This window comes from Falco cherrug, chromosome 5 (assembly GCF_023634085.1).
Source record: "Falco cherrug isolate bFalChe1 chromosome 5, bFalChe1.pri, whole genome shotgun sequence".
NCBI lineage: Eukaryota > Metazoa > Chordata > Aves > Falconiformes > Falconidae > Falco > Falco cherrug.
Window position 1 is genome coordinate 40,943,614 of NC_073701.1, and position 72,089 is coordinate 41,015,702.

At 37.3% G+C, this 72,089-nt stretch overlaps 1 protein-coding gene across 4 annotated transcripts; it reads right to left on the reverse strand.

Annotated features, from left to right (window-relative positions):
• Positions 1-12,987: 12,987 nt before the first annotated feature.
• Positions 12,988-51,833, reverse strand: SLC6A15 (solute carrier family 6 member 15). 4 transcript variants are annotated; one of them, XM_055712214.1, is made up of 12 exons: positions 51,603-51,833; positions 40,462-40,939; positions 31,594-31,751; positions 30,980-31,106; positions 28,964-29,145; positions 27,700-27,810; positions 23,908-24,149; positions 23,614-23,806; positions 22,214-22,406; positions 18,791-18,950; positions 16,026-16,188; positions 12,988-14,376 (listed from the first exon to the last, which is right to left on the reverse strand). In XM_055712214.1, exons 2-12 carry the CDS (start codon positions 40,748-40,750, stop codon positions 14,005-14,007), a joined length of 2,190 nt encoding a protein of 729 aa, XP_055568189.1. In that variant the 5' UTR covers positions 40,751-40,939; positions 51,603-51,833; the 3' UTR covers positions 12,988-14,004. The 4 variants fall into 4 exon arrangements, with proteins under 4 accessions (XP_055568189.1, XP_055568190.1, XP_055568192.1 ...); XM_055712215.1 differs by having other exon boundaries at positions 51,593-51,833; XM_055712217.1 differs by lacking the exon at positions 51,603-51,833 and adding an exon at positions 51,321-51,443.
• Positions 51,834-72,089: the final 20,256 nt, after the last annotated feature.

Consider the following 72,089-nt stretch of genomic DNA (forward strand, 5'->3'; position numbering starts at 1 on the left):
AAACAATTGCTTTGATTTTTTGAGGAGCTGAGTACTCACAGTCCCCATGATATAATAGTCCTAATAACAAAATCAGGCTGCTATGGCCTTCAGTTGTCTACAAAGATCTACTCCAACTGAGGTCTCAACATCTGCATGTACGTTAACTGTAGCAGTACTATTTCACCGAAGATAAAAGCCAACAGTCTACACATGGTAAAGTTTTTCTAAAAAGAGGAATATCTCCTCCCATTACAAGTAAAATCAGGTCTTAGTACAAGGTTGCAAAATGTTGTGTTCTCACTCTGCTTCTTTGAATGCTTTTTTATCAGATAGCTGGAAAAATTTGGATATTTTCAAGAAAGTTTTGGTACAAAATGAGCATCTTTCTTCCACAAAGAATTTCCAAGCAACCAACTTCAATTTGTCATCTTTGCAAAATGATTACAAAATCCCAAACCCTCCTTGAAACTTGCACACAAACCTTTCTTTTTGTTCTGTAGTCCTTTGTATGAAAGCAGCCTTGCCTGCATTCCCCTCACTCTACATGATGCTGACTGAATCAAACCTGGAGTAAGAGCACCAAATTATGGTGCTAAACTGCTTGAGAAGAGCTCCAGCTAATGTCCCTGATGGTTGTTTTTTCAAGTTCCCATTCTGTATGGGGCAGCATTATGCATCGTTCTGCCTAACCCACTTTATACTTGATTACCTTAAGCCTGTTTCCATAAAACTGAAATATTATGCACCACACTGTATTGAATGGGCTGGATGCACACTTATGGCTACACTTGAGAGAATGAAATAGGTAGACACTCTGCCCAGAATATAGTGCTCTATACTACCATAATGGAGAAAACAGATCAGTGTCATAGAAACTCTGAGGCATTTCTGTCATGGAGAGGAATGGTTTTCATGGGGGTTGACTGATCTATCTGTCTCTGTACCTATCCGTATTTCTGTCTCCATTAATCTATTTCCCAAGAGCTATGCGTGTTCCGCCAGATGTGTTGCACAGATTGGAATCAGTGCTCTTATTGGCAAAATCTTTGGACCAGAAGCAGTTTAACAGTATACAATGAAGGACTCTCTCATAAGAAATGGAAATGTACTTTTTTTTATCTGTTTATCTCAGCTGGTATTTTACTATTTTGTTTTGAATTTATGAGCAAAATTTTGATTGAAATCTTAAAATTTACCTGAATTTCCTTCTGCCTGTGAAGGGACATAATTTCATTATTCTGCACATTAAGTCATCATTATTCTTATTACAGCAATCAAATTCATGGTTGTACTATTCCAGTCCCAGTGTACTAATATTGGTAGAAAATTGGAACAGTACATCAATGACTCCTGCCCTTACAAAGAGGATTTCTGTCCTGACCAGCCACAGCCTAATAAAAAGGAAAGTTAAATGAATTATACACCTAATTACGAAAGTACAAAGCCAATTTCCTTCAGGGTAAGAAAGAGCATATATTTATGTCTCCAAGTGGACCCCAGTATATCTGGTTTAAGATACAAGCAATCTGAGCATTACCTGAGATCCCAGGCTACTCAAACTCTATGCTTTGGCTAAATTAGTAAGTGATTAATGTTTTCTGTGAAGAGGAAAATTCAGGGGAATCTCTGCTGCCTGCAGAGCTGCTCAAGTCTAATACTGACTGTAAGAGACCTAGCACTTTATCACTGCTGATCAAATATAATTTTCCTTCACTTGAGTGCAGCTAGACTCCCTTATGACTTCTGGAGAAGAAACAATACTTAAAATAGAAAACTTTTGTGAACAAGAAGAAGAACAGTCACTATCCTGTTTTGACTGTCTTTAATATATCAGTGAAAAATTTATTGTTATGGGAATGTTAAGATACAGGTTATGACATATTCATACTTTATGGAGAAAATAACAGATATGAAGAGAGATGAGTTAAATGAGGTCACATAAGTCTGTGTCAAATTTAGGTTTAGAGTTGGTATTCCCTGATGCATAATTCTGTACTTGAACTTTAAGAAATTCTCTCCTGTTCATGTTTGTAGATACTTGTTGCATATGCAAAACAGGTTTCAAACTTGTATTGTACACTTGTGCTCAGCTGTTTGGACATTCATTCACCTTACGTCACAGCTCCACATGTACATTGTCCATACAGCATCTGCTGCCACACGATCTCATTCTCCCAAAGGACAGTCAAGTACTACATGTAACTACACACCATTGGAAAGTATCAACATGACATTTGAATTTTCTACTTTTCAAGCAAAAATCCCCAATAAATATTTTTCCAATTTGATGTCCTGGTTTTAGCTGCGATAGAGTTAATTTTCTTCTTAGTAGCTGGTGCAGTGCTATGTTTGGGATTTGGTGTGAGAACAGTGCTGATGGCACACGGATGGGTTTGGTTGCTGCTGGGTGACGCTTATACCAATTCAAGGACTTTTCAGTTTCTCGGACCCTGCCAGAGAGAGGGCTGGAAGGGCACAGGGAATTGCGAGGGGGCACAGCCAGGACAGCTGACCCAAACTAGCCAAAGGGATATTCCATACCACATGACGCCATGCTCAGTATATAAACTAGGGAAGAAGGAAGGAGGGGACATTTGGCATTATGGTGTTTGTTTTCCCGAGTAACCATTATGTATGCTGGAGCCCTGCTTTCCTGGAGATGGCTGAACACCTGCCTGCCGATGGACAGTAGTGAATGAATTCCTCGTTTTGCTTTGCTTGTGTGTGTGGCTTTTGCTTTACCTATTAAACTCTCTTTTTCTCAACGCACGAGTTTTGTCACATTTACTCTCCCGCTCCTCTCCCCATCCCACTGTGAGGGGAGTGAGTGAACGGCTGCGTGGGGCTCGGTTGCCAGCCAGGATTACACCACGACACTTAAAAGCAAAAGCAATGGGAAAAAAGGATATTTAAAAAAACCAAAAGCAATGGGAAAAAAGGATATTTAAAACCCTCAGTTAAAGTAGGTAACCTGAATGGGAGCTAGATGCCTGCTCTTGCTATTAGTTAAAAAAAAGCTATAAAACTAGCACAGAAGAAAAACCAAAGGTAGACACATTGGCCAAAGGCTATGGTGCTAGCCAGCTCTGCACTAGCCATGTGTAATTGCACCAGTATCCGGCATCTCCTAATCCCAGAAAAATACATTTTAAAGTAAGGACACATTTCTTTCTTTGACTTCATAAGGCAGGTGTTGGTTTCTTCCTCTCCTTTACAATGAGTGTGATCTGATCTTTGTATCTAGATCTGTCACAAGCTTCATTTGTGATCTTTCCTGTCTTTGTCTTCCCTGTAAAATGGAGATCACACATCTTATTTCATGGGAACTTTGTGCAAGTACAGATTTAATGTAAAAAATAAGAAAAAAGAAACCAACAAAATGGTTCTGGAAGGGAAATAATTTAATCTATTCTTACATTCTTCTAGGCTTAAACTTCTGGAGAGTCAATGTTGTCACAACTCCAGCAAAGAGGGAAGTCCTGTGTAGGTTGTGCAACCCCCTTTGCACTGCAGTGTTGTTTCCAGTAACTCTCACAACCCTTCATCCTTCATTCCCAATTGCTGACAGTGTCCTGGCTCCTATAGCCTGGTACCTGACCCTTTCCAGGGCTAGCATACTTGCTGGGAAGGAGGTGTAGCTTGTGGATACATGCAGCTCTATCCATACCAGCAGAATCCTCACCCATGCTGGTTTGGAGGTTTTTACAACATTACCAAGCATTCCTCATAACAAATATGGCAATGATCTCACAGCTTTGGTAACAAATCTGGCCACATTGGAATAAATTCCCAAACCTGTGTTTATTCCTTTCTTTTTTTTTTCTTTTTTTTAAAAAAAAAAAAAAAAGATAGAGATAAAAAGTTAAAGGTGGGGAAATACCACATATACAGCCACCTAGAAGTTATTCTCTTCTTTCCTCCTGTATAACACATAATCTTGGCAAAAGTATTCTTTTTTTTTTTTTTTTTTTTTTTTACAAATAGAATAATTTAGTCTTAATAGCGCCTATAAATGAGTAGAACTGACTCCTCCATGTGGAAAGGAAGCACTTGCCAGCACGGATGAATTCTTTCTAATGCTCTCAGTGATGCAGCTATATTAGTTCAAGACCAGACTGTCAACCTAAATTAGGGGCCAGAGCACTGAAAATGAAAAAGATACTGGCACATACCGCACAGTTTGGCTCAAATATGTGACATGTGAGCCAGGATGCATAGTACATGAAAGATTCAGAAATGAAAATCTTCATCCTTAATGATTGCATAGGGACACACTTTCACAGGGTTAAGCTGCACGACACCCATTAAAGTAAACAGAAGTTTAAAGCTTAAATCTTCTGTCCCAGTTTCAAGACTTTCCTCATTGTAGCATATACAGAGCATGAAATACCACATTTTCCCCTTATGACCTGCAGTTAACAGAATGAGGGGTTAATTCATATGGTTTGTTTTGCACCACCTGACTCACCTTCTTAACGTCATACAAGCAATAAAAAACTGAGTAGAGGACTTAATTTCTCAATTTTGAAGTTTACTCCTGTACTTTTCTGTTAAAAAAGGAAAATAGAGAGGAATATGACTGAGCATCCCATTTAGTATCTCATATTGTTGCTGTTGTATTTCTCTCCCTTTTTCAACAATTGTCATAAACCTTCTGGGTTTAGGGAGATTCAGGCTGGGGAGCAGAATGATGCTACCCCACAAGTTGCTTCTGCCATAAAAGGCAATAGTTAAGAATGTTCAAAAGCTTTGAGACTGGATGAGGTTTCCTTGGCTTTTGTTCTATTTGCATTAAAGAATTACAACCAAGTCTCACTAAAGCTAAGCACTCGTTTCTCCTTGCTTGGTAAAACATTATCTTGAGGAAACAGCAGGTATCTCCCACTGTATCGGTTTACCTATACCAGTGTCTGCTAGGCCACATTGTGAACTGTAAGCTACAATCCTTCATTAGTAGAGTAGACTGTTTGGGAGAAGAGACTGACCTTTTTGTGCATGTGTGTGGTGGTGGGGTATTCCACAGTGGAATTTATACCCCAGTCAGGCTTCTGGGATGTGCTACTAGAATGAATAAACAGCTGTCTCAAAGTGTTTGTCCCCTGTGAGGCTGCATTTTGATGAAGGAGGGTCCAGAAGCATGCACTATGCATCATGCATATAGTACATGTAAGGGTGTACAAAGGCCGAGCACAAAGACAATTTTTGCCCTCTCTGTTGCTGTTTCCTTGTTCCAAGCAACCAATACTTATAAAATACCCTTCATTCAGGATGCTCACAAAAGTTAGAAACATTGGAATTTTCTTTATTAATCAAATTAAAGTAAATTATCTTCAGGTCTATATCACTGAGATATTAACATTTGAATGTCATGTTTTCCTCTGCATTTTCTTTTCCACAGATTTATTCCATAGATCCCGTTTTAGTTGACATTGTCCAGTCACCTGAGTGTTTACCTAAGTACTTTGTTAATTTCACTAGTATGGGATGTCTTCTTGTCTGAAGTGATCACCATATCGTGATCTCAGTGAATTTCTAACTATTTGCATACTTTCCACAGATAACATAGTCCTGAGGAGCTGATCCACTCTACAACGATAAAAGGGTTATGCCCAAACCTGTTCCTGAAGCTGCTGAGATAGAGTATGCTTATGCCTCTAAGAGCAATGTGATACTTATTGTCATTTTTCTTCAAATCTTCCATCTGAAGAAACTCAACTGTCTAACATAGCTGTAAACGCTTCTGTTTTTATTCCTGATGTTGCATCTTCAAGTGAGATCTTCTATATGTTGTATGGTATATAAATAATTATGCATAAAGCCAACAAGGACACTGAAGTGTTACATTTTCATTATGCATTTTTCTTCATTTCTAGACACAGCCTTAAAATCTGTTACACCACATGCTGAGTTTCTGAAGTATTTTGCCTGGGCAGCACTCAAAACTTCATAAATGTCTGTAAATGTGCTAGAAATTGAATCTCAGATCTGATTGATCTAGACACATTTGCATTGTCTTTGAAGAAATGGGTTCCCGTAGATAAGTAATGATATTCTGAAAAATAAAATTAGCCATTCAGTTTTACAGCTGTGATGATGAGAGTTCAACAGTACACTCAAGCACACAAGATTACAGGGAAACCTACCGAGTCTATTCAGCAGCAGCAAGCAAGCAGAGTTAAAAAGTAAAGGAGTGGCAAATTATTATATTCATATTAAAACCACGATAAGGCACTAACGTTTCCCTCACAATTTGTTCTAGAAGATTATTAACCTGCTTTAATAAGAATGCACTTTACGAATTCAATTAGTAATACTGTGGGAGTTCATGTACACATAATAGAGGCTTTTTAATGATATAGTGGATGTGAGAATTGTTCCCGCTAGGCCAAAATTCAGATTATCCAGTCGTAGGTCTCCATCTTGGGCTAGCGTTACATGATTGAGTGGATATAATTTCATTACTACCAAAAGAGAGAGGTTCATTCCCCTTTCCACTCCAACTGTCTATTCCTTTCCTAACTGTACAGTGACCTCCTGCCTCCCATGTATGTGCTTGCGTATGCATTTCGTCCTGTGATGCACCAGTTTAATTCACAATCTAACAAAAAATGAACTAGAATAAAGATCAAAGTGTTTTGCTGGGCGAATGAGTTTGATCTGTCTGTGAAGGTCTGATGAATACCAAAGTGGTCAGGAGCGAGAGGAGGAAGATAACAACACCCTCTTCTTCCTCCTCCTCACCAAATAGATTTGTTCAGTTGCTTTTTGATAGCACAACATCCCACAACAGGTGCTTCGTCTAAGAATGGTCTGAAGTGTTTCAGAGAATGCTAATTAGATGTCTGGGTTCTTTACACAGCCAATACAGAGAGATGCAGCATGTGTACACAGTCGGGGGGTGGTCTGGACCAGACTTCTGACCTGTGCAGTATTGGCACAAGTGTTTTCTGCCCAGCATAGCAATACAGATTCAGCTTCTCTATGTTCTAACTGCAAAGGCAATTAAAAAAAAAATCCAATGCAGATAGAATGTAATTCGTCTGTGTGTGATAAATGCTGTTAGGCTGCTTCTGCAAATTCCAAGTACTTCGCCAGACTGTTGAGTCCTGAAGGTTGGTGATTGTGTAACAAGGAAAAGACAGATATGCACGACTAGAAAAAGTTATCCCTGAAAACAGAAGGAAAAGGCTGTAGAAAGAAGTTTAAGAATTGCAATTCAGTCCTTTCTGTTGTTTTTTAATGATCATGGTAAACTCATGATTTAGTGTTACCAGCACTTTTTATATGACTATATGGCCATATATCTGTGTGCCATGTGTTGCCTAATTTTCAGCTACCTGCCAACAGTAAATTTTGTAAAACCCTTAAGAGACTGTGGATATTTTTGCAATTATTTAGTTGTTCATAACAGTTTTCATAGAGAGAACTGAACATTTCTAAGGCTGAAAGCAAAATTCCATGTTTGTTTTTTCAGTGGCAGTGCAGGTTTAAGCAATTTCTGCTCTCAGCCCTTCCTGCCTGTCTCCACACCACCACATCCATGGTGCCAACACAGCTGTTTGTGCAGTCTGTGGTGAAAATGGGAACCATCTGACAAATTCTGGGGTGGCAGAGAGGAATCAAAATCAAAAGGAAACTTATAACAATGTGTGAATTAAGATGTATAAGAGACTGATCTTGCACTGGGATATCTACAAGGTCTACGGCAGCTTTCTTAAGCTGACCTCAGCGGGCCTGAGGTCCAGGGAAGATTTTACAGTTTCTTATGAAATTTCAAAATGTGTCTCAAGAACTCTCTTATTTCTCTAAATCAAAAGCTCTTTCTTTATCTAGTGAACTTACTTTTAGCCATTTGCTGCTTGTAAGACTTTTTATGGAATAATCTTAAACTCATCTGAAAATCAATGTTCTTGAGGAGTATAGACAGATCCTTAAGTGCCAACTCTCCATCCCTCTTTTGCTTTTCCCTCAGGAAGCCAGTTGAATTGTAGCTAGATCATGTTTATATATATGTATATATATATGTACAGATTTAGGCAAGGTGTACATATGTTGCTTACAACATTTTTGGAAGACATTATTTGTTATTCAGGTAAGGTTATGTCTTTTATGTTTTATGCTTCCCAGGGAGAGCAGAACATTAATAACAACATCCATGTTATTAAACACTTTTTTTATTCGAAGTATTTTATACTTGGACTGAGCTGAACACCCAATTTCCATAAAGACCCAAAGACACTGATGTCTCATCTGTCTGATTTGGCAGTTTGTCCAGTGCCTCAGTTTCTCCTTTTTTGAGAACAAGGGGTTCTGTCACAGTTAAGTCCCACACCAAATGCTGCCCATTTATAGATCTATAATTTTGGAACCCGTCACTGTCCAGATGCACTGCCTATGGGAGGCTGGGTATCTCGTTTCCATTCATGGGACCAGGCAGTAAAATGCATACCATTTAGGTGCTTTGAGTTTATGGCTAATTTCAAGTCTGCAAGTAATCACTGGGACTATTCATATCCTTGACGCTAGGCAAATGCTCAGGAGATATACTACAATGTTATATCACAGGAACACAGCAGCCTCCAACTCGGAGCTTTTAGTCCAAAACTCCTTCTTCTTCACCTCGTATCCTCATACACTGAGTTTTCTGTGCTTTTAAGTAATTATTTTTCTCCTTAAAGCTTAAATTCATGGCACAATTTACCTGCTATTTTGCCCTGATAGTTTTGTCTTCAAATCAGACAGCTAAAATAAAACAATTTTGGAAGGCTGTATTACATTAACATCTTTCCCTAGAACATCTCAAAATGCTTTATGAAAATAACCAAGCTTTTCAGTATGTCAAAGGCACTTGAGTACTTAAAGGGAAATTGATTTTGACACAGCCCGTCTTTCTTCCCAGCCCAGCATTCTCTTGTCCTGATTCATTCCTCCTCTCTCCCTCTCCTCATATGCTAACAAAACTTCAACCATCCTTGGCTTCATACCTCTTTTTAACAGCTCTATCTAATTGTAGACTATTTCTTCTACAGGTTTGATTACACCATACTTCACACAGCCATCAAAACCAGTTTTCTTTCTTAAGTCCTTTTCTTTTGCATACCTCTTTTTCTTTCCAGTCACCTACTACCTATTCAATTTACACTTTGTCATTAAGTGAGACTTATTTCCTCAGTATCTTTTTCCTTCTTTTAATGAGCTCCAATTCAGTTCCACCTCCTTTCAACACTCTTTTAAATTTTTTCTTAATTTCTTATTCTTTGAATTGCAAACCTGACTCCTCCTTTGCATGTATTTCCTTTTTTCTTGAATCAAATACCTGAAAATCAACTAGACTTGCTTTGAAGAAAATCTTTTTTAGGAGAGTATCTCTTATCCTGAACTTCTAGGGATGGAAAACATACTCTTCTTTTTCCACCAGTTGACTTTGGATTGGACATGAGACATCCAGAGGACATCTCAAAACCAGAAAAGAAACGGGACTGAACAAAAAGGGAGAATGTCTACATCTGTTTTTTTACAGCATGGGAGCTCTCATTGCCATTCTGTGTACTTTGTTGGGAAGATATCAACAACAGACACATATTGATGCTGATTTGAGACAAGAGTGACTTAGGTAATATTTTCCACTCATTTAGTACTAAGTAATGACGAATATAGTACAGATGAAAGACATGGTGGTTCTGCCAGAGCTAGTGAGAAATGCTGTACACCCTTTTAACCAAAAGGGTTAAACAGCTACCCGAGGCATGTTTTAGTAGCCGTACTACCTTTAAAACACTGCTAGATATCAAAGTACTTGCTTTCCTCAGAAGAAAAGTGGCAGGCTTGTCACTCCTTCAGCTGCTGTCCCTTCTCTGTGATCCTTGCTGCTCCTTCAGCTCTCATCTACCTCATTGGCAACTTTCAGCATTTAGTGACTATAGTAGTGAGAAGCACTGAAGTCCTTAATAGTGTTATTAATTTTAGTAGTAATACTGTAGTCTGAGATTCTCTTATTCTACTAATTAATTTGCCAACTAATTAATTCACTGATTTAAGGAATGAGACTAGCAAATAAGAGGATATTTGAAAAAAGGCATGTTAGGAAATCAATGGTTTCAAAATATTCAATCAAGAAGCTGCTGCTTGCTCTCAAGACCCAAAAGTGTACTACTTGGCACTGGGATACTGACAGTGTGTTGTTGCTTTTAGTAGCATTAAGGATTTGTTGCATCTCTCTTGGATATAAAACGCCCAAATTCTATTAAAGCAGCTGAAGATACAGAAAACTGGTAATGTTCTGAGTCTTGGTGAGACCATGATCATTCTGAAGAGCTCTTTGTCTTGGTAGAGAGTAAAAATGCTGCATTCTCCCTGTTTAAAAGCTCCTGAACATGACGTTTTACCAACACACATGAAATATGAGCACCATCCAGTGGCAAAGGAAGTAAATCACATTTTGCATTTCCAATTTTTTCCTTTTTTTTCTCAGACTACAGAATCTCACTAGGCACTTAAATGTTTATATTAAATTTCCTGCATTTCTTAAAACTGGCATAACTCATTTCTGCTAATTTCTCAAAGATGTTGTAGCAGTAGGAAGATTTTTTTGCATACACTGACTGCATCTCAGCTGAACAGCGTGTTTTACTCTTTCATGGTGGTCAACACAGTTCAGCATTTTCAGGGTATCTAAAAATCACTTGCAAATACATCCTTCTTTTCTCTGCTGCTATCACAGATACAACAGATTCCTCCCTAGTGTGATAAGATCACTGTTCACCTTACACCAGCATGAGGATTCATCAACTAACATGTATCTGCTGCGCTTTTTTTTTTTATTCTCTTTCATTCTTGTATCTTTTCTTCCTCTGTTCTCCTTTTTTCTTCTCTTTATGACAATGTACGGTATTGATCAAATTTTGAGACATCAGAAAAGACTAAAAACAGGCATCAAGACTGTATAATCTCTGCCCTGCACTTCACTGAACCTCCATTGAATACGGAGGTAATGACGTGGCCTTTGTGCCATACCGATGCTGACTGATCCTGTTATCTTTCTTTGGGAAAATCAGATCTCACAAAGCATATTGGTTTCAGAAACCTTAGGCCTTCTGCAATAAATTATATTGGAAATCTATTTTCACTTTCCACACAGATGATTTTGTTCTTAGGCTATTTCTGATTGTGTAAGACACAAATGGGATTTTCTTTAATTTTAAGCATGACTGCCTTTTGCAATGATCTTTTCCTTAAAAAAATATATGCAAATTAATTGTGGTTATGACTGACATGACGCACATTCTGGCTTTTAAGTAGATAAATAATATGAAACCTCTCTCTCCTGCCCTCTTCTCTTCTTTTACTTCTTTTTATCTGTAAGGACAGCAAGTAGCAACTTGCTCCCAATGTTCAAGTATGAAAGCAGCGTGAATTCCCATGGGTTTAACAACTGTACATAAAATGTCATACTTTGTTTCAGCAGTTCCTTCATTAATATCCAACGACTTGGATTTCACTCTTTATAGTAATTAGTGTTTTTAAAACTCACATCTAGCTATTTTTTCTGGACCAGTCTGACTCCTTTAGGCAGGACAAGCAGTGCCTTCATTTTTAGTCCATCTGACTAAACCAGGTTAAAGAAACTTCTGCACTTCAGGGTGTTCGATCATGGTTAAGATCAAATTATGAAATAAACATCTAGCAGTAGACAGGACATACATTCTGGGCTTTCTCCAGCCTGAAAAATTTCATGAAGCTGAGGTGAGACATACTAATTGGCGTTATTAGGATGCAACTGATTGAGCAGCAGTGGTTTAAATGAGTGGAAAATCTAAGTAATAGAAGTATTCAAGGAGAGGCAAAAGGGCAGAAACAAGATGTGTTCCCCAGCAGAACAATCTTCAGCAGTCTGTTTAAATAACATTAGACAGAAGTAGCTATTTCATTTCAACAGTAAGATCTTGCTCGCATTCTTTTTTGCATGTCTTGTATAGACACTTGGCCATCACTTCACATCTAAAACTAGGGTCTATATAACTAAAAGCACGTGTCACTACAGAGAAGTAGCCTGTAACAACAGGTTTCTGAACTCTGGACTGGGCACAGAAAGGATACACTTTAGAAGCCCAATGCGATACAGTGGTGGAATTCTGCTACTGTTCTGCCCCAGCAAGAATATTTTGTACATGCTTGCTGTGCCTCCAATGGCAATCCACTGTACACATACTAATATTGCCAATTGAGCAGTTATGAGTGAGCTACCTGCTTAAATTATGCCAGCTCTCTCCCATACATTGTAATACATACATTTTAGAAAGCTACTATTTTAAGTGCACACTTTAACAAATGTAAGATAAGCCTCATAATTAAATACAGCTTCTTCTCAGCTAATGCTACTAGTTCAACTTTCTCATAATGGGAAGTTACTTCAAAAGCTCCCAGGTTAGAAATGGAAGATTATCTTGGGTTCTTGTCTAAAGACAAAAGAGTTATTCCTAAGGAATGTTACCAAATTTAATTTATCAAATTAAACTTTATAAAGCAAAGTTTACCTTTGCTAAGGTATTTTGATTTAAGATTCTATTATTTTTCATTTGTTTGCCATAGTACAGTTCTCAGTATGTCAGTGTGGAAAAGCTCTTTAAGCACAGCTTCCAAGACTTTCATTTACCTCAAATGAATTAATCTGGTTCTTTGTCTGATGCTGGGACAATGTAACTAGGTTCTACCCTTCATTTATTAGAGGTAGTGAAGTCAGAATTTACACCTAACTTTAAAGCTCTTCAAGGTAAGGAATACATCATGTACTAGCTTCCAGAGCATCATGCCACGTTACTGTGCTACATCAACTAATTTATTCACAAAAAAAGTCCTTGTCCAACAGTTTATTAAGATGACTGATTTAGTATTTTTTGGGTTTAGGTACTTTTAGCATCTCCATTCAACCGGTAAATGTTAGTGTTTCAGATAGTCCAGCTGAGGGAAAAGCAGGCTGTGTTATAATAAGTGTATTCAGAAATCACATACATAACTTATCAATCTCTTTATTCATAGGTTAAAATGTAATGCCATACAGTTCTTAACAATTACTGACTGAAAAAAATCATCTGCATAAAACAGAAGCAAAACTGAAGGAGACTAATGAAAAAAGCCATCTTGCTTCAACTTTTGAAATGATTACATACAGAATAATATACATATTTACATTACAAGTATATTATATAAATATAATATATATGTAATCTGGTAACCACAATAAATATCAACAAGGTCTTTTTTAGGCACACAGCATAGAAAAAAATGCAGAATCTGCACAATCCTTAAGATTCTTGGAGTGACTCACTCTAACATTGTTTTCACACTGAAAAAGCAAATATTTTACATAAAATATACAGCCACAGTTTATGCAGTCCCCAGTGAACAGGGAATCTTTCCTCACCTTCCTGTAAGTCTACACCTTGATTTTCTAATACTATTGCTCTATACAGCTATTACATAAGAAAATAGTTTGCAGGTTTGTTTTTCACTTGGCTAATAGCCTAAGTAATTATCGGTGCTAACAAAATAGGTACAGCATATCTACATAAGGTATATACAAGTGTTTACACAAACACGGGTTTGGTGAACTACCTCTGAGCTCACTTTTAATACTAGGGAGTTAACCTGAAAGCAGAAAAAAAAAAAAAAAAAAAAAGATTTTCAGTGATATTACATCAGAAATATTTTATCGCTTGAACGAGATCTGGGCTTCAGAGATAGAAAGCTTTAAATTTAGAAATCAATTAAAAAAATTCAGATTCTTGGCTATACTGGCAGATGTAGGCTGCCACTGATTTTCAGTGTGTTCCCTTCAGTGCAAATGAAAATCCAGAGAATTAATCCAAAGGGAGTTTTCTCAACCTGTACGTACAATCACAACATTTTAAAGACTGCTGCTATGGAGCACCTGAGATCACACCCTCATAAGTGAAGCTGACCACTTCTCGTAGGAGAGCCATGATCAGTGAGAGAGGAGAAACAAACAGCATTTTTTTTCTGCAGTTACAAATCAGATTCTGGCATATCAGGCATATCTGCCATGAGATACCCAATACCATAACGTCCATTTGGAGCAGTGTCCAGAGTTGGTGATCCAGACTGTTTTCGATATATGTTTTTGCCAAAATTTGGAGACGGCACTTCACTTGGACTCTTCCCATGAATCAGACTTGTATTATCTCCCTCCATATTAACAGGTTCCTTTATTATCCGGCCTCTTTTGTACGATACAGATGCCAAACTACCAGAGCTGTCATCGATAAGATTACAACGGCGCACCATGAAGACTATTGGGACTGGCAGTACAGCCAACACCATCAGAGATATACAGACAATCATTCCCCACGTTGGATAGCTGTGGAACTCTTCCATAGCCTGAGCAACCCAAGAGAAAAAAGAAACAATACATGTTTACTTAGAAAAGAGCGAAGCTGCAGTCCACGCCAAGGCCAGCAGTTTTCAAACGCATACTCATCTTTTGGCACCTTGCACCTACAATGCAGGCACCGCTACAGATCTCAAATTTGAAGTGTCATGAAGATGTAGGACTGCTATCTTACCACCACTGAGTAGGACCAAAACACTGTCCCACTGTTTCCAAGATGCTCAGAGCACTCTAGCAGAACACAAATCAAGATTTTCACATTAGGCTTTCTGCTACATTTGTCTATAGTTGTTTCCTGATCCTTTAAAGCAGGGGTCCTCAAACTCCTTAAACAGGGAGCCAGCGCGCGGATGCAGTGTCAGGCAGTCATCTGCGGCTGCTTGGTTTCCCCCTAACCCCCGGCGGGGGGTGGGGGGGTTCTGTAAATACCGGGGGCCGGATTGAGGACCCTGGGGGGCCGTATCCGGCCTGCGGGCCGTAGTTTGAGGACCCCTGCTTTAAAGGATGTTCAGAATAGGCAAATATGCAGTGGTATCTGTAACTGTGCCTGGAAGTAAGTCCTTGTTCTGTTGGCTAATAGCTGGTCTAGACAGGGATTGCTTCAGATCACCCTGTGGAATTGTTCCACTTTGTATAAACTTCATGTAAGCTACACATTTACTAACACATTTACTGGGGCAGCGATTGCACCCCGCACCCCACACTTCTACTGCATCCATGAATCACTGGCCAACAGACTCAGTTTGCCCGATTTTATACATGGAAAGGAATGGTATGTTTGGCATTCCAAGGTATTTCTCTTTCTAATTTTTGAGGGCAAGAATCAAACATAATGAGCATTTTTCTGAGAATCTGGAGAAAGTAGTAGTGGTTGTCTGGTCAGAGGCAGGAATCTACCTATAGTAAAGACAGCCTCTTGTATTTACACTTCACCTGTCTTTGCTGCAATTTCTCCCCACTGCTTAATTCAGACAACTGTCCATTCAGAAGGATCGCCGAGATCCATTTCTCTGACATTTTACTCTCCCTATATTTTGTATGACAAGCCTGTAGAAACAGCTGAGGGCTGATGAGCCTACAAGCTAGCAGAACTCTTATAAGCTACCTTGACTGAATCTCTTTATGGAGCTAACACGCAGCACTCACTCTGCTGTTCACGCAGACAAGTTTTTTTACAAATCAAAACATTATTACCAGAGACAGGTTTTAATGCAGCTGTTACCTACAATGTGATATGTGTTCCTAAAGGGAAAATTTATGACATGGCTAAATATCAATATTTAATTCCACATAACATTGATGTGATATCTGAAATTATTTATTCAGTGTTATCACCCAACCATGTTCTGCAGTAAATTAAATGAAAGGTAACATCTCCCAACCTTAAGAACTTCTTCAACATACATCAACAAAGTTACAAAAAGCCTGAAGGTTTGTGTTAAGCAGTTACATTTTAAAGCTGAAATACTCTAAAATTAAAAAATGGTTGGGTTTACATTAGTGTTACTTGAGATAAAACCACCGTGTCATTCTTTATGCTGATTTTGAATTTCTAATTGCAATTTTTTTCTTTTCACGTATTTCTGAAATACTTCAGATATGATCATTATGATAGTGATGGCATCTGTTATATACATACCATATCTTCAATCCAAGCATTGTAGCCAGGAGGACTTAATCCCATTTGGACAATGCTAGCTACAAGCAAACATAACAATACTAAAGGTGAAACATACTTCCACATGTAGTAATAATACTGGCTTGGAGAAAAACCAAGCATATCCTTCAGATCCTCCATAAATCTGTGAAGGGAGTAAAAAATTATTGTTAGTGCATACATTGATATTTCAAGTACTGTAATTGATACATAGCACCTAATTTGAGGGAGCAGACACTGAAAAAATGCATGTATAGAAATGGAGTTTAGATTCTTTGATGGGATGATAAACAGATTGTATTACTAGTTAGAACAGATGAACAGAAGGAATCGCTACACAGCATGGTGACTTTGTAAACTGCTTGCTGGACTGTGCTGGAAAGATATTTAATCTCGCCTTTCTTTTGTAAGATTCTTTTTTGTATTGTCTTATATTGTCTATTGGGTTGTTTACTAAGGCATGTGTCATTGCTTTTGAGGACACATACAACCAGCACATCTTACAGATTCTGCAAAATTAACTTGAACCCACATGTGTGCTGCAGTTTAAAAAAACAACTTAATGCATACGCTGTGGTGTGCATCATGTAAGTTACTGAAATAAAACTTAGTGAAGTTTTAAATGTGCCTCCTTGTGCCTCAAAATTCAAGTTACAATATGAACAAAACTCCTATTATTGTGCTCTTGACAGATGAGTATATGGTTCCAGAGCCAGTAGAAAAAGAGAGAATATTTTTAGAATTAATTCTTTTGGAGCATGCACAAGCACTGATTCTGTTTTAACTCTCTTCTGTTCCAACTCCCGTTTGAATATGCAACTCAAAAAAGCTCTTCATAGCAATAAATATGTTTTCAAAGCAGTTACACATGTGAAGCTACTGTCATATAAACACTCAAATATTTTTTTGAACTGCATAGTTTGGGGTGTTCTATCTCTTGTTTACACTGCAGTGAAAAGACATTGTTAAAAAGAGCTGAATTTACAAATGGATTGTGCCCTCTACAGATAGCTTTTTCTTCCTGGGTTCTCCATTTATTTATCCAATTAAAATGAAGATAACAGATTTATGTTCAAAGTCTTTCATCATCTCCATCCCACTTATCCTCTTTTAAAAACTACCAAGCTCTTTAGCACCGCCCGCAGCATAGCAAATTTTACTCCTTGGCTACAGGGCTACAGATATCTTTTTTTCTATCCTTTGGCTGTAATCTCTTTGGATGCAATGTTTTTTTGTTTCTGATCAAAGACAATGTGGCTAGGAAGACATATATATGTATCTTCATCTACGAGGAGGACCCCTTGGTGCTATTGCAGCCAATGACAATCTGAAGTTGTTGATTCTGGTAGTTTCTGTGAATAAGAACGCTAGGCTCCTGAAGAAGGGTATTCTGGACAAATATACATTAGAGGAAATACTAGGAATACTCCAGAGGGAGGTTCAGGTGGCCATTATGAATGAGAAATCTGGCTGCTAACTTTTCACTATACCCTGTCAGAAGCCCTTCTGAAAACATGGATCAACTTCACTCTGATTCAGAAGTGAATTATTACTACATTTTAGCTACATCTAAACACCAACTTCTTCACACACATGCCAAAAGTCAGCAACTTACCTATCTCACTTCACACTGGGAACTCTAGCTGACAGAACATTACCAACCTGATAACCAGATCATCTCCTTTATCTTTTGTTTACATGTGTAAAAACATCTACAGCATGTTTTCATGTCTGTGATCAATTATAGGATTACACATGTGGCCGGCCCAAGTGGGAATTCCCCCTTAATGAACAAGTAGACCAGAACTACTTGCATAGACCAGAAACAATGTCTGGAAACAGTAAAATTAAGTTTTCTTATTACAGTTTTATTTCGTTATGGTGAGGGACTGGCTGATCAATCAGATCGAACAACTGAAAAGTCAAATGAAAACCCACCCACTCTATGTCACCCTTTGTACATGAAAAGGGATCACAGATGTTTAAATTACTTCAATATGATAGTATAGCATACTCTGTTTTATCTGTGGATAGCTTGAGTTATTTTTTATACAAACTCTTCTATTCCTTAAGTGTGGCACACATTGATGATCTTGCTTAGTGAACATATTCTGGTTATTTCAGTCAGAAGCAAACAAAAAAAAAAATTTAGTGGGACTTGATGGCCTTTTCTCTTCAGCCATCACAGACAGAAGGTCACTTAACATCACTGTCAGCTGTGCTGGCCCTGGTCTTTGCTATAATTTCCTCTATTTCCTCTCTCACAACTAATGCAAATGACAATTCATTGTTAAAACACCCTCAACTAAATCGAATGCATAAACTGAGATTTTCTTACTGTTACTGCCATTAGAGTTTGCTTTGTTCCTTTCTCAGGCTGCCTGGAATACTGCAGAACTGTTCAGAATACTCATTCTCATCTGCTGCTTAGACCATGGTTATTATTTCTTGAAATCTTTCTACTGCTGTCTTATTTCTAACTCTCTTAATTTTGTCTCTTTTACTGCGTTCTCTCTTTGGATCTGTTGCAATCGCTCCTTGGGTTTCACTGCACTCTCCTGCTACAGTGTATCTTGCTCCAAACCTGTTCTTATAAACAGACTGGATTCACATCCAGATTGACCCACTTCCTACTTATTTGCATTTATGTGTATTTCACAAATACTTCACACAATATAATTAAAATAGTAGTAATTATTGTAATGAATACTGTTGTTATGGACAGAGAGATCATTTCTTTCACTTACTTGTCTATTCCATAAATTCGGGTGACTGCAATATTCTCCAAAATGACCACAATAAGCAGGGGCAGAGTAGCTGAGTAATCATCAAACATTGTCACAAAATAGTTTCCAGACCGCTGCACAAAGATCAAGCCAATAAAAAATGCTACCAAACAGCAGATGACTGGAATAAAGGACAAAAGTAACAGCTATAGTTACAACCATATCCTACAGACAAATAGGAAATAGAGAGTTCAAACCAGCACAGATATACTTTTAACACATTATTTCATATAATCGAAGTTGGTAACATTTTACTTTTTAGGGGGTCCCAATTTTAAGAGTATTAGGAAACCTAACTATTCTCTGCATAACAGAAAAGTTATGTAATTAAAATTACTGGAATTGCTGTATTACAGCAGTCCTTATTAAGCAGCAGAGATTAATCAAGTGACTATTTCTTATTAAACATTTAACTTAATGTGAATATAAGGCTAAATTAAATACAGCTTCTAAACTGAACATCATACAACATATTACTTGGTCATTAGATCACTTTTTGGACTTTAAGCGTTAAAAGAACCCAAGTTTCAGACTATGATTGTAAAAAATACAAAGGCTGAACAGACTTCCCCTAAAAGAACATTCATGGCATAAAGTTCCACTAGAAGCTATCTAAATGTATTTGTCCACTAAGCAACAACATTTCTTCCCCTTCTTTTGTTTAGGGACAACTTGAAACAGGTTTCTTGAATACCTGATCCCACATAATGAATCTCAATGTAATTTTTTCCCTACTAAATTCATCAAGAATAGGACTGAAAGCCTAAGTAGACAAAAAATAAGTCAAAATTTCAATAAATTGTGAAATTTGCTGGAGGTTGGACACCAGTAAGACTGATTCTCCCAGCTAAAGTGCCCTTTCCCCCCACCCTGCCCCACTGGGAACTTAGGCCAAAATATAAAATATCCATACAGAATATACCCATTGCATAAATCCCAGAAAATCAATTAGTATTGATTATAGTAGTGGAAAGTAAACAATGACACTTTTTTAAATACTGTGGTAGAAAACCAATCACTTTCTTCAACCTTGTAGGAACTATGACTTTCAGAGAATAGAAACTCATATAATTAGAGATCTAATCACTACAAAATAATGCAAACTCCTAACACAAGACAGAAAGACATAGATAAAACCTCCTTGAACCAAGTCTCATTTTTCACACTGAATTTTATTACTGACCCTGAGAAAAGAATCAGACCACCAGAATCATGTGTAAGCAAATTTAGAAATCCTTGCTATTCTTATATTTTCCCATTGTGTCTCACATTACACCCCAAAAATATGCATCTTTAGTTGTAAATTAAGGCTCTGGTAGGTATACACATCATAACTCAGAACACACACATGTTGGAAAAGACAGATTGGAAACACTTGAATACAAAATTTAAGCATATGAGTTTGTTTCCCTGAACTTGAGATGGACTGAACTGGAACAATAGTGCAAAAAGTTGCAAATGCGCTCACATTTCTGTAAAAAAAATGAAGATTTGTGGGGTTTAAGCACAAATTCTAGTGCAGACATAACTGTTGTTAAGTCCCACTGATACTGCATGAAGTATAACCCAGGGATTTCAGTTTTATAATTTATAAAAACACCACATCAAGTTGTAACCCTTTAAATGCAACTGAGCTTAGCAAAAAGCATGCACGTATACCACTCAAAAAAATTACAAGAGAAAGGTAGTTCTTGAATATTCCTTTATCTTAAGCAGTGTTTTTTGTCAAACACAGTGTGCTGGTTTCAGCTGGGATGGAGTTAATTATCTTCTTAGGAGCTAGCACGGTGCTGTGTTGTGAGACTTTTCAGCTCCTCAGGCCCTGCCAGTGAGAGGGCTGGAGTGGCACAAGAAACTGGGAGGGGGCACAGCCAGGTCAGCTGACCCAAACTAGCCAGAGATATTCCACACCATGGGACACCATGGTTGGTATATACACCTGGGGGTTGGCCAGGGCAGGCAGGTCATTTCGCGGGGACCAGCTGGGCATTGGTCAATGGGTGGTGAGCAGCTGCATTGTGCACCACGTGTTTCCTCCTCTCCCTCTGGCTTTTATTCTTTCCCTCCCCATTTTCATTGCAACTGTTATTGTCATCATTGTTATTATTGCTCTTTCATTTTTATGCTATTTCAATTATTAAATTGTTCTTATCTCAACCCTCAAGGGTTACATTCCTTTCCAACTCTCCTCCCCATCCCTCTGGGTGAGGGGGGAGTGAGCAAGCGGCTGTGTGGTACTTCATTACCAGCCAGGGTTAAACCACAACATGCAGTAACAAGGAATTACCGTTAAATGCTCTTATTTCACAGTATCTACTATATAACATAGTATTTACATATATACTTAGAAAGAACAACTAATTTTTATGCATCACACTAAGGATTTAAAAGCTAATAGAAAAAACCAACAACACACCACCAAACAAGTTCTCAATAGGTTAGGACTTCTGAAAAATCAGTTGATTTATCTTTATGAAGAATTTTATCCTTGCATTTGCAAAGCAAAAATGTTTTCTGTTAAATACTAGTAAGAAAAGCAGTCAGGAATGCAGCAGAGAAGTGCTGTGTCAAGGGTTAACTCTTACAAAACATACTATTATTTCCTTCATAGAGTTAGGTAAGGATAAAGCAGATTATTATATTTTCTATCCCTCTTGTCACAGGTATTGATACAAAATCTGAATTTGTGCATACACTTCAAGTCCCTTGCTGCTGTCCTGAAGATTTTCAGAAACTCAACTTCCACATTTTATGCTGACATTCTATCTCAAAAAGATAAATTGCTACAATATCAGAGTTACACGAACAGGCTACACCTCATAACTTTGGACATTTAAATAATAACAAAAAAACCAACCCAACCACTAGACTTATAATAACAAAAAAAACAACCCAACAACTAGACTCATAAGATCCTTTCCACATTCAACAGGGGAAAAATATGTTCTGCTAGAGAATAACTGTACTGATTTTTAACATAATAAACACTTTCTCATAAATTAAGATTTCACTTGGCCTACTCGGGAATAATTTGTAGTAATTTGCAATGTATTTTCATTCTTTCCTTTTCCTTTGTTTCCCTGATGTTTGATACAGAAATGGCAAGTATTCTGGAAGAGCTCAGGACACACAGAAACTTGTGACAGAAATCCTCCATTAAAATACAAGTTCTAGGGCGTTCCTGCTCTTTTAACATTCAGGAAAAGGTTTTATTTGCAGGTATTAATTTGGCTGCGCATGGAAGTACAGAATAGAGTGATCTACTGCTTTGTAAAATGTCAGCACTGAGAACTTCCTTGTCAAAGAACAAGACTTCATGCTTTTGGGGAAGAAAAAAAAATTAGCTTACTGTTCTAGTGAGAAAAGAAAGTTTGTGCAACTCACCAGTAAGAATTTCTTTCCTGACTTTGAAGGTATCAACAATTGGTGTAATGATGCCTTCAATGGTTCCAAACATACTTCCAAGGCCCAAATTTACTAACATGAGGAAGAACATGACTGACCAGAAGGGAGAAGCAGGGAAGTGGGTCATTGCTTCTGTAAAGGCAATAAAAGCTAAACCAGTTCCTTGAACTGCCTGTCAGGGACAAAAAAAATCCACACTATTATTCATGGACAGTATTTTTTATTTTTTTTTTTTAGTAGTGTGACAGTCTGACTTTGTGTTCATTTAGTGACATTGATTAAATCTTGAAGGCAGAATGGGGAGCTGCTACCTTCCAAACCTGCAAACTTAATAATATTTGCTGAAACACTGGATTTGGCCAAGAACCTCTTAAGCTGATTGATATTAACAAGACACTTCTTGAATAGAATCATAGAATACCAGGTTGGAAGGGACGTCAAGGACCATCTGACCCAACCTTTCCCAGCAATAGCACAGTCTAGATAAGATGGCTCAGTATCTTGTCCAGCCAGCTCTTAAAAGTGTGCAAAGCTGGGGAATCCACCACTTCCCTGGGGAGATTATTCCAAAGGCTGATTGTTCTCATTGTAAAAAATTTTCTTCTTGTGTCGAATCAAAACTTCTTTCTCTCTTTCTCTGATAATTTTGCATGAGAGCTATTATACAGGACTGCTACAAAATACACTCTCTTTTCTCCAGTAAGGATATAAAGGACTTCATTTTCATACCTATTTGTTTCAAATTTAAATGGCAGCAATACAATAGGAATTTTTAATGTATAAGTCACTGATTTTAGCTTCAGATGCTGCTGCAACTATACAGATATCAGCATTTAAAACTGGAAGTCCCTCTGAAAAAGCTAGAAAAATATCTTTTCTTTTACAGATATGGCTTACTGTAAAAATTGCAAAACAGGATTATATTCATTAAACAATTATCTAATAAGGAAAAAATAATTTTTTTACTTTCTAGTAAAGTAGTATTTATATTTAATAATTGTATCTTAACACTGGAAGACATCATCATTTGAGACATTGAATAGGTACACCTCTGTTTAGTCTTTGGAAAAAATCCTCATGCTCAACTTTTCTAAAAAGACCAGAACTTTAAAAACTTATCACCGCCTAAGGACAGCGATATAATGATCAAATTACAGATCAGTGAAAACTATATTAAGCCATCAGACCCAAAAGTCCTCAGGTCTCACGTAAACTTGAATGCAACCCTGCTCAGAACCACGTTTTCACAAGGATCTACAGATGGGCTGCTCATAGGTACACTGTAGTGATGCTCTGCCTAAGTACACTTCACAGTTTAATTCAGGTTGAAAATTATGCATCTGTTCAGAATCTCTGTATTTAGGACTTATTACACTCACCTTGTTAAGTTCATCTTCAATTTGACAAGATTTCAGACCAAGAGAATCAAACTCTTCTTCTTTAACTTTCTGAATAATGTCATAAACTAAATTGTAATCTTCTGCTGTAATGCTTGAGAAATTGATATGATGTGGGATCATATCCTGGCTCAGATTGCCTATTTTCAAAAGTTTCAAAATCTTCTCTGAATTTCTGTAAAACACAATAAAACAGAGAAATCAAACTCAATGATCTGTTAATTCATAAATGAAATATACAATAAAAATAATAAAAAAAGAAATGGATATTCATACTGGATAACACATTTTTCATTTATGATATTGGCTTTGAAGCCCAGAACTGCAAACACCACCAAAGTTGCCAGCACAGAAGTGAAAAAATTGATGAAGGACACCAGTACAGCATCAAAATGGCAGTTGTTGTCTCTCTTGTTGTAGCTTGAAAAGGCAATGACTCCACCAAATCCAAGCCCTAAGGCAAAGAACACCTGAGTAGCAGCTTCTCTCCAGACCTTGGGCTCCAGCATTATTTCAAGCTGTTTGAAATTAGACATAATATATGTCAGCTATAAAATGCATTTCTATTATATGTAAAGACAACAGAAAAAAAATAACAGGAAGACAACCTACATTATAAAACGCTACTACTCCATTACAAATTCATTTTATCTTCATGAAAATACAAGCTGAATGTGACACCTAAAGTTGAGCAAACTTATGGGCAAGGATTTCTTCTTATTTTAGATTATATAATCCTTAAAGAAAAACATGCTATACAGTCTGCTCCCAACAATGAGACACTATTGGAGCTATATGATAATTGAAATAACAGCTAGTTATACTGGGAAATAAAAAGTAACATCCATCTTTCCCTTCCGCCCCCCCCCCCCCCCAATATTCACTGTATTTTTTTTTTCAGTGCAGAATTAAGATGTATTTTAGGACAATCAACCCTCTTACAAATGCAATAAGTATTTTAAAGTTGGTTTGTTGTTACTTTTAAAATAGCCAACATAAATACATATGCTTATACAGAATTCCTTTACGTGCAAACATGTAAAGCAAAGTGCAACATATGAAATAAACGCTGGCCACCACAGTCTGTACAGTCCATGAGTCAAATCTCCCTTAAGCCAGATGCCTTGAAATTTACCCTAATTAAATGGGCCATGTATTTGAGGGACAACTAAGCCTTTTATCAAAAAAATCAAACTCTATTGCTCGTTCAGACGACCATACTTCAAAAAAGATCTTTTTGTAACAAAGTTATGAGTCATAATTTGTCCATCTCTGATCTAGACAATCAATCATAAAAAACAAGTACATGTGAAATTTAAACATCAGGTTTTCCCAGGTTGATTCAGGGCCTCCATTCATTTAACAGTGAAAGACCTTACATTTGTAAGTAAAACATGTAAAACATGCAGTTTTAAAACTTATTTTTTCTAAACCCTAGGCTTATCGAAAACAGTAAAACTAAAAAGCATCAGCACAGATACCAGCATCATTAGACTGATTGTCTTAGTTTGAGGAAAAAAAATCTGCTATAGTTACAATAAAGTTATGAAAAATTTTCCAGTTTCCCATAAAGGTGTAATATTTATTATAGACAGGTACCAGATACATTCTTTGTTCCTTTATATATAGCTAAAAGCCAACATTTTTTTTAAAAAGTGTTTATGAGAAAACACTTGTTCCTGACTTGTACCTATAATAAAAATTCTAATGCACGAATAAGCTACTGCACATAGCTCGAGATGTTCGCATCACAGCCATGCCACATCTTTTCCACTAGAGGGAGCTCGAGAATTAGTCTTAATTTTAGCAAAGCTGTAAGTGGTGCAAGCAGCAGAACACTTCTCACTTTCTGCAATACGTTATTTGTTATCGTCAGAGTTGGTACGTTCTCAGATACACACTGCCTAGCATTTCAAAATAAACTTATAAATTTTGGGGACTCTGTGTTTAATCTTCACACAGTCCTACAGTTTCATTGCAATAGTTGACTTCAGTGGGCTTTTCATATACCTTCAGGCTTTTCATTAAGGTTATTGATTAGAATTTCTGCTTTGTTCATCAGCCACACCAAACACAGAAATATGCCCCTTCTTCATTAGCCACGTGCTCCTGTAGCAGCACCCATGTGTGCCATTCCTCTGTTGTGCTGACACAACTCTTCGCTGGGAATGTGTGATCATCGGTGGTCAGATGTGGTCATTTTCTCAACTAATCAAGGCTGAGAAGATGTCTCCCCCTCCCCTCTCATGTCTATCTACCTGGATCATTTTCAGCCTAGATAGTTTAGCAATCCCTTTTACAGTCTGCCTGCCCAAATAAACTGTTTCCGTTCACTCCACTGTGTTAACAACAGGTGGGGGAGTCTGAATTCCTTCAGGTAGTTTCACACAAACCTACAGGCCAAACTAGTGCTCAAGTACATTAACAACCAGAGATTATAATGAAAATATTTTTGCAGGTTTATATTCACATATACTGTCTCTGACATACAGGCTTCCTAACTTCAAATTTAAAGCACAACTTAAACTTCAAAACGCAGAACTGGAAACCAGCAGAAGAAATTAAAAACCATTTTTCTTTCAAGATAGTTTATCTGAACACTTGAAACAACTGTATAATTAAGTTAATGTAACTACAAAGTAAGCATCAGCTGCAACTTATTTTAGGTCTAACTCAAGAAAAATGAAATAGTGAAGAGCGAAAAGGCATTTGTATTCAAGGGGAGTTTTGGCATTTACTTCCCCTCGGTATCTCATGGTACTTTCCTAGTTAAAGAAAGCATTAACACTGTGGTTGAGAAACCAAATTATAACTTCAAGGGGATCCCATCTCTGCCATAGGAGTTTCTCTTCATCAGTAAGCATTACATTGCTCTGTTCCTCAGATTTCCCAAATCTGCTGCATGCAAGTTCCTGCAGAACCACAGCTCTCTAAAGGGGTGGAAATGAGTGAAGTGGAGCATAACTGCGTATCACAATGCAAGAAGTAACAATGTGATAGCTAACAAAGGTCATTTTTATAGGACGACAGTTCTCCACCGAATCAAAACACCTGGAATCAAAACAATTGACAACACCCTGTCATCTGGCATTAGCCACTATGTGCACTGATTTTGATCACCTTATTTGGCTTTCATTTTTGAAACATCAGTCCTGTTCTGCTCAACTGTATTTTGAAATGGACTTGTTGGGAAGTCCATTTCATAATATAATATAAAGCCCAGCATTACACATTCCCAAGTATGGCTCGGGCTACTCAAACATGCTGCTCCTGTACAGTTACAAGCATTTCAGATGGGTGGAGGCAGAATTTAGACCTCCAGGCTAAACAATCATAGAATAGAACAATGGTTCATAATATCCCTCCTCACCTCCGTAGTTATAAAATCTAAAGTTCTGTTAAGACACTCCCTGTAACGAAGTTGACAGTAATAAAAACTGTATTTTTTTTATTAAAAAATACATTTTTATTAAAAAAAATCTAGGCACAACAACCATAAGAAACAGGGTAAGGAAAGCTGAGTGGGGAGTACTTACAGTACTTCAGTATTAAAGACAGGTCTCCTGTACTTCAGGCTGCTATGCGAACATCACCGATTTATTTCTAAGGAGGAACAAATCTGTCCTCTTCCAAAAAGGATGAGTTAATTATGTAAAGCCATGACAACGTTCCAGGTAAGGCATTTCACTGTGACATGCCAGAACGAGGCATTTCAATCCTAAAGTATGGCAAGATTTAAGATTCACTTCTCTTTTCAGTATTTGGAGCTCTCTAAACATCCCAAATCTTGTAAACAGCACCTTCAGTTACTTAGCTTTATAAAGGCATCTAAACCTGGGAACCTTTCACCTAAGGGAGGTAACTACACAGACCCCTGGAACACTTAAGAGATTTTAGACCCTGGGGCTTGATATCATGCCACCAAGGTCAATAATAATTTTACAACTTAACCAAACAGAAATATGGCCAAATGTTCTACGAAAACAATAAGCTTAAATGACAGCATTCATAAATGGTCAAATTGCCACTGAAACTTCAACACACTGCAAACAGAAATTAAGCACATACCTTAGGTGTGAACATGTGACGAATGCCATCCACTGACCCATTAAGGAGCAGTCCTCTGATCAGAAAGCATAGAAGTACCACATAAGGAAAAAGGGAACTAAAATACATGATCTGAAAAACATTAATAAGAAATTTCACATAATATTCATGGACTTATAGTTTCAATAGTTTCATTCACTACTCAGTACCTTTTGGATATATGACTGAATTGAAAATCACATGCTTTAAGGAATATGCTGAACACTTCCCATTCCCCATGTCTCTGCAGAAGAAAGCACAATCACATGACTGTAAAATAAATCGAGTACTGTATTAAAACAATACAGTTGTCCTTGTTTTGACTAACTGATAACAAACTGCTGGGCTTCCAGGGAAATTCAAATGAGTTCAATGAGATGACAACGAGGACAGCAGTAGACTGTTTCAGAAATGCTTCACTTTACAAATGCCCTTTAATTCAAGTACATAGTATAGTAAAGATACGCAGCACGAATATAAACTCATCTTACATTCTCCATCACTGAAAAACAAATCTATTCTGTACTTCAAAGTTTAGTAAAATTATTCTCACTAAACTTGCTAGTTGTTTCTTTAACTTAAATACCCTGAGGAAGTCACAGAAATTTCCACCCCAGTGCCAAACTTGTTAATAGCAAAGAATTTTGCTATTAGAACAGATTATTTTTCATCTGAAAATCCCACTGAGATCAACAGAGCTGGCAAATCATTCACTAACCAATCCAGCTGGCTGCATGGAAAGGAACAAGACAAGGTGACTGTACTCAGATGTAAAGAGTTGGTTAGTCATTAGTCAAAAGAAACAATTCCAAATCCTGAAAAGCAGCTGTGTTAATGACAGAAGCATGCATATCAATGAAAGTGGAAATTTGAGGACCTGGGTGCACCACTATCATACTGTGAGTATGCATGGAAACCTAATTCCTTAGACATTCAGAAACACACAGACGTATGCAGTACAGTAAAGATGAGGTGCAGTTACTTCAACAGTTATGTTGATGAGAACAGAAATGATTCTTCAGCTCTCAATTCCTGCTAAATTACTACAGTTCACACTAAAATTACTACAATTTTAAAGCTTAACTACTAACATTCCTCTACTTGAGATTATACAAATACTAGGGCAAGTCACAGCTGCTAACCTGCTCCTACAGATTTCATGAGAGTAAACAGAGGGTGTGATGCACAAAAATGTCATAAAATGTTTCAAAGTAAACACCGTCATTTAGGTAAACAGTATACTCACTTTGCCTGAAGACTGAATGCCTTTGATCATGGCTAGGCATACCATGACCCAGGCAGCCAGCAAGCAGATAGTCATCTTCCAATTTAAACCCCCACTCTCTGACAAAGAGCTGGAAATATTCAGCGCTTCTCTGTACCAGTAATAAGTGGTTGCAGAACTTTTTTCACACTCTGGCTCCACAACTGTCAAGAGATGTTAGCAAGTAAAGAATGGGTTCAGGACTTAAGTATTTTCCCAACATTTTGTAACAATGTTCTACCAATTCTCAGTGTTTCAATTGTGCCATCATAATTTCCTGAGAAATTAAACTGGCAGAGTCTTAAGACATTGTCTAACAGAAAAAGTAACGTATCAGTGAAAGATTCTGGGTATGTCTTTTTAAAAAAACCTTTTGCAACAACGTATCCCTCTGCATACCGCCAATCCGAGTACCAAGCAGAATCTATTTTTCACTGAAGTACTACATAGTAGGCAGGCCTAGATGAAGACATGCATTGCATTTATTACACATCAGATTAGATTACCTACATATGGTACTGTGACTTACATACTATAAAAAGTATTTCTCTGAAAATGAACACAATTTTGAAAAAATACGGAAAACAAATTCTCAGTTATGTCTGCTTTGATATTACACTCAAATCAACAGGCACATAACTACTATTATAAATATAAATGATAAAATAACAACATGATGATACCAAAGTGATGAGAAAGCTGTGTAGGAACCATTCTATGTTAAAAAAAAATTGCTGTGTATTCCAGAAGTGATTTTTTGATACCATAATTCTGCTTTACTCGTAATACCAAAGATTTTAAGAAATTTTGTCTCTAGACATATAGCACATAGAAAAAAAAATCTTCAAAGAAAATATTTACTTAACATTTGAATAAATTACTTATATCTGACAATCAATCACATCTCTAGACTAGGTCCTGAGTCAGAGTTATTAAGGAAAAATATACTGATTTTAAGAAACTTAACACAGGTGTCGGATCTTCACTGAAATAAACTGTCAAAAATGATAGGATGTTATCAGTTACAACACTTTTCCTTGTTTCAGCTTAGTTCAGATGACCTCTGCTGAAGTTAAGCTGACATATCTTAATATTTAGACAGGATAAGAGTATGTAAACAACCACTGTGGCTCAATTAATGGACAATAGCTTGTGGAATACAGTCGATTTGACTGTGCGCCAACATTCACAAATACTGGTTATTTCAAACAACTGAAGCAAGCAACTCCGGCATAGACAATATAAAAACTTCGTAAAACTTTTCAAACATCCTTGGTTATGTTGTTTATTAAAGGGGTAAAAAACCACCACAAAAGGTACTTAAAGAAAATTTAGGATCTGAAATAAAAAGAAATTAAAAGAAATATTTCATATTTCAATAGCAAGGATAACGCAAAGTGTATAACTATTACGAGAGAACCAAAGCCAAGGGATAAGGAACTTTTAATGCTGTTGTATAATATGTCCAGGTAAAGACCACCTCATTATAGCAACAAACCACTGACCAATTATCTTATTTCTATCGGTTTACAAAGCAAACAATGCTTTTATCGCATGCATTTTATTGATGTTTAGTTTTGCATTTTCTGCTTTGTTAGTAATGCAACACATTTCACATTCACCAAGAAGTATCCTACTAATTGAAGTGTAGAAATATCCTTCTTCCACCTTTGTTTTTCACCAAGAAAGCATGAAGAGCAGTACCAAACGTCAGAGAAAAAAGTTAACAGATTTTTTTTTTCTGCAACACACTCTTTAAAATGCTGTTCACAGTGATGTTCGTTTCCAAGTACATTTATTTTAGATTAGGTTTCTTTGTTGCATTTATTCCAAATATTATAAATTATAATGTGATGGAAAGATAGAAATATAAAAGATGGAAAAACAGCTTTGCATACAACACTTTTTCTCACAAACATGTCTTTGAATTGTATTTTGTTACCCTTTTTTGAAAATCTTGATTTTATATGATTTTTAAGAACATTAATATAGACTTACAGGTATGAGATGTATTTTTAACTAAAGGACACTGATCCCACGGTAATGGATGCTGAAAAGACTGGGAAAAGTAGAACAGACTCCATCCAATAATGACATTGTAGTACAGGGCCACAAAGAAACATACCTATTAGGAAAAAAAAGGCAGACCAAAAAGTTACATTAACTACATTTGTAAATTAAAAAGGAAAAGAAAGCCTACTGAACTTCTGCATATTTCTGCATATCAGCCACTGAACATAATTTTAACTAAAATAAGCTGAAATTAGAACTGAATGGCTTGCCCCATTAAAGTATCTGACATTTTCTAAATTTTCACTTTTCTCTGCATTTATCATGTAACAACTACACTTTTACATGCATTTTTTCTACTGAAGACTACTCTGTTCCCTAGTTCCTAATTTCAAAAGAATCACAAAATACGAGTTGGCTAGTTTTATAGACACACCAGTATCAACATTTTTTAACGTACTAATTTAAGTTTTAAGATCTTCCAAAGCATTGTAAACTGACTTTAACGCCCACCTACGAATCAAGTGGCCTTCCCCTGCAGCAGATTCAGTCTAAATCATATAGACTGAAAGCAAACCCCACAATTAATGTTAAAAACTTACTACACAGCTTGCAAATCCAATTCCTCCAAGTTTGGGGCTGATGTAATTCCACACACCAATACTCCCCCGGCGAATCCTCTGCCCCACAGCAAGCTCCAAGAAAAAGAGTGGAATCCCTATTATCAGTAGCAAGATTAAGTATGGCACAAGATAGGCACCTATGAAAAGAACAAAACATAAATCAGAGTGAGTGGAAGAAGACTTAAGAATGCAACACAAAAAATGTGAAAACTTGTAATAGCTTCAAGTTTCAATTAGTGTCATTCACTGCAAAGCTTTTTTCATCACATGCAATGAATAATTTTACCTGAATCTTGGCCATACATAAGATGAAAAACCCAGACACACTGAATTTCTAAAGCACTGTGGCATTTTGAGGCAATCCTTACCGAAGCAAGTGATTATGTAAACTATTTGTTTGCTTGTGTGAAATTTTGGGCATTTCATTGCACTTATTGGAAATATAGTGAGGTAATCAGGAGATGAATCAACATTTCTTATAAAACTCTATACCTTGACTTATAACAGAGCAGGAAGGCTGAATTTATAAAGGAAATATAGAAAACACCGGGCATAAAACATTCTGATTTCCATCCAGTCTTAAATAGTTTAAGGAGATTGTCTGTTGATTTCTCCATGTACACCTCAGATACTCAAGAAAGGGGATTTCACAGTTTACAGAATAACGATTCTACCCATCTAAGCAAGAAAACGGTATCAGTCCATTTCTACCAGGCTACAGACACAGACTAGACACATGAGATGGAAATGAAATGGAGTATTATAGATCCAGATCTTGCAGTACTCACAAGCTTTCCTTAAAGACATATTGGAAAATGTAACTGTTGCTTCACTTTTATACATATATATATATATATGTATATATATAAAAAACAATTCCTTTTTTCAAGGTCTTATTCCCAGGAAGCGGTCATACAGAATTCTAACTTCAGGATATATCTCCATTTATTTCACTAAAACTAATCGTAAGCAAATACAACCATACACTAAGCACACTGACAAGTTCAGAGTCTTAACTTCCTCAGTATTGCGGAGTACTTAGTACTAGAACTAACAAAACATGCAGACATCAGCAATTAGCAATGTGACATGTGATTTTCAAATGTGTGGGTCTTATGCTGCAGTATAGAGTCCTGTGCTGGCCAACTAACTCAAAGGGCTTAGGACTTTTGATTTGCAACCATTTTAAGGCTAAAGAAAAGCACTTCAGAGATGCAGCCTGTGGCATGTTGAAACAAGCTACAGAACAAAGATTTAAAGACCTCAGAAGCTTACGCTCAGAGCTATTAATTTGTATAATCAAGTCTATTCAACCCCATGAAGAGGAAGAAGCCAGGCAAAGTTCAGAAACCAATCTGGGATTTATCCTCCACTCCAACTAAGTTCTACTTTAAGTTTCTTCATCCAGCATCAACTTTCTAGGGCTTTTTTAGGAGTCTATCAAAATACACTGTCATTTGCATAAGTAGACAGCTTACCTCATGGAATGCAGTTTATTTTAGTAAAGTTAAACTTTCCTAACCTGTGCAGAAGGCCTCAGATTTTCTGGTACCACCCACTCCTATTCAGGTCCACTTGCTATTTTGCTCTTCATGAAATACACACAACTTGGACACTACCTTCTATTACAAAGATCTTAGAAAGACCCTAAGCATGGAGTTAAGTACAGTCTTGAGTCTAAGAACAGTAGGAAAACGACAGAGGACGTAAAATCTGAAAAACACTACTGATGCACCAGACAAAGAATATTGATCTTATTTACCTCACAGTCTATAGGCTATTCTTGGCAACTAAATAGCTCCTTGTGTTTTATTTTCATATGGTAATATCATACGCGATGATACTGTTTGAGTAGCATTTGGTCAAAACCAATGCCAGGCTCTGAACAATATACTGGGTTTGCGTTTACAATACTCCCTTCCCAGAGCCAAACATCATGGTCTGTCTACCCATTTCAGCACACTACAGAGTGTCAACTTAAGTATTATTTCTACTGAGGTAGCAGCTACATTCCCATTCAGTACTTTGGTGTCTCCTGTGGTTCACATTGTACATGCACATAACAGAAAAAATGCAAAGGACTTACTTTCTACCATGAAAAGAGAGACAACAGACAGAAGGGAATAAATGTGAGGAAAACTGAGGAACAGAGTAACCACCACATTTCAAAATGAGGGGTACTACCTGTCTTAAGAATATATAAGACAAAATAATACCATCAAATATCCCTGATTTATCATGAACATTCTCTCAAAATTCCTGTGAGACAGAAGTATACTGTTAATTCACATTGCAAATTAGAACCTTTGGCATCACTGTCTTTAGAAATTTGGTCATACAATTAATTGAAAGCCAACAGTACATAGTTTTTTAAATCTTATAACACTACTGTAAATGATACCTGAGGTCTTCATGAGACAGGTGTTGTGTAACTGAGCAGAGAGAAGCCTAAACAGCTCAAAAAAATTGGGGCCTAAATGACTTACCCTGTATCCCACTGGATGACTGTACTAGAGCAGGAACTGAACCCAGCTCTTCAGTGTCCCAGTCCACAACCTTAATCACAAGGCTGCAAAGTTAAGCACATGTTTAAAGACTGGGCTGACGTGCGTGTTTTATGGTGCAGTATCAATGTAAATTGCAAGATTTATCAGTTAGATTCAACTACATGAATTACATAAATGTGGTGTTAAATCCACATTACATTATACATGACACAACCCTGTAATTCAGCGTGAGTAGTCAGCAGAGTTCACCTCTATACTGCAGGGCTTGTGCAGAGCACCTGAAGTGCTGATCTTCTGATCATTCAAACCTGCTGAGCTCCCTTCTGATCTTGAGCCCCTCCCCAAAAGAAGGGCATAATGGAAAACAGTGCATGTATGAGTTTCAGTGTGATGCAGTTTGGACATAGCTGGATTATACAACTGTGTATCACAGCTGCAAAGAGCTTCGGTGCCCTGTAGTCAACACAAAACCACAGCACCTCCGGAGAAGTATTCTGTTTCAGGCTTCCCTTGAAGCTAGACATACTTCAAAGTACCATTAAGACATCTTCACTTCATCACCAAACAGAATCACTATGGAATCAGCTCAGCCTGTCTCTTACTTGCCAGTGCATGTAAACATGGTCCTTGGAGTTACAATATTGGAGAATGGTAACTTTTATTTGAATTAGAACAATAAACTACATGCTGGCCTTGAACAGCATTCTACAATTAGTTATATTGTCCGTTACATCTACAAGCTAAACAGACCTCTGAATATTACAATTCCATGCAGTTCAGGACACCCAGGTCTCCCTTCTAGATTTTCAAAACTGTTCTAGCGTCAAGTCATTTTTTTTGCATATTTCAGCCTTCAACACTGACTTGCATATTAAAAAAAAAATCACCTCAACTTCATAAGGAAAAAATAAATCTAAAAAAATAGCTCATCCTTCTTCATTAGAACGAAAGAAAAAGATACAAAAGATTTCATAAACTGGTGAATGTTAATACTGTGCACAGCACTGTGCTGATTTCTTAATTTTATTTAACAAAGCACCATAATGGGATAACTGGTAAATTGTCTCTCTCGAGATTACAATATGCACTGCATTTGGCAATATTATTGAGGGAAGTAGAATATTAACACTGATTTTGATTTAAGTTCTTATAAATACTTGGGGCAGGGGGGGGCGCGCGGGGCACGGAATAACACAAAATTACGTGATTCACAGTGATTAAAGAGTTGGAAAATAACTTCAGAAGCAGTAATGCAAGACGATATAATCATTACCATCTTGATACTACAGAAGAACTTTTCTTCTCCTACCCATTTTCAATGTAACCTGAAAAATGTAACAGCTTTCCAAATGTATCAACTGCTGTTGTGCTATTTTTTAATTGCGTTTCTGCTGTCCGATTCAATTCTTAACCAATGAAGGTGAGCTTTAACACTGTCTTGAAGAGACATCCCGATTTTTGCAGCTTACTGGAAACTTACTAACAGAAAGCTAGCAAGAAGCTGATGTTCAGATGAAGATAAGCTTATTTTCTATGTCAAATGCTAAAATTTCAACAGGTACAACAAGCAGGCAACAAAACAGTATAGGCTTACAGTCTACAAAGCTTCTGTAAGTGAAATTATTTACCATTACAGGATACAAACTGCTTTTATCAGGAAAACCCTGATAGAAGGCTTTATGTTTTATCTGTAGGTTTGTAATCTATCCTACTGACAGGATAGTTTTCCCATCACTAGCGTTTCACAGTTTAAATATGTTCAGGTGTGCCTATTTACAAAACTATGCTTAAAAGATGAAAATCCCCTTAGCCAATAAACTTTAAGGAAGAATTACACTTGCAAAATAAAAATAGGACATTTTCAGCACACTGAAGTACAACTAAATTTTGAGACTGATAATACAGTTTAAAGCGCTGATAATAAGTTACTGACAAAAAGCTAAATAATGAAGCCACTGAGTACATACTCAACGCTGGAATACGAGGGAATACTTGCTTTGTTCCCATTCCACCTGTATTAGACAATGAGACTGTAGCTTCTAATGACTACTCGGTCTTTAACGGTTCACCTATTTCCTCAGCAGTTCTTATCAATAGTTGCTGTGCTTTTTATATGACTACAGAACTTCACTGTTCAATCATCTTGTATTTAAGTAGAAAATCCAGACTACTTAACCATAAAAACTCATGATATGACTCTACCCATGCCAATCTTTTAAAAACAAAATGGCAAGATAATCTACTACAGATTTCCCTACGTTGCTCACAGCTTTTATCTGCTTGTTATTGTTTACTAGCTCTTTGGACTTTTTACGTCACAGAAATATTAAAAAGACCGACCTTAAAAAAAAAAAAAATCAGGAAATTTGAGTTAATTCTCATGAAAATGCAACACAAAAATCTGTGTGCAGTATTTTGTAGACTCCCAGTAACACCTGCAACACTAGAAGCACCTGATGTTTATTTGTCTTCATAATAATGCTCACTCAAATATCACTTGTTTTAGCAGAACAGCCAATTTAGTTTGGTTTTGTTACTTCCAATATGTGAAAGTACCATTTTATTTCTGCTAATCCCACAGAAAAATGACAACCAAACAGAATGAACTTTAAATTTTGTTGAAAGAAGTGAAGATGTGCAAGCTATTCACCAGACGATAGCAATAGGCAGCAGGAAAATATAGGTCTATTGTCACTATTTGTTAGCCTCACAGCAAGACTGGGTAGATCTGAGCGGTTTATTTTTAAGGCTCATCAACAATCATAGGAAGCGGAGGCAGCTCTGAACAATACTACATACTAACAAGTTATGAAACTGTTATACAGGAACTATGCCTATCTGAACAGGCAAACCTATTTGCCTTCATATAGTGAAATGATAAATATAACAAAACTCTAAAGCTAAGTCAGAGCTTACCCAGCACCATTGTAAATCACCTTTGTGAGGCATCAAGGAAGAAACAGCTTTTTTATCTGTTAGGCTGCAAAGAGTGGGAGAGGTGCCTTAAATGCCAGGTGGGGACTGGGCATTGCCTACCAGAGGTAAGGAGGACCTGTGGTGAGGACGGAGGTGAAGGAGGCAGATATCCAGTTAGTTCCTAAAAACTTTACTGAGCACCTTCAGCCCCTCATTCACAGAGCCTGAAACTCCTCTGGGCCCTCCCTCTCTTCCAAAGTCAAGAAAACGAGCACTCTGGAGTGCTCTGTCTCCTCCCAACATCTTTTTTTCCGCTTTTGCTACTTCCTGCATCACAGCTACCTCCCCAATGCGGATCAGAGTTTGTCCCAGCTGCACACTAGCCTCTTCTCTCACCTCTCACAACAAACTTTTTTTCTTGGAAAGAGCCAAGTGTGGAAGCCAGCAAAGAGCTATCCAGTCTAGCTGTAACTTAGTTGAACATAAAAAAAATGCCAGATATTACTCTAAATATTTATGAGTTTATATGAATTAAAGCAAGAGGAAAAACTGTTAAAGAATCACAAGAAATAAAATCTAAGGGAGTTGTTTTGGTGGTACAGACCAGACCCAGAAACAGAGACTGGAAAGATATCGACAGACATCCAAGTATCAATGCAGTGTAGCAGGAACTGAAGCCTCATATAAAAATTTGTAGATTTTTTTCCCATGCATTTGAATCTGTCCCTCCCTCCCTCTCCCTATTCTTTTACACACTTGTGAGAATTATCTGTCCCTCTGTGCATATATATACAAGCACCAATTTACTTTACACATTTCCATGTTTAGTGTCACCTTCTCTATCTTGCATTCTCATTAACTTGAAAACCAAGAAAGTTTTAGCTCTAATGATCAGTTGCTTTTCTCTGTTGTTCCAAAGGTTGCAATTCACTAAAATGGTGCCAAATTATTGTTAAAAGACAAATACATCCTTGTCTCAGCCATGCGCAGAAAATACTATGTCTCCACAGATCATGTTACACATCCAAGTTCCTGCAATCACAGCACAAGGGAAAACATTTGATTTCAACCAGAAATGACTCCATATTTATTTTTTCAAGTTTGATTAATCAAAGTGCCATAATTCCTGAAGGTTGGTTCTGTTTTTTTCTAAATTGTGAAATTACGAATTTAAAACATTTATATTTGATGTGAATTAAATTTACACTCAGTGGCAGAGTAACTTCAAAAGTCCCTGACTATGAAACCAACAGCCTAAGGAGCATACCAATGGATCTTTTTTGTTGGTTCAAAGGAGAATCCAATGGGTTTGCAAAATTAGTAACTAAATGCAAACTAATTGTTTAACTAACAGTAAACACGGACTTTCAAAAGGGACACAACTATACAAAACAAACCACTGTAATGTGGTATCCTTGACACTACACAGAATATAAACACTGTAATAGTTTAAAAAACCTTTAACAATATATCAGTTTGGTTTAAAAATTGTTAATTAAAAAATATCTTATTTTTTTCCACTAGTAATGAGAAGTGATCAATTCTATACTGTCTAGTAGACTACATAAGACTGCCATCCACTGAAAAGCTACATACAGTTCTTGAGAAATGACATGTAATGTGTTTTCTGTTAATATCAGTCGCAGATTAAGAAAATTTTAGATTCCACACAAATCACTGAATCAATCATTTAATGACTTTCTCTCCGAAATAGTGGAGACAAAAAGGAAGTTAAATGAGAGTGAAAAAAATCTTGCAACAACTAGATATGAAAGAATTTAGACTTTATCCTGAAGATGGAATATTTTGAAGTATAAACTTCATTTTTACTGCTTGAACTGACTGAGAGAAAACAAAGTCCAGAATTATACTCTGGGTATATTCTAGGCTCATTTTTATACTCCTCAATTACATCAGTCATCATTCAACTTTTACAATCCAGCATGAATAAAATGTTCTTTATTTTCTATTCTGTAGTACAGATTCACTTTTTGTATCACAAAGTGACGTTTGTTTTGATTTCAGCAATTAGCTACAATAGAATGTACATTAATGTAGTACAGTAGAGAACAGTATAACATAAAAAACATCAATCCTGCAATTAGAAGAAGGAAGGTCTCCAGCCTCATACTTCAGTTATTCTGGTTTCAGCTGGGACAGAGTTAATTTTCTTCCTAGCAGCTGGCACAGTGCCGTGTTACTTAGTATGAGAATAATGCTGATAACACAATTGATCATTTTAGTTGTTGCCAAGTAGTGCTTATTCTAAATCAAATACATTTCGAGTTTCCCATGCTCGGCCAGTGAGCAGGTACACAAGGAGTTGGGAGGGAGCAACAACTGACCTGAACTAACCAAAGGGATACTCCATACCACAGAACATCATGCTGAACATACATCAACTGGGAGGAGTTGGCCAGGGTCTGCCGATTGCTGCTCAGGGACTTGGCTGGGCATCAGTCAGCAGGTGGTGAACAACTGTATTGTGCATCACTTGTGGGTTTTTTTTATTTTTTTCCCTTGGGTTTTATTCTTCTCTCTCCCTCCCTCCTTCATTACAATTATTGTTGTTGTTGTTGTTGTTATTATTATTTTTGCTTTATTTCAATTATTAAACTCTTCTTGTGAAACCCATGGGCTGAGATTGTTCTGATTCCCCATCCCACTAGAAGCATGGTGGCAGTGAGCAAGCAAGCAGCTGCGTGGTGCTTCGCTGCTGGCTGGGGTTAAGCCACAATACTACTACATTCAAGACCATAGACAGACAGCTAACAAACTGCTTAACATTATTGTTCAAAGTGAAAGATAACTTGTTATTTAGGAAAACAGTTAACTATGCAAGAGCACAAACCAAATGCATTCCCTTAATGTAATGATTTAAAATACTCATTATCAGTAAAAAAAAATAAATTCCTTTCCACTCCTACAGTATTTTGTTGTTCTCATAAAAGCAAATTGTGATCAAATGGCCTAGGAGCTAAAAGCAATTAAAAAGTAGAGATATGAAGTTTAGTACTGCTAAATACTCAAGACTGAACACTGCTTTGATCTTTAAAATGGATGCAGATTTAATGCCTTGATTTGTTGTCCAAGTACAACAAAAAACACTTTAGCACAATAGCACTGTCCTAAATAATGCAACCCCTTCATAAATATGCGTTTTGCTTAGCCACTAGTTTGACCACTTGTTAAGGTCATATCAAGAACTTTCTCCCCTCAAATGGAATCTTAGAAGAATCTTCTACTTACTTTAACAGATGTGTCTCTCTAGAGAGAATATAGGGCTTTCCTCATAGGCTCTGGCAGAAGTTAAAAGAAAAACCTGACACGATGGAGCAAGTTTTACTGTGGATATCTCTGCTAACCTTGAGACCTGAAAGGTTAGCTTCATCATTTAGCTACAACTAGCTATCACAAGACTTACCTCCACCATTTTTCTGACACAGATATGGGAATCGCCACACATTCCCCAATCCCACAGAAAATCCAACTTGTGCCAGAATATACTGGAGTTTGCTGTTCCAAGCAGGTCTTTCATCTTCTACATCTGAGCCTTCTTCAACATCTACATCTTTTTCTTCCTGATCATCAACCATAAGTTCACTCTTCTTAAAGGCATCATCTGAAGAGTCTTCATTAGAGAGAAGGTCCTTAACTGACTCAATGACCTCATCATCTAGTTCTCTTTTCACTACCTTGCTGTTCTTAGGCATTTGTAATACGAGAAAAACAGTAAGATCAAGTTCAGCTGAGACAGATGGACAAGCGCTGAAGAAAGCTCTCCCCCTGTTCCACTAAAAATATTGAAGAAACAGACTGAAGATAGTGCCTGATGAGTCCTTGATAGTAGGCAACCAAGAGTAAAGACTTCTGCTTCTCAACACTTGTTCTACTGAAAGTATCTGTGGGGAAAAAAAAAAAAAAAAAAAAAGAAGAATATTACACTATTATGCAGAACAAACATAATTTAGAAGACATATGCTTTGGTTTACCAATTTCTGCTGATCTCAATGACTTGACAAGAGGAGAAAGAGATAAAAAAGGGATGTTAAACCATTTCCAAATTGTAGGAATTAAATCCACTGTTTGGTCTTAAATATTTATGTTGAATACATTTCATTCACTTGCTAAGGGTTTTTTGGGGGATTGATTTTTGTTTCCTAAATCGCTCATATTCTGACAGCATAACAAGATTCTTCTTATCGGGCATAATGGCATATGCACTTTACATAAAATTTAGGACCCCAATTCTATTACTTTTTGACTTAGCAGCTGTACTTGAATTTATTAAAAATATTTTAAGAGAAGCAGATCTAAGTTTTTCAGACCATTTCAGGAAGTCATACAGCAATTAAATATTTGATATACAGGATGCACCCAGTGCTTTCAAAAGCAAAGGTGACTTATTTTCCTATATTCTTCATCAAGGAATTTATAATCACAATCATATTTTCAAAGGAGAGATGCTCATCTTTAATGAGCTTTGATGCTTTAGATAGTTGCTTAGAAATAGGAAATAAATAAGCATATCTGAAACATCTGAAAAGCTGTAACCAAACCCATTTAAAAAGCCTGCTGTTTCAAACATGCACGTACAGACACAAAAATGCTTGCACTTGAATATTTGTTTTTCTTTAACACAATGAATCACTTAAAAAGACAGACTTGCTTGCAGCTGCCATGCTGAAGGTAAGTGTAAGTTTTTGGGGAGGAATGTTTTTTGAGAAATTCTTCACTAATCACATGGGATAAAACTAGTATGTGCAAAGCCATCTGCACAATTAAGAGCCTTAAAAGGGATTTAGATTATGTGTAAAGCTTCACAAAAACCCTAACGAGGGAATACACAAGTAGTCTAATCAAAAGCTGCTAACTGATGAGAATCAGAAATTACTCTGGGATACATGAGACCTTTCAGCTTTTGCTTATGGACTTGCTGAAACATTTGGTCCATAGGACGAAGGCTGTATCATGTTCTGATGAACTCCCACGTAGCTGGGAACTGCAAGGTATTATTTCTGGACTGTTAGCACAATAATTGAGAGACCAAGCATCTCACGGCTGCCTCAGTGATGGATCAGAAGGAAAGATGTTAAGCCACTAGAACCCAGCCCACAGCTTATGAAGATGAGACTTCCCAACAACAGAACTAAAACCTCTGCCACCAAAAGGACTATCAGCAGCCTCCTGACCAACAGGACAATTACCTTTTTCAATAGTTCCCAAGGATTTGGAAGTTGAACTTCACTCCAGTTGCCTACTGAACTCCATTGTTACCTCTCTTCATTCATTCCATGGACTCCTGTCACTGCCTTTTCACTTTCCCTCTCCTGTTACTGTCTCTTCTCAGCAACTCCAACTCTGGCAGACAGCCCAAATTTTTTAAGCACTGTAAAGCCTACTGGTTTGTGATCTGCTTCATGCTCATTATTGTTGCAGAAGGGTTCAGGGTCCTATAAACCTTCCTTCTAATACGTGGTGAAACTAGTATCAGGCTTTGTTGTGACTGATACCAGTTCTTAAAAAAAAATTAAGTGCATGAGCTATACACAGAACAGTATAATAGGGAAAGAGAGCTGTTCAGACAATAGAGAAATCCTAGTACTGTATCCTGTACATCTGGGCTAAAGTAACGTATCTTCAGGCCTCTTTTTATCCGTTTGATATTTTGGGCTGTAAACTCAAAGGACTACACCCTCTTCTATTCCATGTATGGTTCAGTAGCTCTTAGCTCTGACTCGAGACATCTAGGTAGAACCAGAACGCAGTAATACCTTGAGCTGAAGCACTTAAGCAGTCCTAAAGGAGTTTTGGGACTATACGCCACAGCAACTGGTACTTCAACCACTACTTTTAGTCACATTGCAAACTTCTCTTTTCCTTCTGTTCCACTGATGTAAATTAGAGCACAGCTTCTCAGTTCCAGTAATTAATAATAAGTTTAGGGTATACATTAAAACAAAACAATCTTCTCTCTGTATTTAATATAACAGCTGCACAAGTGAAACTACATCAGTATTTGCCTGTAGATCTGAAATCCTTCTCGAACTGTAATAAGCAAAATATATTTTCAGTTGAAAAGGCATAAAACATCTATCAGTATTTATTAAAATGTTTTAAAAGGTCATATCTGTATTAATTATTTTAGATAGTAGTAACTTTCATGGCAGCAGTACGATTTATCTGGAGCTCTCAGATGAGTCAATTCAAACTGAAATTGCATCATTCTGTCCTGTCATGCGTTAAACATTGCATTACTACACTTCAGAATAAACTGGGCTTGATACTTTTATTCCTAGCACAGTATCATATTAATTTCCCTTTCGTTAACCTTCCATTAAGCAGGATGTTATCCATAGCACTCATCACTGTACAAGACCTGCAATAGTTGCAGAGCTTGAGAAAAATGTGGGAGAAATGCTCAGCAGACTGGTGCTTGGTTCTAACAGTACTGGTCTTCTAACTGAATACGTATTCTTGGTCAAACTGAATCAATAATGCAGGAGAGTCCTTCAGGATACATCATAAATCCGTAAGTGGTCTCTCACTGTCAGATTTAACAACTTGTTCTCTGTACTAAAGGAGTCAGTACCAAACTAAACAAGGAGTCCTACCTCACCAGACACTACCATCAGCTACAAATGTTCAAAGCATGGTCCCAGCTGGTTTGTGCAGGGTCTGCCATTGTGTGCTCAGCACTCCCAGAACACACTCCAAAACATGCACAGAAGCCTCCCTCTTCAACCCAAAACAAATGTGCACAGAAGGCAGATACCAAACTACTCAGCCCGAGTTAGGCCTAGATATGAGTGCTCCCTAGTGAAAAGTGCATAGATACCTAGTAAAGTTCACCAGCACAGTCTCGCTAAACACAAACCACTGAACAAGCTCTTTTTTTTTTTTTTTTCTTTTTTTTACATCACCATATTGAACTTCAGCACTTTGACTTGTAAAATGCTATTTTAGACTCCCACACCACATGGATCTAGTCCAGTATTGAAGTTCTTTGTTAGCATCAAATAGTAATTAGGAAATATCATGCCAAATTCTGTTAAACTGCTCTTTCGTTAGTTCCCCTACTAGCTAACCTTCTACACAGTCCTGTGCAGTAATACATTATTATGTGATAGGACTGTTTGTGCTAAGTATCATTAAAAATCTATATAAGCCACCGTATTTACTAGTGAAGTACAGAATTTGGTATAATAGACTCAGTCATTACTGAGACCATTTTAAACTCCAAGTTCTAAACAGTGTCATATTTTAAAATATTACTATACTATACTGTTACCAGCACCTTGGAATAAAAGCAAAATGTCTGAAGTATAACTTAGCCTTATCAAACCTGTTTGTTTGGGGGTTGCTTTGGTTTTGGGTGGGGTTTTTTTCCCATATATAAGATGTAGATCATGGAATTTGATCGACTGATTTAATTCTGGTTTCCAGGCAGTTTCACTCATCCTTTTCATAACTCAAATGATGTCATATGTCAGGTGAAAACACTGAAGGGAAATTTCTATTATCACATTTACTGGAAAATATTAATATTTCTCTGAATATTTCCACTACTAAAATGAAAAAATAAAGATGCTATCTCTTTTCTTATGTAAAATAACTTTAAAAAAAAATCAAAAATTTATCTTAAAACTGACCTGACAGGTGTGTGTATTGTTTGAGGGAATTTAACAGAATGGTAATTGCTGAACAGTACATGGTTCAGTCTGAAGAACATTCAGAAAATTGTGTCACTGAATTACCAGTAATAACTAATCTGAGTTACAAACTTTTGGAAACAACTTACTAAATCAAACAAATCAGCTGGATTTTTATGATGTCTTACTAGCACTGTCCTCAATATGTTACAGTCTCTATTTCTTTTTCATACTGAAAGATAAAACAGGGAGTCTTTTCTGACACATCATGCAGACTGCAGACCCAAACTTCCTTTCTCAGAACACAGTAGGAATTTTGTTATTTTCTTCTACAGAAGAAGCAGCAAGCCTTAATACATCAGCATGCAGAAGTAAAGTAACCTGATTAGACTCCCACATTATTAGCAGATTAAGCAATAATAATCCCTTGCGACAGAGAATTCAGACCCAAATTAGCTCCCTGGGAGATCTGAGCTTGCTATAGAACTTTTACTTCAGCTTCAGGCCCACATTCAGACACACTGGCACAGGGAGATAAGACCTGTAAAGCCTCCGCTGACTAAACTGCAAGCGTTTGCAGGAAGACTCAAAGGAACTTCATTAGTCAAAGGACCGAGACACACTGAAAAATGTTGCTGCATGCCCTTTTCTCCCCATCTTTCTTATACATAATACCAAGTAAGGGAGTTGTACTAGCTCTGTCCAATGCTGCCTGCTCCTCTTTACCATTAAGCTAGTAATGGATCTTATGTCAGGCTCCCTCTTGACACAGGTCTAGAGAGCTCTTCTTGCCAATATACGGGCAGTAGTAGATGAACATCATTACTTCTAGTTCTCTCAACTGTGTAGTACCAGTAAACAATTAAAAGTTATGAGGCTGGAGATTTTCACAATGCGTGCAGAAAACACAAACACCAAAAAAAAAAAATATCTCACTTGCTTACAAATTTGGAAGTATAATGAGTACAACTGCCCCATGTTCTTGCAATTACAGCACAAGTCTCTACAAAAAAAGCTATTTGTAAAGCAACTTCATGTTTAAAATATTCCACAACACTATTGCAACAACTGATAGAACTAAATAATAAAGAACTTTTAACAATGTTTTTCTGACATAAATTAGAACATGATTTTTTTTATGTTGTGTTCCTTTTTAAAACCTGCACTCCTTGCCAAAAAGGAAAGTCCAATAAACCCTCCATTCTTTTCTAACACAGTGAACTTTATTTTTTCTTCATTATTTTATTTTTATATCTGAGGAAAACACAACAATTTAGCAAAATTATTTACATTCAAATTTTAACACATTACAAATAATCCTCAAATCTTCTTTGATCAAAAATAGCTTCAATCTTCAATGTGAGTTGGGGGGGGTGGGGTATTAAAATAGCATGTTCATACCTCATAAAAGACTATCAAGAAAGTCCAGACAGAAAGCAACTTTCTACAAGGCTACTGTAGATCATCAAAAACCAGATAAAAGAAAGGATACCTTTTTAAGTTAAATGTTTGCCATTAAAGGGAGAAAAAGATTAATGTTCTGTTCTTCAGACCTCTGTGTTCTTCTCCAGTGAAGCAGCTAACATATCAACATGCTGCTGGGGGGGGGGGGAGCAAAATGCAATATAAAGCTGCAGCCAGTTCACATTACTATAATATCTGCTTTCAAGGTAGATTATGATAGTACAGTATACCAGTCCAGTCCTACAAGCTTATGATCTTACACTCCCATTCTACAAAATCTCCACCTTGACTCCCAGTGAAGACACCAGTATGATTCAGCAGAGGATACAGAACTAAAAGTCAGGATTCTCACCACAGCAGATGTTCATTACAGATCCTGATGGATATATTCATGCCAAACATCTCAGTCTGTATGAAATCACTGGATGAGAACTGTATGCAAAAGTGAAGAAGATGAGCTTTTTCAACTTGAAGGAAACCTGTAAAATGCATCTCTAATACCAGTCTACGAGCCAGGCAGAAGAAAGCATGATGGGAACAACCAATACAGGAAAAGGCAAACCAAAAGTTTTAGGAACAAAGGACTACTGTGAGTCTGCAAAAAAGGAACTGGGCCACTGGTGCAGACAGGATGGTGCCAGGGCAGGGGGGGAATAGCTAATGACCATCATATCTGAATGAGAAAGAGAGAAGGAAGACTGCAGGAGCAAACCAGGTGTCCTGGGAGTATTGTGATTGTGAAGAATGGCTATCGCTGGGGGTATCTGTGTATAGATAATTATTTCGGCAACAGTTACACCGAGTTACAGCACTCACTGCACAGACTGAATTACTGCTGCAATGCAGCATCATATTCTTTGGCAGAAATAAGAATACGCACCATAGCCTTTTTGCCTAGTCAAGCCCATTTTTATCTACCTACTGAAGCAGCCATTATGCTGCTCTTCAGCCTGAACTACATGATCGAGCATTTTTCCCTAGCTAGTTTTAATAAGCTTGTCAGTAACACATACAGATTCAGTAAGTACTGAACTCAATCATAGTGAAACATAGTTATATTGTATACAATGAAACTTCAATTTCTCTGCATTCTTCCCTGATGCTATCTGAGACATGCTAATGCATGTTACACATACTACATTACATTGTAATAAAGTAAGAGCTCTTTGGGCTACAGGAGACTTGAAAGCATTAGAAAGACTAAATGTTTTTGATTCTGGTGTCTCTATACAATTAAACCATTTAGACTGTAGCAGAACTATTTAAAAGATGCAAGACTAAATTCACACCTGCTGCAAATACGGTAGTTATAGCGACTTCAGTGACACTGCATCTGTTTCATATTGCTGGAAAATTTGTTCTCAGTTCCCACAAAATGTTCTTCCTGGCTTTATCTTACATCAAGACCCTGCATCTGTCTCAAATGCAGGCAGCTTCTCTCCCAGGCCAGTCTCCTTAAATTTTAGTTACAGGAGAATACTTTCTACTATTATTATAACAACAAACACAATGAGTTGACAAATACAGTAAGATTTCTTTCTCGAAATTGTTCAGTCAATAGATGTGATCTTCTTGTATGTACAACTTCTTCCAAATCACTGCCCAATAGAAATACCTATGAACAGAAATATCTGTCTAAGAGAGAATGTTACAACCTAAAGCTCTTGAATGTCTTTTTTTTTTTCTCCCCTTTTTATTGCATATAATCTCTGAAGACTTTATTGGCCTTACTGTATTTTCTCACCTGCTTTCACAGATTTCTCCATATTTCTTCTCACAAATCAACTTCACTGAAATACTTCACAGACTTACATTATGTGCTTACTGTAATTTCCTATTCAGATGAAGAAAACACGTCACTTATTCTGCAGTCTTTTCTTATGTGTACTTTATCGAAGGAACAAATTCAATAGTTACCACTCCTCCCGCTGAAGCTGAGGGAAGTAATCTCAGCAATTCTGACAATACTCCACCCTTGACCAGTGAAGCTCAAAAGGCTTAACTGCTGGCAGCTTGAAACAAAGTCTCTGTTTTCTAAGTTCACCTTATAAGCTGCAAGAGGAACACAACTTTATAAAATCTTGTAACACTTCTGAGAAGTAAGAGGATATAAAAGTATATGAAATATTTCACTAAAGTACTGAAGTTCTTTAAGTTGCAAAATCAAGTACTGAAAGTTAGACACTACCAGATATATAGCTGCCCCGAGACCTTAATTCTCTGCCTTCTGTGCTTCGGGATGGATCAATAAATAAATCACATTGTCCTTGGGAAGAATTTATGTGATTACTACTTTGTCTGGTTTTTATACACAAGCAAAGAAGCTGAATTGTTCTTAGGTTAGCAGAAATCTTGCTTCTCCTCAAATCTGATTGTTTAATTCCATTATATAAATCATGTTTTAAATGTATGTTACAGTAAAACCCCACATCTTTAAAAAGAAAATCATTAATACCAATTCCACTATAGAAAAATCAAACACTGTAGGCTTTCCCATCCTTTCTCCATTTTGGCTTAAGAGCATGCTGAATCATTAGCACTGCAGTACACATTTCCAACACTTGAAATGCAAAAATAATACCATTTGCCAGCAGCAAAAAAATTTTTTCCCCAAAGTGGGAAATACACTACTGGCATGTGAGTTAGATTCAAGGCATCGTACACAGTGTTACATCTTTTTCTTTTCCTTCTCCCATACAGAAAATAAGGAACCCCCAGTCTTAAGAGTGAAGGGTAAGAATGAAGCACTCTGTTTCAGTGTAGGCTTCTGGGAAGCTCAGCCCAGTTACTGCCATTGCCTAAAGCAACCGTTCTGGTAGTTGCCATTGCTCTTTCACACACGTTGTACAGATGGGCTTGTGCATCTGCTCTTCAGCAGAGTAGTGCTCAGTTATCATTTGTCGATGATACTTTCATTCCTCAATTATTCAAGAACATTTCCTGAGTAATGGCAAGATTTACTTTGAATCAAATTTCAAGGAAGAAGGGAGTTTCTTAAGTTTCGAGATGCTACCTGCTGATATATCAATGTCATTCTGCAACCGAGAATTCAGAGATATTTACAGTGACATGGAAAAGCTGCTACTGGTATTATCATTTTCTACAACCTATTGCCATGTTGATCTATAAACTTTATGAGCAAAGGGCTCAGAACTGTTCTACTGATATTTTGCCTTTTGAGCAAGAACATTATTCCTTGGTATGAGTGAAACAGAACAATGGAAAGTAGCTAAGAGAGGTGACATGGACTGGTGAATGTGTCCTCAATGTTGTACACACTTCTGGTTGTACACTAGAGAATTTCGGGAAAAAAAATAAAAATCTGCCTTCCCAAAAAGATTCCTACCACAAATACTTCCCAAGTGATGTAATTCCATACCACTGAGCAGCAACTACTCCAGTATATCTAACACTGCTATTTATGCCAAAATGAATTGCTGTAATTAGTAGATTGTGATTCTAAATAACCTGTGATTTTTTTTTTCTTTTCTGATAAATTCAGCATTTTAGAAGTTCTGTACATACAGTATTTTGCAATATACAGCAGGGAAGAGAGTTGACAGAGTTGTTCCATCTATATGGTTCTCATCTGCACTACTTTTTTTTTAAAAAAAAAAACATCATAAGAATAACAAGACACTAAAGGTCAACAGAAATCATTTTATGCTGCAAAACTAGTTTCAAGATGCCTTAGCAGTTTCACTTACTCAGTTTCACTATTGGTGACACATCTGAACAGCTATGAAATGGTTTGGGTTTTGACACAGAGATCAAAACCAATGGGATTTTTGTTCTTGAATCTGAAGTGCAGAGTTGAGCCCAAACAGAGTGTCTGATATGCACTGAATGCAGGCTGTAATTCTATATTTATCTTAATATGGTCTACGTGTAAACCAAGATCTTGTACATTAACCACGACAAAAACCAAGCAATCTTTCCTTATTTTTTTAAATTTCCTATTTGATGAGCTGTTGATGGGAAACACGCTACTAAATAGAAAAATAAGGCTTCAGTATGTTGTCATAGTTTTTTAATCAAATGGAGTACGCTGTCTACATAACACACCCAGTGCACACGTAGATGACATCAAATAACAAAATCTTTACTTCATTTATACTTTTATTTGGAGAGGGAAACAGAGATTTGGAACCCTGTCTTATAAGCAGTATGTCACAGTGACATATTGATGGTGACGTACTACTGAGAAATAGTTAAGCTTCTCTTAGGAAACAATACTACAGCAGAGAGCTTGTTATGAAGCAATACCACACAGAAAATAAAATGGCTGATGAGGATGAGGTGTTGACTACACCTTTTACAAATAAAGTGCAATTTACTTAAGTGGAACGAATCCCATTGCACCTCTCATGTGGCAGGTCAGTGTGTCTGCGCGGACATATTTCAGTCATCTCCTTTACTTCCACAACAAAAGCAAAGCCTTGCGAAGAAATTCCACTTTGCTCTAATACTAGCAAAATCGGCACAAGACCTGCCAAAACGGGCATGGGAAATGAGAAGAATCAATAAGAGAACTGAAGAGAAAGAAAAAAAAAAAATTAGATCAGTGGGAGAAAACCCTAGGTATGAACCAGCCCCAGCACGCAGAGCACCGCAACCATTCAAATCCTGTATGGAAAACAAATGCAGGACGCACAAAGGTTGAGCAGCGGTCCTCGCCGCCATTCCCACCCAAACATGGCTGACGCCAGGGCGCACCGGCCCAGCCCCGGGGCCGCTCCCGCTGGCGCGGGACGCGGGGGGCGCGGGGCTGCTGGTGCCCGCCGGGCGACGCCCACGCGCCGCGGCAACAATGCAGCGCGCGGGCGCCCCCCACCCACCGCCCGCGCCGCCACCCCGCGCCCCGCACGCTGCCGCCGGCACAAGGCGGGGACCGGCGCCCGCGGGCCGCCCCCGGCGATGTTCCCGCTCCCTCATCAGCCGGAGCGACGAGGCCGGTCCCGCTGCCGGCCGTCCCGTGGCGCGGCCCGCACGGACCTGCCCGACGGAGGCAGCCCTCGTCCCGCTCTCCCTGAAACGCGCGACACACGCACCGAAGGTGTCCCGCGCACCAGGCGGGCGGTGAACGAGACGCCTGCCACTCGTGGTAGGGAACGGGCGCAGGCTCCCCGCCCCCAAAGCGGCAACAGCCCCGTGCATCCTAACCTACCGCCGAGTTAAACCACATGGGCGGCTTCTAGCGGGCGCTCGCTATTGTCTCCCGGCGGGCCGGCGCCCTCCCGGCCCGCGGGAGGCTGCCGCCGGGGCGAAGGCAAGCCTCCCCGGGGGGGCTGGGGGAACCCGCAGCAAAGCGGACCCCGGGCGGAAAGGGCCCCCCCCGCCCCCACCCCCCGCCAGCACACACGCGGCGCCCCCCCCCCCCCCCCGCGGCCCCAGCCGCACGGCAGAGCGGGGAGAGCGCGGGGGCGGCTACCGCCTCACCTCGCCTTACCTCCACCCGCGGGGTTCACTGGGCGCCGGCTGCGGGAAGGAGGCGGTGGGGGGCTGGGTGCCCCCACGGGCTCGGAGCGGCGAGCGGAGCCGTGCGGGCGCGGGGCTCAGCGGCGGGCAGGCTGCGGTAGGCACATGTGCCCAGTCCTCGCTGCGACGGCGTTTAAAGACAGACATAAAAGCGGCGGGGGGAGAGGAAGGGGGAGGGCAACGCCGGGCAGGGGGAGCCGCACCTCCTGACGCAGGGAGGAGCTCCCCCCGCCTGCAGCAGCTTCTGCTTCGCTGGAGGCGGGCGGGGCGGAGGCGGTGGCGGCGGGAGAGGAAGAGGGAGAGGTCCGCCGGCATCGCTGCCGCGCAAAGCGCCCTGCGGCCGCGCCCCGGCACTGCGGCGGCCCGTCCCCTGCCGCCTTCTGCCTGGTCGCGGGACGGTCACGCTGTCCCCGGCCTGCGAGGGGCCGGTGGCGCTGCCCTGGGCCCACGTTGGCGGGGCGGTGGCCTCTGGGGTGGCCTGGAGGCGGGCGGCAGGCACACGGGTGTGGGCTTCCCTGCAGAGCGCGGAGGCTCCCCGGAAAAGGGGTTGCGTGGAGCGGGGGGTGCGGCCTGAGGAGGGCGGCGGGGCGGCCGCAGCGGGCACACCTGTGTGCGGGAGGCCGGGGGGCGCCGCGGGGCGAGGGATGGCGGCTGAGGGGATGGAGGGTGGAAGGCACCAGGCAGGACCCGTGAGTGGTGGTGGTGCGCAGCTCTTGTAGCCCAAGCGGCTGCTGGGGCTGCCACAACTGCCTGAAGATGATTTTTCACTTTTAACTAACACACACACACACCTGTCATTAATTTTGTCCATTGCCCTGCAACCAGGTTTTCTCTTTGCTTGATTTTTCCTTAAAAAAAAAAAAAAAGAATCGTTCCTGGCTGGAGAGGAAGGCTTGTAGTGCAGGTGAGAAGGCACACTGTTCCAAGGCCTGCCGGTCAGCAGAGGCACGCTGGCTTTGGTGAGGACAGGCACGATGGAATGGAGAGTGGACTGTTTCACTCTTCGCTCAGTGAATAATTATTGCAAGAGCTTCAATCTCAACACACACTGAATAAAAATACGTGACTAATTTACACCACATGAACCAAGATCTTTTTCTTCAAAGAGTTATAAAGTCGCTATGACTAGCTGCTTTGTGTTTCCTTCATATTTTACTTAGAAAGCTGTAAGGCAATCTTATTTTTGTATTTCTGCTTCATTATCGAAAGCAATTTGTCATAGTACTATGCATTTCTCATTATTTTTGCTAGTACACGTAAATAACAATTTCCACAATGTATTTCAGTTATATGTAAAAACGGTCCTGTAAACAGTAGATTTTGCACCTATGATTGAATATTTTTTGGTACTCAATAAAATTGAACATACCTTGAGTAAGTTTCTGGTTGTGAACTAAACTTCTTTTATACTAAGTACTAATGAGAGGAAGAATTTACACTTTCTATTGCCAGGTCATGAGTGATAATTTTATTTAGTAAATTAACATGATAATAATGTTATCATATGACTGCATAGTTTATTATCACAGGAAATGGTCATTCGTGGATCCCTTTGAATTCTATGTACAGTTAATGATGAACTTAGGTCTGTAATCATAGTCTCAATTATTTGATGTCTTTAATTTTACCATAGGAAAAGTATTATTCAGCTTTTAATGTTCACCAAACATATCATCAGATATTTACAGCTTATTGCAGTTCCTTGAGAAATATGCAATTCTTCAAATACCATGTAAAATACACATTTGTAGCCATTCAGTAGCAATCTTTTCCTCAGACTTTCCGCAGACTAGCAATCTACATTCAGAATAGATGGACTAGGGTATTTTTGCTGCAGCTCTTGTAAATGGGATATTTTTTACTCCAGTGCTTGTAAACATCTTTGTAATCTTTTTTATTAGGTTTATTGGAACTTAACTATTTTTAAATTTCACGTTGGTTTGGTCTTCAAAGTGCAGATATTTCCAGCCTCAAAACTTCAGTAGCAATTTCACTTCCAGTGTAGAAGGTTTTCCACTTTTGCATCTGGGTGCAAATGACAAAAATATCATACAAAAACAATTTACTAATTTTTGGCCTTTTTTTTTTTTAAAACAGAGGAAGCCGCTGGTGGACACAGGGTTTGCAATTTAGCCATTACGAGATGGAGCTAGATCGGAGGGGAGTTTATCATTCTCTAAGCTGAGTTATGGGCTTACACACACAGAGAAAGTCTCATTCCCTGGTCAGATTCTCAGTGTATTGGTGCTTGTGACTCAGGAGGTTTGAGGGCAGAGAAAAACTTGGATTAAGTGGAAACATTGTCCTAAAGCAAGGCTGAGTTGCTGATGTACAAGACCTCTACCTTATCAAAGCTTTAGACAAAAAAAATGCATAAGCAGAGAAAATAAGTGTACGCTGTTTGAAAGAAAATGTTTTAGGTAGCAGTTATGCCAATTTATTTTTTTTTGCTAGTTTTTACTATCTTATCATTTGCATACAATTTTGTTGGAAGTAAACATGTATGAAAAAATCCACCTAAAATATTTTTACACCTCTTCTAACTATTGAATAACTACAATCTTAATTAATAATTTATTGAGTTGTTTAAAAATCTCTTCTGCCCTGAACTATTTGTGTTCCTTAGTTTGATGGTGTGCCATCAGTAACAGGTGAAAGTTAGGAATAACATCGTTGTAACTAGAATGAAATAGACAAGCAAATACCAAAGTAGGAATAAATATGAGTCAGTGACTTTGTTATAAATCATACCTTGGGTTCATAGTCTAGGGCTTGAACTTGCAGGACAGAATTGTTTCGTGTTTTGGGCTTCTCTATAAAATCTCTTGCAGAGTGCTTCAGTAAAAATCAACAGTTTCTTGTTAAATGGGCCTTTTGTGTACAAGTATCATTAATATTCTCAGTGCATATAAATGACACTTTTTCACATGCTGGCTAAATGTGAAATCAGATAATATTGCACCTTACACCTTTTGAATCTTTCACTATTGTTTAATACTCTTTCTTTGTCTCAGTATAAGCTCAGCACTGAATTTTACCTTAAGCCATTGCAATTGAGTGTTGTGGACTGTAAACTGGGTTGCATCAGTAATTATCAACTTACTATTTGACCAGTCTGCTACAGCTGCACCACAATGACCTAAGTCTCTGGAAGACTGCTTTACACCAATACTTTATTTTTACAGATTTTAAACTATGATTTGAAGCACAGTAAGCATGCAGATGCTACACGCAAACCCCCTCAAAATGTCACGTATGTTGTCAACAGCAAGTCCAGAGTTTTGTGCTTACACATCAAGATGGTTGTTCTAAGGATCATGTTTATCCTGAATTTTGATCCTGTGTTAGTTTCAAACTCCATTAGAAGTTGAACAAGAAAATATGCTTGACTTTGTTAATATAACTTGTTAATGCCTATTGTCAATGCCAAGCTCAGATTTAGACAGCATCACTTGATAGGGTGCTGTCAAAATAGAAAATTTTTGGATTTTCTACCTTAGGTTGCCATTTATATTTTTCATTTCAGCATTTAGCTTAGTGCAAATTAACCCCCACCCTAAGTTTTTAGCACTCCTCCACTCACTCTTCAAACCAGCTTATTATTTTGTCTGTCTCCATGTGCACTTAAGGTTTGCAATAATCATCAGACAGAAACTCCGAACTAGTTTTGAAACTCCAGTTCTGGACAAGGGAATAGTTTTTCAGCTTATTAAAATATGTCCAAACAATTGCAATCATATTTCTGATTGCATTAATGGGAACTGCTGCATAGAAGAGAGAGAATAGTCTTGGATTTTTATCTAACTTGCCCTTCAAAAACGAGAAAATTCAAGGCAGGATGACATTACAGTCTCACCCTACAATGCTTCTTACTGTAGAACAACCTGATGACACAAGCAGACTTCCTTGGACAACCAAACGAGCAAAGTAGTTTTATTCCTAAGTGTTCTTACCAAATCTACAAATAAATATTGTAGACTTTGATGTTTTTTCTTTCATGCATGATGATCTACACACAACATGTCAGCATATCTTGGATCAGGTGAGAAGCCACTGTAATTTAAGAAATACCAGGCAATGGTTGTACAGCAAGTGATCTGTTGAGATATTGCCAACTACTGTGAGCAGCTGTAAGCCAAACTAGTTGCTCCTATGTGTTGCCGTTATGATGGAATCCTTAAAGTCTGACTTTGCTTCTTCAGTTTTTTTACATTTTTATCTCTAAGCATTTTCTAAACTATTAACAGGTGTAAGAGATTTGCTACTTTTTGCTGGCTTTTTGAAATTACACATCTGTTTCCATGTTGTGAAAAATGTGGATTGTCTGTTACTCTAACATCACATTTTTATTTTTTAAGTTTTTGCAATTGCACACAGAAATTCCTAACAACTGGGTGACATAAGATGAAAGATGAAAAATCAGTTGAAAAATCCTGAGTAAAGCAGTGGCACATTCAACTATAGTGGCAGAACAAGGAGGTATCTAGCATTAGCTACTAAACTTGTATTCTTCTTTGGATGGAAGGTGCACAGGATTTCTGTAACTCTGCAAGGGCAATGCAGGAAGAAGTGGTCACAGCAGCTGTCTGTTGCTTAGAATTACAGTATGTTAATAATCTGTCAGCTGTGGTCTTGTGCGGCCTTGCCACATGAGTATAAGAGAGCAAGACAGTGATTCCTGCCATCATTGCTGTGTGTATCGTGCTGAGAGAAGAATGTCCTAAAAGCTAAATCTTGCCTTCAGGCTTTGTCTCATAAATATATTTATTTAGGCAACCCTGGCAGCTAATTTATCACAGATAAATCACAGATGCTCAGAGCACCACATGGTTCATTACAGGTAAAACATATATTAAGTTAGCATCCAAACCAAGCAGAACAGAAGACTCATATATCGTCATATTTCAGCAGTTAATATCTAGCATAGATGATTACACTACTTGTGAAATGTGGAAATGAAGATATAATTTCGATAATGGAGCCATTCTCTGTATCTGTGACAATTTGGAAATCACCAGAATTAGGTTGATGACAGCAATGTAGAAAGCTAGCAGCCACCCAGCTACATCTTCTTTTCTTGAATATAAAAAAACCCAGATTTAATAACTGCAGGAATTTATGCCTATAGAAATCAAATTTAAAGACACAAAACTTTTAAAAATAATATGGCTGAGTGGGTTGAGAATGAAGCTAAGGCTAAGGAGCTATGAAATCCCCCAGCCAATGTGCAGCAACTAGAAAAATAAAGTAGGCTATGCAAACATTAGCCCCAACTGCAAAACACCGAAAGAGACCCTGGACAAAGCCAAAATGTGAACTCTGACATACTGTATATTGAAGTCTTAACTACACTTTTCAAGAAGGTTCCTTTTTTTGCCATATTTTTCAAACAGCGCCTCATGATCCAGTAATTCTAAATCACATATGACCATTTTCAACTTAATTTTTTTATTTTAAATGTAGCCTGTTTGGTTAAACACTTTAGTGATCTATTCATGGAATTAAAAATATGGTTTGTCTCCAACAGTAGCAGGATTACAGAAAAAAAAAAGTTAACATGTTTTGTGTATGTTGCCTAATTTCACTGATTTTGAATAATGAACATGTTGAGGAACTTTAGCTGAATGGCACAGAGCCATGGACAAGTCACCAGACTTATTGCAGCATCAGGCTGGCTGCTCTTAGTTCTATAGGAGATGGCACCTGGTTAGGATTCTGAAGGAGATTTTTCCTTATCTCTTGGGACATGAATTATCCGTTTGGACATAGTGAGCATGTATTTGCTGACTGCACACCTGGTTTTGTGTTTTGGAGATATTAAGGCAGGCACCATATTCTCCCCAGTCTGCAGCAAATCAGAGTGCATTGCAAGACTTGAGCACATATAGAGATTGAAATATTCCATTCCAGGGACACTATGAGTTGAGGGTTTGGCTAGTTGCATTTTGAAATGTGTATTTAAAAATTAATTTTCACTAAATTGAAGTTTTAGGTATAATTAATGGAATGGTACATTGGTCGTCATTTTTTCAATGAAGTAAATAAGTACCTTATTTTATTCAGAGAAGAAAGAAACATAATTGAAATTATTGTTCAAATATATACCAAGTATTACATAAAGTGTATGTGTAGCCATAAACATATTAATTTTGTTTTAAAGAATAATACAAAATTTACTGCTTGCTAAAGGAATGATTCCATGTGTTACGTTCATCTATATAAGGCATGAGAATCTCAGAAATTATATTCTCCATTTAAATCCAGAAGACCAATATGCTTACCACAAAATCGTATCAATAAAATCATAGCCAGGGGAAATACTTTCTGAGTCCCAAAATTCACTGTGACTAGAAGTAAAAAAACTAGCAGCACAAACTGTGCATGGGTTAAAAATTGATTCCTCTCATGATGTGTTGATGACACATTTTCCAGAAAGTTGTTGGGGATGTACTTTTTAAATAAATTAATAATTTTATGATAGAATGCAACATGTAGGGACTATCATTTCAGTAACTGCAATACAGAATACTGTGTAGATAACTGGATGTAATATCCAAATCTCAGACCACCACAGGCTTCTGGGCTGAAAAAATCCAAACACATTTCTTAATCTTAGGACTGCCAAGGGCAAATGTAAGGCTTCACACATGTCTGTAATCCTGCTGCTCGTCGCTGCCCTCAGAAGCTATCATTCTCTACTTCCAGTTTAATAACTGAGTTATTTCATAATAATATGAAATCCATGTTAGATTTTGCCCTTGTTCTACACATGCCGTTTCATAATTAGTTATTGATGAGCAAGGGTGGAAATAACTCCTGCATGGAATTTTCTTCAAAATCAGTGTTATAAAGGACTGGTGTGTTCCATATGCCTCAAGCTGAGTACCTTATGAATCAACCACCACTTGATATTCCAGTCAAAAGACACAAGCAATTAATCTGAAATAATTTCATTTTAATACATTACAATCATAAAGCAAATCTGAGGAAATGTAAGTTTATAGGATATCCATAGAATTAGAATTTAGTTGTTGGCTGTCAGTTAAGGTCAAGGAGTGAGGACCAAGATGTGTGTTTCATTCACAGGAGTAAGAGACTGGAGGAGACAACTTGCATTAGCAAATCCAGTTCTGTGATACAGATTTCACTACTGCATCTTGTTGAAAAGTTTCTCCAGAAGTTTTATCCTGTGATGGTTAGAGACCTTCTTCAAAATCCAGTCACGGCCTATTCATCATCACTTGTTCTTGTGCCAAAAAGTTCTTAAAACTTTTCTGTCTTTGTATTTTATGTATCATCATGTATTTATGGAGAGAAACACTATCCTTTTCTCACTCTGTTTTGACAGTGTATAAAACTGAGGTATTTTAGAGCAATGAAAGATAATATAAAACTATCCTCATGCATATTAATCATGCACATCATGAAGAGATATTAGCTTGAGCCTTAAAAGGAACAGGCATGTGATAGTTTACTACAATATTGTAATAGCGAGGTGTTATCTCTGAGGTAATTTATTGCATGTCTGTGAAAGACTAAGTAGCTCATGCACAATGCAACACTGATGTAGCATATATTGTGTGCAGTTATATACAGAAAAAGGTCCACCTGAACAGTGCCTGTCTCCAACAGTGGTGAGTGGTAACATTTACAGAGGAGCATTAAGAACAATGCATGTATGATTTCCCATATTATATCAAATGCTTAATAAATTTCAGACAAAATTTCCTATAGTTCAGAGAAAATACTAGGCTATCAAAGAAAAATGTGAAGCTGATATACATGAATCCTTAGTAAATCCATACAGAACTTACCGATTTTTATTTCTTTCTTTGACTACCTTTTCTTTGAAATTTGATTGAAAAAACTGTAATATGATTGAAATCAAATGAGTAATCTCACTGTTTATCCTTAAATATATTAATTTCCAGGCATATTTGCAGTCCTTGACTTTAATTTATTAGTTTTTTGTAAAATTGCAAAGAAATTTGTAAGATTGTAAAATTGCTAAGAAAATTTGTAAAAACATCTATTAAAACATATCATGCATAATACTTTTGGTATTCTGGGAAGTAAATAATGTGGCTTTTTCCTCCCTCAACTGTCTCCAGCTGCACAGAAATGGCAGTTCTATTGTTGAAGTTTGCTCCATTTCAATCATTCTCATCATCAAAGCTCCCTTTGCCACCAAGAGTTACACCACCACTTTTGCTGAAGACAAGCAAGTTCACATAATTTTTGTATATTTTACTTAAGGAGATTCTGTACTTCCTCATTGTGTAAGTCTGCAAACTTCCCTAGTAAGTTTCCTAACTTCTTACTATCAGCTCCTCTATCAGTCAACTCTGTTTTTTTCCCTGATGACTTCACTGTTCACAAAAAGAAGTAACCTATTTGTGCTTTGTTAAGTATTTGTAAAAAAAAATCTATCATATGTCCTGCTCAGGAATAGTTGCTCTTGATAGCAGTATTTCCTCTCCAAGCTGTCTATAGTTTCTGTCTCTATGACACAGGCCTCAGTAGTATTTATCTTGTCAGTAACATTATTTTCTCCATGTTAGTGTCCTATTCTGAAGGTTTATAGTTGACTTATGTCATTATTGCAAAACAAACAAAAAAACCCCAACAACGTCCACTACCACCACAAAAAATTATTTTAACTGAGATGGTTTTTATTCATGCTCAATTCTGATTTGATTAAAGCTTTCAGCAGCAGTTTCCAGAACAGTAGACATCATCTTTAACTTTGTCTCTCTTCCGTATCTTACACCAACAGTTCTAAGTCTTCCATTTTACTTTCAGAGGTCTTTGCATTAATGTAAAGATATACGAGTTATTTTCTCTTGAGTTCATCCAATTTCCTAGCCAAATCAGGCAATCTTCTGGTCTTGTATCCCTGACTTCTGCTCTTGTCACTTTCATCACTGTTTGTATTTTCTTTCTCCTAGAATACTATTCTTCATTTTCTGTCTCCTTTACACTCCATTTCTCAATTTTTCTCTTCTTTATTAAATGTAAGTAGACTGATAATCTGAGACTCTCAGATTTAAAAAAGAAAAAAAGGAAGCTGAGGACCATGCTTAGAATTGACTCCTTCTGTTGAGAAGAGTCTTTTCCCTGCAAAAACCTCCCAGAAGTTGGACATATCCCTTAAATCTTCTGTTCAGTCTCATTATCTAGATCTGGATTTCTAAAAAAATGCTGCCAGCAGGCTCCACTTCTGAAGGGTTTATAACCCCAAATACCAATTCAAATAATCAAAGTGAGCCTCTGCTGTCTCAATGAAAAATCCTTAAACTCCATTTGTAGTCAGGTTCCTGCTATGAGAACTGCTGGACTACAGCACTCTTGTGTTCCCTGACTTCCCACTTTTATGATTTTTTCCCATGTCTGCTAATTATTCATGCTTTTCACTGCAAATCAGGAAGTTGTTTGGCCAGACATGAGAGCAGTCAGTGATTTTTCTGTATTTCAATCCTTCTCAGCCCACAGTCGGTATCTTACATCTTTATTGTGCCTGAATGCTTAGTGGGTAGGCCACTTCATTCTTAATTTCTAACCACAAAGACCTGACTCTTGGATGTCATAGTGAATATTAAACTCTCTCCTATCTGTTCTATTCCTGTCTAAGGATCATTATGTCTTGTAGACATTCTTGTTTCCTATGTATCATCCTGTCTTTGCTTTTCATCTGGTTCCTGATCGTCTCTCCACTACCTTCCTCCTATATGTTCCACCCTCTCTTATTTTGGTAGAAATGAGGACACATTGCTGCTACTGATCTGTGAAGCTACTTTGCAATTTCCAGCAAATTCCTGGTCCTTTTAACTTCCTGAACGGTGCTACTTAAAAAAAAAAACATTTTTTTCTTTTTTTACCCGTTCTGTATTACTATTGACATAATCACTTTTCTGTACATCTTTTGAATAAGCATTTTAACTTTTTTGTCTTTCAGTTTCCCTGTGTTTCACATCATGTTAATCAGACCGGCTGTTGTAAAACCACCACTAATAAAATAGTGACTCACATTATATTAATTAATCAAAGGTTTGGGGGTAAATAATACCAAAACCAGTTTATTTATCCAAAAGTTGAGTTTATTCTTTTTACTTCTATTTCATTATTTTGTTGGCCCACAAGAACAACACTGAAAATAAAATTTTGATTCAGACAACACTTTTTTTTTTCTTCTAAACTACTGGAAAACTTCAAGTAGAGTTAAATACATACATAAAGGACCAGAATTTTGCATTTTATCTGTTTAACTATTTTGTTAGCAAGAAGTTACTCTCTAAAGACTACTAAGTAGTAACACTGATTAATTTAGAAGTGGGTTTCAGTGGAGAAAGCCATAAAGCTACTCAATCACTCATTTTTCCATGAAGAAAAGTACACACACAAGCTAAGGTTGCCTACATGTAGTTTTAAAGGCCTGTTTTATGCTTTACTACTTTATTCCTTTATGGGATAGTTTTTTATTTCTTTAACAAAAAAGTTAACATTATGGCATCACAAGGGAAAACAGAATTGGTAACATATTGGAAAATTATTTTTCATAGTAAATAGATGCACTTGGTTTAACTACTAATATGCGAGTACAAGTTATAACATTGGAAAATTGGTTGCACTTTAAAAGAGTAGAAGTTATAACATTGGAAAATAGGTTGTACTTTAAAAAACCTACTGATTTTGTAGTTATTTTTTCAGTTTTGTGAATTACAGTGAATCATATCCAGTATTTTTTTAAAATTATGTATCTTGCATTATGTTCATTATAGTTTGTGATTTTTAAACCAGATTCTAGTTTGCAATGGTGCCTTAAGATCTAGTTTAGACTAGAAAAAATCAGTAATTGTTTCAAACACCAAAGACTAGCTCACTCTTGAAAGTCAGATGCTTTCTTCAGGTCTTTTGGTTTTGTTTTCTTTAGTGTTTGTTTGGGTTTGTTTGGTTTTTTTTGTTATAAGAAATGAATCATATGTAGGTGTATCACCATTACTTCAAAGGTAGGATTTCTCTAACACAGTGTCAGCCATCTCAACATTACTGTTACTTAAATTCCTCTGGTGGGATGGGATGAGTTGCTCTGTGGATACATGTTCTGTCCAGCAGCTGAAAAGAAGACAAGCTTAGCTTAATTAAATCCAGATACCTAACTTTGAGGTAGCTGAAGAAATTCCATCCCTCACCCACACACCTCACATAGGTATAGCCTTGAGATCCCAAAGCCTTAGATTAGTCTCATTATGACAGAAATATTTTGACATAAATCTGAGATTCAAACTAACTAGTTGGACACTAACTAAATCCATATTGTGAGAAGTTATGAAGAGCAAGGATTAAAAAAATGTAAGGTTAGAATGACACCATTTACTGCTAGTTTATGTAAAAAAACTGGTTTAAAAATAACAGGCTGTAGAAAAATTGGCTGTGAAGACTATTTTGGATTCTACCTATTATTTTGCATTCTATGACTATATTAATATGAATATTATATAAAGACTGCTATGATTCAATTTGGTCCTAAAACATCCTCAAATTACATTTTTCTGAATACATGTTTACAAATGTTAGAAATCATTAACTAGTATTTGCGTGAAAATACAATAAATACTACTTATACAGAAATCAAACTATGCAGTATTTACACTAGTATTCTTGTAGGAAGATTTCTTTATAGACACTCTAATCTGGTTCCCTTTTACTGCTAGGGAAATGATACATCAAGGAATTTTTATTACTTTGGTGAGACTTTTCTGTGAAATTAGACCTAGACTCTGAAGAGTCATTCTAACAATGCAGTTTAAATGAGAGACTTTCAGCTATACAGGGCTTGTGACTCAAAAGCAAATCTTAAATGCAATTTGCAGAAGTCCTAGTGCAATTTGTAGGTGCTGCTATGCAAGATTAGGTTTTGGAGTTTGGGGAGGTGTTGTTCCATTGGTTCTTTTTCCTAGAGCTGTTAGTTTAGCCTGGACGCTACTGCATACCTGAGAGCAGGATGGGGTGTTACACTATGGAACTGAAATCACTTACTACTGAGTAGACTGTGAGTTTAATTCTCTGCAAATGTGCTTTCCTTTTCATATGGCCTGTCTTACACAGTTCAGGGCTATGACAACAGGGATTGATCCTGTGTTTAGCAAAGTCAATGACAAAATTCCCATTGTATGTAACAATTAGAGTCTCCCTATCCTTGACAGTGTGTAAGTACCTGTGAATAAAAGCTTTGCTCTGCTGCAGGTATGAACTAGCAAGAAATAACTACCCAGAGTAAGAGAAGTAGGCAGGAATGTGCACCGCAGAGATGTGTGCCTCCAGGCACACAGTCATGGTACCTGTGAGCGCTGCTGATTTGTGCATCAGGCTTGCTTTAAGCTAAAATCTCTAAGGATGTCAGTACACAGAGCCAACATTTCAAGCTGCAATTACAGGTTGGGAAATTTTGGCAAGCTCGATATCTTTGTTCAGGTGAAGTATGTGATTAAACACACAGAAAGCTTCTTTACAGATACATGTTTTGTTCACAAAAATAGTATGTCCGAAGTAATTAATCTATTGTGAATATGTACAAAGAGACAATTAATGCTGGATTCACATAAAAGCTCCAGTTAGAAAGCTGATTTTCCTGGTCTCTTATCTTTAAAATGCAATGGTCTTACATGGACATGACAAATGGGGACCACAAGACCCTGCAAAATAAGCGTTGTCTACTTTGCAGTGCTGATATCATTGTTTAATCAATGAAAAGGATGGATTTTGTGATAAAAAATTAAAATATATTATTGATTTCCTATCCCAGTAAAAAGCATGCAAATAATATTATTCTCTTTTACCTGTAAAAGTAAACAGATTATACACAATCAAACTTTAGTCTTTAATTATGGGAAATGCTTTTTCAGATCATGGACAGAGACTTACAGCCATGTTTATCCAATGGAAATGATAAATGCTACTAAATTAAACTGAGTATTCTTCCAGCTGTTTTATAGTGAATCATGTATTTCAAAAGCTTTTCATAAATTTGTCAAATGGTGGAAAAAAGTGAATAAAGAACAGAGCTTCTTGCTAAACAAATAAGCTCATTAATATGCCAGAGGGTGAGAGGGTGAGGCTTGCTACATAGTTCTTGATGGCAACTTCAGTGTGGTGTCATTTTGGCAGCTAGATTCATATATGCATAATATATGAGTATAGCACTCACTGGAGGATCAGGACAAATGATAGGTATGGAGAAGCAGTAGCACCCTGGGCTCAGTTCAGCATTTAGTGGAAGAGCCAAGAGCAGGCTATGCTGAAGAAGATGATTTAGTTTAGCAAGTCTAGTTCTTTAAATATACATGCATGCGTATTCAAACTCTCATGTAAGTGTAATGTGTCATGATCAGTTTTTATTCATCAATAGAAATTATGTGCTTATTTGGGACTTTCACTAACTGAGAGAATCTTCCAGTCATTGGAATTTCTCTGATTATTTTCCTTATCTCAAGCTATGTTGACAAGTACTTTAAGCAACAAGATTACAGACATTTTATACATAAAAAAGACAATTGTTGAAGACAAAATGTTAAAGACAAAGCTTTAAAAACCTTATATGATTTCAGCCTCTCTCATTGTTTTAGCTTAATTACTTTATGTACCAGTAGAATATTTATGTCTTTGAGAATTTAACCTTGTATTTAAAAGAGCAAATTATCTGTTGTATAAATTCACTAGGCCAGCTCCTGAGTTCAAGCAGTTTGAATTTGGCTAAAGTTACATACAGTACATACCTGAGGGCTTGGACTTTTCAGTTAAAAACTAAAAGGGTTAGAGGACGGAAAGGTGGTTTCAGCCATTTTAGCCTTGCTTATTTAGAAATTTTATGAAAAAAACTCAAACCCAGATGTTCTTATTTTCTCTTTACAGTAGTTTAGCAGATTTTATGTTTGGTTTCTGCTTTAGAATTTTCTTTCTCATATCTAAGCTAAAGCTTTAATCTTTTCTATGTCATATCCTTTGATATGAGCAAAAGAAGGATTATAAATCACAGAATTCCTGCAAACAGAATCTGTTAAGTTCCTTGGAAAAACTGTGCAAGTAAATTTGGATGCACCACTGTGAAAGCCAAACTTAAACAGCTTGTATTCTAGGCAGAAAGAAAAAAAAAAAAAGAGATCTTACTACCTCACACCAGTCAAAAGATGATAGCTATTATGTGCAGAATGCCTGATGTGAAAGACTTAGCTATAGTTTTTACACAGATTAGCAGGTAAAGGGAAAAATAAAAGGAAACTTAATATATCTGAATTTGTAATGTGAGACACTGGTAAAAAAAATCTTGAGAGTACATATAAAATAAAGGTTATCATTCCAAAAGTACATTTAAAAATTTAATATCTTTGAAAAATATTAACTGTATGTGTTGAAATTTAATCTTTGAATAAATAAATATTTTTATGAAATCCTTCTGTATAAAATACACCACCTGTGGCTCTAAATGCAAGTTCATTGAAAACAAATGAGTTAGTAATCTAGCATATAGTGTTTTTATTTAGCAAACAGGCTTTTTTTGTTTTATGATGGGTAAAATAAATAGTATGACTGTAAATCTGGGATACTTAAATGGATAGTGATTATATTACTCATCATCTTACCACTTGCTTCTAATTGTTAATTGCAAGTCTGGCAGTGTTAAGATCAATCATCCTAGAAACGATGGGCTAACATGAAAACAGCTTCAAAAGTTAACTCTTGTTGGTTGGCAGGTGTTCTTATCAGATAATACTTATAAAATCATATCTATTTTTTCTGGAGCTGAAATTTTATCTTTATATAAAAATAAATACATAAAATGTTCTTACATATGTACACCTGTATATATATATATTTGCATATATATACATGGATAGCTCTCTGTGTGTGTGCACACCTACAGATAAATCATATATCGCAGACAGGGAGGGAGGGAGAGACAGATGCATATCCATCTGTCAGGTCGACCAACACTGACAACACTGAATCGCTTGTCTGTGAAGACTAGGACTGACAAGGTGCTGTCACTAAGCTCAGTACAGAACGGTGACATCTGATGGTCAGGAGATCAGTCAGGGCTAATACCGTGGTCAATGGGGAGAGTTAGTAGTCCAAGGATGGCACTGAATTTGGAACTCTGTGTCTTCCTCTGACTGAACAGCTTTCTATTCATAACTACAGGGATCCTGGAGAGACTGCGTATCCTAAAAAAGGGCATCAGAATAAAGTAGTGCCTCGCTCATGCTGCATGGCAGAAATGCTATATGCTTTCAGTGTCTGTGTGAGTGCATTCTTGTACAACTTGAGAACAGGTAGAGTGATGGTAAAGCAGAATGAGGAAAATCTTCTTAACTGATATGTTTGTTTCTTTTATTTGCCTGGCTTAATTGAGCAGCTAATGCCAGTTTCTAGGGCATATATTGACAACATTATGTCTGTTGTATATAATCAGGGGAATTATTTCCTGCCAGCTTTCCAGTTATAAGCCATAAATGTTGCCCTCAGGCTCCACAAAACTCAAATTTAAAATGTTGTCATAACTTGCAAATATGCAGAAATTGCTTACTTTCTGCAACTTGTTAGACTAAGTATAAACTGTACCATTTATTGTTTCATTATTAATTAATTTCTTTTCCTGTGAGGTAGAAGAAAGTCCTCCTGAAAGCTCTTGAGGATGAGGATCAGTGCCAAATTAAATCTGAAATAAAACTGTCTGAAACAGACAGCAAAGTTGTACATTCTTCTGGCATGTTTTGGTATATAGATATAATCATTCCCCTTAGGATATAATCCTATTCTCCTGACAATAGGTATTTGCTTTTGGCTACGATTTCTAAAAGCATGCAAGTTACTTCAAAGCATGATTTTTATCAGTTTGAAATGGAGCTGTGCCTCTGAATTATGGAGATACTTTAAAATTGCTTTCCTTTCACCTTAGTAAACTCAGATTCTCTAAGATATGAACACAGATTACTTTTTATCTTTGAACCATTTCTATATATGAGAAATTGTATCTTGTTTTTTGATACTATACATTCCTTGCTTTATTATCTGAAAAAAAATAATTGGCTGATATTTCATTTTAGGATGATGGCATAGCGAGTACTCCCACTCTTATCCCATAGGGGAAAATATACTTTTTGTGACATCTCAGAACAGTGATGACAGTAAAATGAAAATATTACTCAACCACTTGTTTAAAATACTGAATTGTCCAATTAGCTAAAAGTAGATGCATATATTATTTAAAACAAGGACATGTTTCTGACCACGGAAACATATGAAATTGCTTTTATTATGAAGATCAATGTCAATGAAAAATTCAGCATTCAGGGTGTGGGGAGTAGGACACATTTTATATGTCAACTTAAATATACAATATTTTCCTAATACATAATTCAGTCATTTTTTCTTCTCTTATTTGTAAGTCGACCATTGAGTTATGAAATGGAAAAGCTTACTGCCACTACTGTCTATGCTGAAGAAATGGACCATGAGACACTGTCTCAGGGATACAACTTTGTGGGATGGAGCAAGGCAGTCCACAACAGGATGGGCAGACCTTGGAAGCATGGACACTGGACAAAGGATATTGTCTCCTGATGATTCCGCATTTACTCTCCAATGAACCATGCACTATTCAGAGCCTACTCTTAGTCTCTTTTATGAGTGACAATATTGGAGGAGCACCAACAAACTGGGCCTCTTCCTGGTGCTAGGGAAGGTAGTAATCTTCCTCACCTAGGCTCATAACAGTAAGCAGTTTAGGATGGGCAAGTTCACAAGTGCTTTGGTCATAGACTAGATAAGTAAATAATTCCTGTGCTTCTATAAAGTTCACATCTTTGGCATGTCAAAATCATTAACAGGCTGACAGCTATTCAGGATCTTCCTTTCTTTTGCCTTCTTTTCCAAAAATAGTCTGGTACTTCTGCTCTGGATATGGCTATTAAGCCCACTTAAAAGCAAAAGAGGTAAAATGGTATCTAAAAAAAAATATTTATATTAGTCTTTAGTGAAAATCAACTTTCCATTTAACAAACTCTTGAATTCTGCAGTTCTTTTTATTGCTGTAAATCATAAGGCATATACAGATGTGTGCGAATGTTGTAATACATTTAAGTATTGAGTCTAAAAATCAATCACTCATCCCTCATTCAATTTTTCAGACTGCAAATCATTTGGGACAAGGGCACCTATTTGCTTATGGAATGTGGAACACAAAGGACCTTCTGTACTTCTGCTCCCAACTCATCTAAACAAGACACAATGACTTAAAATATAACACAACTTAAATATAACCTAGCTTTAGATTTATGCTCTTACTTTGTAAAAGACGGGAAATACATTTGAATGCTGGGACTTTTTTTCTTATTAAGAGTTCAGAAAATTTGAGTTGTGCTAATACAGAAAAAACACAAAGTTTAAAACCTCGAAAGTTACTGTGAAAAAGAATTTCTGTGCACTCCAGAAAAGAACGGATTCTTGGCTTAGGTGATTTCAAACATACAGCTGTACTTTCTCATGACAAGGACACCTAAGGTCAAAAGATACTCACTAAAACACAGGTTTGAAAATTCTAGCTACTCAGAAATTTTCACAAAGCAATGTTTCTTCAAAAAATATCAATCCACAAGCAGAAAAGTGAAATCCATCTATTTCAAAGTGCACTGTAGAATCAGAAAAGCTTACACTTTATTAGCAATTACAAATTATATTGTATAAGGCCTATTTAAGCCTGCAAACAGAATAAAAAACATTAATCAGAAAGAGTTTGTTGGACAAAAGGTAGTAAAAATTTATATCAGTGTGTGGGCTTTTTTCCCTCCAGAATCCACTGATACTCAAACACATGCAGAGGCAGAGAAAAGCCCCTATGTCATGCCTGTACATGCAAATGATAACAACAATGAGAAGTGGAGATAATTGAATCCATTACAAACAATCACTGTTATAATGGAGGTGGCAAAATAGAAGGCATTTTTAGATATTAATGAGCATGGAGAGAAAGGGTGTCTTCTAAAGAGGGAGGAGAAGAACCATCACCAAAGATAAAAGCAGTAATGTGGACTCAGTACTTACGCACTGAAATTTGTCAGCTAAAACATGTATTTCATTAAAGCTATAATTTATTTAAATACTTCATGTAAAGTCCAGCAATTTGATACTTTGATGGAAAATCTCAGAGTGCATCTAAATTAATATTTCATTTAGCTTTAGAATTTTTTTTTCAGCTGTAATATCTTGTAAGGAATATTGCACTATGTTCAAAGTTCAGGGCAACATCACATGTTGCTCTGCATGTCTTAGCCTGGTTGAAAGAGCTTTTTGTCTTTACATTTTTTTTCCTTCCCATCTAATTAATTGAGTTTAGCCATTTGCTCCTCCTTTCCATAACTGAAGGTTTGTTTGTGTTTGGCTGATGCTGTGCATATTGGTAGTAAGAGTAAACTAATACAGCTCTGTTAGTACCAGCAGAAAACCGGATGGATGCTTACTCCTCCTATCTGATCCTCCTCTCTTTCATTGTCTTTTCTCTGCTTATTACATAATTTGTTTTTCAAAGACTTATCCTGACATTCAACTTCTTTTCTAATTTGGTCTGTGAAATTTAGTAGAAGATTAAATCAAAATGATTACTTACAGCATTTTCTAACTGCAGGATACTAAATTGAGAAACAATGCCCAAAATGTTACTAGAATTAAATTCAGAGGTTTAAGGGGCTTAAAGAGAGGGATAGATCCGAGGTCTAGACAAAACAAACCATGTCATCCTGAAGTTTTGAAACAGTACAGAAATTCTGCTTTTTAGCTTTCCCTAACCAGCTATACAGTTACTACATACACATAGATATGGGGTACTACAAAATTTTCTGTTACAAACAGAACTTTGGAATCAAGAAATGTCTTCTTTAGATACCTACTTCAAACTATTTCAAGCACTGAAAAGCAATCAAAAGTGAATTATGAATACACTATCCTCATTACTGTTGCTGCTACTTAGTAGAATTTCATTAATTTTAAAGGTCTTCAGTGGAGGGAAAAGTACATATTGTGCAAAAATACAGGTAAAACTTATAACCTAACTGCTTACCTTTTACATATACAAAGCATGCATCCTTGGATTGGAAAAGCAGCATGCTTTTCTTCCTCATGACTTTATGCTGATTTGCATATTGCACCATGATTCATGGCAGTGCAGCAGTCTGTGTAAACATAAGCATGCCCGCAGTTACCCACGGCATGATACCTGCTGGCAGTCATACCAAGAACGAGTGGAGAAATTGTTGTGACTCATCTACCTCCAGCACTGAGTCTGATGTTGTGGTCTGTTCCTCTGTTTATACACGGGTTCATACACACACACATGCATGCACCCCTTTTCTTATTCGGGGAAGTTTCCCTACCAAGATGATGAGAGTAAATATGAAAACCAAACATCAATATACAACCTAATGTGTGCCACTTCTAGCCCATTTACAGCATGCCAGTACTCACTCGAGTAGTTTTGCTTAGCAGTAAAGGGAAACAATTGACAAGAAGCCTCAAAGGATAAGTAAGAAGTCACAGGTTTTTTCTTTAGTTTTCCTTGACATATTTTCTTTACAAGTCTCCATTCAACTTTAATTAACTTTTGCTTTGAGCTCCTGAACGTGGAACAGTGGATTTTTTTTCCTCATAATATAAACTTTACCTTGCAGATAAAAAAACAAAGAAGTCACAGAACTATAATCAGCAGATCATAGAATGAAAGGATTATGAGTTTTATACTGGCTGGAAAAAATCTTTGAGTTCATTATCTTTTTATGAGTTTCATGTACATGTGAAATATCAAATTAATAGGGCCTTGTTCCACCCATATTTGGTGTTAGACGAGTCTTAAGTGAGCAAATGTAACTCATGCTCAATTTAAGAGCTCTTCAAAATAGCAAGATGTTGCAAAGTGATTGAGGACTAGGCCCAGCAACCTCCACCAGCTTTAACAGTTTAAATTAATATAAGCCATAGGTTTGGGGGGTTTAACATACACCTGAATAAGATGAATAAAATTCCACATCACATAAAATACCCTTTTGCACTGAAATATATTGTCTTAAAAATCATTTTATATATCTCTGATATGAACACTGTCATTCCCAATCTTTCCTTTCAGTGTAGGAATACAAAGTCTATACTATTGCTTATTATACACCTCTGTGTGACAGATGCAGCAGAAACAAGTGAAGTAATCAGTCAAAGGCAGAAGCAGTTACAGCTCTGAAAGATCAAAGAAAAGATTAAGTAATAAGGGACACAATTTCTCGTATATTAAACAGGAAAATCATTCTCATCTATGCTATATAAATGCTTGTCAAGCATTGTAAAGAAAATTTAGATAATCATTAAACATGTCGTTAAGCATTTCTACAGAGTTTTATGTTGTTAAGTCACAAAAATATTCAGA

Excerpts from the sequence above, each read along its gene's own strand:
- SLC6A15 (XM_055712214.1), bottom strand. The coding sequence starts at position 40,750 with ATGCCTAAGAACAGCAAGGTAGTGAAAAGAGAACTAGATGATGAGGTC. Across the intron at positions 27,811-28,963 it reads GCATTCAGTCTTCAGGCAAA|ATCATGTATTTTAGTTCCCT; the intron begins GTGAGTATACTG and ends AATGTTTTTCAG. Across the intron at positions 14,377-16,025 it reads ATGCTTGGATTGAAGATATG|GCTATGGAAGAGTTCCACAG; the intron begins GTATGTATATAA and ends TGGGTTGCTCAG.